Source organism: Delphinus delphis, chromosome 2, assembly GCF_949987515.2.
Source record: "Delphinus delphis chromosome 2, mDelDel1.2, whole genome shotgun sequence".
NCBI lineage: Eukaryota > Metazoa > Chordata > Mammalia > Artiodactyla > Delphinidae > Delphinus > Delphinus delphis.
Window position 1 is genome coordinate 125,149,892 of NC_082684.1, and position 72,089 is coordinate 125,221,980.

General features: G+C 42.9%; 1 protein-coding gene and 2 long non-coding RNA genes across 4 annotated transcripts in view; 2 read left to right on the forward strand and 1 right to left on the reverse strand.

Moving 5' to 3' along the window:
• Positions 1-12,523: 12,523 nt before the first annotated feature.
• LOC132419773 (uncharacterized) lies at positions 12,524-49,787 on the reverse strand. Of its 2 annotated transcripts, none has more exons than XR_009518244.1 (5): positions 49,699-49,787; positions 35,088-35,179; positions 19,615-19,718; positions 17,088-17,306; positions 12,524-12,982 (listed from the first exon to the last, which is right to left on the reverse strand). It is a non-coding gene; the product is annotated as an uncharacterized lncRNA (long non-coding RNA). The 2 variants fall into 2 exon arrangements; XR_009518243.1 differs by having other exon boundaries at positions 19,615-19,781.
• Positions 49,788-50,944: 1,157 nt separating this feature from the next.
• The window catches only part of LOC132419776 (OTU domain-containing protein 7A), a 392,208-nt gene continuing 371,063 nt past the window's right edge, over positions 50,945-72,089 (forward strand). Inside the window, exon 1 of the mRNA XM_060003662.1 lies at positions 50,945-51,098. The gene's annotated coding sequence lies outside the window, so the exon portion shown is untranslated. The remainder of the gene's footprint in view (positions 51,099-72,089) is intronic.
• On the forward strand, positions 60,107-60,648 carry LOC132419775 (uncharacterized). Its single transcript, XR_009518245.1, has 3 exons — positions 60,107-60,123; positions 60,246-60,348; positions 60,599-60,648. It is a non-coding gene; the product is annotated as an uncharacterized lncRNA (long non-coding RNA).

Here is a 72,089-nt window from a genome sequence, read left to right on the forward strand (position 1 = left end):
ACAGACACCCACAGGCGGCCCTCCCCTGGCATCCAAATCCTGGCTAGTCTTGCCCTAATTCACAGGAAAGATCAAATGAGAAGCCTGCAGCTCTCCCTCATTTAATTATGACCCTCTCTGAGGTTCGCTGTATTGTCTAAAGCAAGATGCCCAGGAACAATGTGTGACCTGTTGTTTGGAGCTGGAGATGGCCAACCAGAGCCCCGACCTCTCCACCGCTCTCCGCAGAGCCCACCTCGCTCTGCTCTCCTGGCCTCACTGGGGCCTCCAGGGCCTCAGCCTCTACGTGCATGTAGGGTCCTTGGCCTCCTTCTCCCCTCACTGGGTTACTGTGACAGAGTCTGTGAGCCCTAGAAATTCCTCCCGAAAGTTGCTATGGAAACTCGCTGTGGGGGTGTTGGGTAGGATGCGGTGGGAAGCCTCCTGGCTGATGCAGGAAGCCTGGAGCAGGGCGCTGGCAGCTCCCATCAAGCCCCAGAGTTTCTCACCCGACATTTGCGTCCCAGAATGCGGAGGAAGCCGCCACCCTGCTCCTTTTCTGTTTAACTCCAGCCTTGAAGAGAGAAGAGAATCCTCTCCTTTGGGCTTGGGGGAAGCGGAGAGCTCATGGAGCCCAACCAACCTCGGGTCAGAGCTAGTGGAACCGCAGCCCTGGATGCCAGCTGTCCAGGTGGCAGAGATTATACCAATAGCCAAAGATTGGACAAAGTGCTAACTCCCCCATGGAGTGCTGACAGCCGTGCTCACTCGCTTGGCAGGATGGTGTGTAGTGGGGAGGAGCCTACCTCCAGCTGAGTTTTGGATGGTAACCTTCAGCATCCTGCATCCCCTCAAAGACCTCTGGTTCTTGCCTAACAGCTATTTGGTTCCACCCGCTCCAAACTCAGTGAAGGCTTGCTGCAGCCAGTGGCATATCACCAGCCACTTCAGTCTACCAGAGAGAGCTTTGGACGTGTAGACCGCTAGCCTGAGCTCAAAGCCCAGCTCCACCACATTCCAGCTGTCCCCTCAGTTTTCCTGTCTGCTATGGGGACATAGTGATGTCCAAGTTGGCCCTGAGGATTCAGGGAGATGTTATGCATGGTCATCAGCCACGTTGTTCAAGAGAACTTACACCTCACCCAGGCCAAGAGCCCTGGAGAGTGGGGAAGCAGAGGTGTCCTCACTGACGAGCAGCTTCCTGGAAGACTCAGAACTCACAGCCAGGAGGCCAGCCTATGAGAACTGCACTGAAAAGGAGGCCCCGGGGTGGGCAGGGTCAGCTGCAGTCAGACAGGTACTCAGGGCACTTGATCTCACATGTTGGCCAAGGACCAGATTTTCACAGGGTTGCCTGTGAAATTTTCTCTTTTCACACAGTTCCTAAAATAAATCTTGCTGAAGGGAAGATTTCACAGAGAAGTGACAGATATATCCTGTTCTACATAAGATGACTAATAGCCCACAAATGTTCCCAAGAAGCATAAGCTGGAGAATGTCAGAGACACAAAAGGCCCAGTGACACAGGGGGCTTGTGGCCCATATGAAGAAGGGGTGGGCCCAGAGCAAGTCCAGCTTTGCCAACAAACCAAAATTCCACTTGTCTGAACACATAGTGAGTACCCACTATGTGTGAGTCTTCGCTGGGAATAAGGCAGGCTTGGAGTTATAAGTAAGGGATGGGCCCTTGTTCCATGGGCATTGTAGTACATTTAGGAGGTTAAGACACAAGCAAATACAGAACTGGGCAGACTGGTAAGAAATACTAAAAGAGACACAAACCTGGGCTCCTGGAGACTGAAGGATTGATTTCTCTACTTTGATGGGGAGGGGGATGTGGAGGTGGGAAAAAAGGGATAGTCTGAAAGGGTTTCAAGGGTGTTGTGTGTTTCTGAGATTGAACAAATCAGTATTAGTTGTCCTCAGGTATCCGTGGGCCGTTGGCCCCAGGAGCCCCACAGATACCAAGATCTGTGAATGCTCAAGTTGCTTATATGAAATGGCGCAGGACACTGTATACAGTTGGCCCTCCCTATCAACAGGTTTTGCATCCATGGATGCTCCCCGAAATTTCAACCCATGGTTGGTTGAATCTACAAATGGAGACCCTGCAGAAATGGAGGGCTGACTGTATATTTATAAGAATCCAGGGGGCTTCCCTGGTGGCGCGGTGGTTGAGAGTCCGCCTGCCGATGCAGGGGACACGGGTTCGTGCCCTGGTCCGGGAAGATCCCACATGCCGCGGAGCGGCTGGGCCTGTGAGCCATGGCCGCTGAGCCTGCGCGTCCGGAGCCTGATGCTCTGTGACAGGAGAGGCCACAGCAGTGAGAGGCCCACGTACTGAAAAAAAAAAAAAGAATCCAGGAATTTTGAAAAGGGAAATACAAATCAAGTTTTACGGAAAAGAAAGCCTGTCTTAACATTATTAGAGAGTGGATATATGTATAACTAATTCACCTTGCTGTACACCTAAAACTAACACAACATTGTAAATCAGCTATACTCCAATAAAAAATTTTTTTAAATGCTGAAAATTGAGGTTAGGAGAGAAATTTGATAAACAGTGTGTTATGAAAGATTATGTAGCTACATTTTTGAGGAATATTTATTGATATCAGATGAAACTGGAGGGGCCCTGACTAGCTTCCTGTCTTTGAGTGTGATGCTCAAAGGGGAAATAAGAACTCAGAATAAGAAAACAGAGGTGGGCTTCCCTGGTGGCACAGTGGTGGAGAGTCCGCCTGCCGATGCAGGGGACATGGGTTTGTGCCACGGTCCGGGAAGATCCCACATGCCACGGAGCGGCTGGGCCCGTGAGCCATGGCCACTGAGCCTGCGCGTCCGGAGCCTGTGCTCCGTGACGGGAGAGGCCACAGCAGTGAGAGGCCCACGTACCGAAAAAAAAAAGAAAAAGAAAAAGAAAACAGAGGCCAGGCAGACTTGTGGACTTTCTGAACATTCAGTGTGTTCCCTCGCCTCAGACACAGATGACATCATAAATATGTCATTTCCTTTTTTCTTGACTTAACTCATTTAAACACACTTGCATGAAAATAACGATAATCCTGTATTTATTGTGGAATTTTAACATATGTGTGTGTAATGTAATCGGTAATAATAGCACAATGGAGAGGGGAAGAAATGGAGCTTTATTGGAAGAAAATATCTATATTTTATTGGAATTACATTACTATTGATCTGAAATTAGTTTTGGTAAATTAAGATACATATTGTAATCTCCAGAGAATCACTAAGAAAATAACATCCAAAATATAGTAAAAATAACAATGATAGCAAATGAATTAAAATGGTGAAATAGGAAGTATCTACTAATGCCAAAAAGAAAAAAAAAACAGTAAAGAAAGAGCAGAGCAAATTAAAAATTATGAGACGTAAAAGTTAAATAGCAAAATGGCAGATGTAAATACAATCATATCAATAATTACATTAACTGTAAATGGACCGAACTCTCCAACCAGCTAAAATATTTTCAGATTCAATTAAAAAAGTAAAATCTAAGATACACAATTTTGATTCAAAGACATACATAGGTTAAAGGATAGAGAAAGATTTACCATGTAAATAATAACCACAAGCGTGCTGGAGTGGCTGTACTAATATCAGACAAAATGGAACTATGGCATATCAAAATTTATGGGAAACATCTAATGCAGTGCTTACAAGGAAATGTATAGCTTTGAATGACTGCATTAGAAAATAAAAATCTAAGTTAATTTTGTAAGCTCCAACTTTTAAAAACTAGAAAAAAAGACAAAACTAAACTTATAACAAGTCAAAGAAAGGAAATAATGAAAATTAGAGAGAAAATCAATTAAACAGAGCAAAGAAAAGAAGTAGAGAATATCAATGGACTGAAAGTGAGTTCTTTGAAAAGATTGACAATAATTGCTAAGCCTCTAGGTAGACTGACCAAGAAACAAAGGAAAATTAAGAAAACCATGAAAGACAAAGGAGACATCATTGGCGAATTTACAGAAATGAAAAGGGAATTATTATTATTATAATTGTAAATTATTATAAAGGAATACTGTCAAGAACTTTATGACAAATTAGACAATTCAGATGAAATGAATACATTTCTATGAAGGCAAAAATTAACAAAACAGACTCAAAAAGAAGTAGAAAATGTGACTAGATCTATAACAAATTAAAAAATGAATTTGTAATTTAAAATCTTCCCAGAGGAAAAAAAATGATTAATCCCTCCATTTGTCTAGTTTATCACTAGTCCTTCCTGAGCAACTAGCTGTTGGCTTGATTGGCTGTCATCCTGACTCCTTTGCTTCCTCTTTCACTGCTATTTGTGCTTTATACACTTTCCTCTGATTTCCTTGGGATTACTCTCTTCTTTTTATAGTCTTGGTTTTGAAAACTTATTTCAATAATGGTCACTATTCCTTCTTTTCTAATGGATGCACTTAAGTTAAATTTTCCTCTAATTAGCATTTTAGCAGCATCACTCAAGTATTGATACATAGTCATTCTTTATGATTCATTCATGAATATTTCACATCTTCCATTGTGATTTTCCTATCCCTTGAATTATTCAGCAATGCATTTCTTTCATTTCCAGAGGAATATGGCTTTTTTGCTATATTTTATTATTGATTTTTATCTTTCAATAGCTATTAGATACTATTATGTATATGAAATAGACTATTTGGTATTCACTGAGGTTTGCTTTGTGGCCTAGTATCTCCCAAATTTGCTAAAATTTCACATAGTCTTTGAGTGCAGGGTTCTAGATATGCTCATTCATTCAAGATTGCTATTTACGCTGTTCAAATATTCTTCACTCTTATTAAATTTGGGCCTGATTGGCTTATTCATTATTGAAATTTCCTTTCATATATGTGGGTATGTCAATTTTTGTTGTAATTTTGTACATTTTCACTTTTTAAAAAATTAATTTATTTTTGCTGCACGTGGACTTTCTCCAGCTGCAGCAAGCGGCAGCTACTCTTCATTGCAGTGCACAGGCTTCTCACTGCAGCTTCTTTTGTTGCAGAGCATGGACTCTAGGCGTGTGGGCTTCAGTAGTTGTGGCATGCAGGCTCAATAGTTGTGGCTCATGGGCTCAGTAATTGCGGTTCACAGGCTCTAGAGCGCAGGTTCAGTAGTTGTGGTGCACAGGGCTTAGTTGCTCCGTGGCATGTGGGACCTTCCCAGACCAAGCCTCGAACACATGTCCCCTGCATTGGCAGGCCACTGTGTCACCAGGGAAGTCCCCATTTTCTTTTTAAAATTTTTAGTTTGAATACCATAGGTGGGGTTGAATAGTATTCCTATGTTTAAGACTCTTTTATTTTTCCTCATCTCTAACCTAACTATTCATGTCCTTTGCATGTCTTAATATTGGTTTGTTGGTCTTTTTCTTATTGATCTGTAAAAGTGATTAAGAAAACTAAGCATTTGTCTATCATATAAGATGCAAATATTTTCCCCAGTTTGTCATTTCTCTTTTGGTTTAGTCACACACATAGCACAAAGTCCAGAATTATCTTGTCAAGTTTCACAAAACAAAGAAACCTGTTGGAATTTTTATTGCCATTGTATTGGAATATTAAATCTTCCAGGCTATGTGCATGGTACAGCCTTCAATGTTTTTAAATAAAATGGACAGAGAAAATATAAATAAAATAGCAGAAATTAATAAAATAAAAAGCAAACATATAGAAAATTAACTTGTCCTTTGAAAAGACTAATAAAATTGATAAATCCTCATAAAACTAATCATAATAAAAACAAAGAATAGCCAAAAATAATCAGAACTTAAAAAAAAAAGTAGTAAACAACTCACTTTCCCTTCAAATAGGGAAAGTAAACAAAATGGACGACTCCCTAGAAAAGCGTACTTTACCACAACTGACATAAGAGAGAAATATGAGTAGCACTACAAAAATTTATGTCTACATTTATTATCATTCCAAATAAAAACTGTATAGGTCTGAATGGCTTTGCCCAGAAGTGTTACCAAACACTTATGGGAAAAAATGACACTAATCTTACCCTTTGTAAGAACACATAAGAGGTTATACAGGCAGACCTTGTTTTATTGCACTTCACTTTGTTGGCTTCTCAAATATTGTTTTTCCCAGATTGAAGGTTTGTGGCAATCCTCCTCAGAGCAAGACTATTAGCACCATTTTGTCAACAGTATTTGTTCACCTGGTATCTCTGTGTCACATTTTGGTAATTCTAGCAATATTTTAAACTTTTTCATTATTATATTTGTCATGGGGATCTGCAATCAGTGATCCTTACTATTGTAATTGTTTGGGGCACCACAAGCCACACCCATGTAAGACTGTGAATGTAATGTTGTGTGAGTTCTGTCTGCTCCACCAACTGGCCACTCCTCTTCTCTCTTTTTGGGCCTCCTTATTCCTTGACACACAATTTTAAAATTAGGTCAATTAATAACCCTATAATGGCCTCAGAGTGTTCAAGGAAAGGAAGAGTTGCCCATCTCATTTTAAATCAAAAGCTAGAAATAATCAAGCTTAGTGATGAAGGCATGTTGAAAGCTAAGATAGGTGGAGAGTTAGGCCTCTTGTGCCAAACAGCCAAGTTGTGAACGCAAAGGAAAAGTTCTTGAAGTTAAAAAGTGCTGCTCCAGTGAACACATGAATGATAAGAAAGCAAAACCGCCTTATCACTGATATGGAGAAAGTATTAGTGGTCTGGATAGAAGATCAAACTAGCTACAACATTCCCTTAAGTCAACACCTAATCCAGAGCAAGACCCTAACTCTCTTCAATTCTTTGAAGGCTGAGAGAGGTGAGGAAGCTGCAGAAGAAAATTTGAAGCTAGCAGAAGTTAGCTCATGAGGTTTATGGAAAGAAGCCATCTCCATATCATAAAAGTACAAGGTGAAGCAGCAAGTGCTGGTGTAGAAGCTGCAGCAAGTTATCCAGAAGATCTTGCTAAGACAATCAATGAAGGTGGCTACACTAAACAATAGATTTTCAATGTAGATGAAACAACCTTCTACTGAAAGAAGATTCCATCTAGGACTTTCACAGATAGAGAGGAGAACTCCATGCCTGCATTCCAAGCTACAAAGGACAGGCTGACTGTCTTGTTAGGGACTAATGCAGCTGGTGACCTGAAGTTAAAGCCAATGCTCAATGCTGAAAATCATGGGGCCCTTAACAATCATGCTAAATCTACTCTGCCTGTGCTCCCAATGGAACAACAAAGCCTGGATGACAACACATCTGTTTAGAACATGGTTTACTGAATATTTTACATGCATTATTGAGACCTACTGCTTAAAAAAAAAAAGACCCTTTCAAAATATTACTGCTAAGTGAGAATGCACCCAAGGGTGCTGATGAAGATATAAGAGATTAATGTTTTCATGCCTGCTAGCACAACATCCATCCTGCAGCGCATAGATCAAGGAGTAATTTTTATTTCAAGCCTTATTACTTAAGAAATACATTTCTTAAGGCTATAACTGCCATATAAAATGATTCCTTATTTAGATCTGCAAAGTCAATTGAAAACCTTCTGGAAAGGATTCCCCCATCCTAAATGCCATTAAGAACATTTGTGATTCATTAGAAGAGGGCAAAATGTTAACATTAACAGAAGTTTGGAAGAAGTTGATTCCAACCCTCATGCATGACGCTGGTGTTCAAGACTTCAGTGGAGGAAGTAACTGCAGATGTGGTGGAAACGGTAAGAGAACTAGAATTAGAAGTGGAGCCTGGGGACTTCCCTGTTGGCACAGAGGTTAAGAATCTACCTGTCAATGCAGGGGACACAGGTTCGAGCCCTGGTCCAGGAAGATCTCACATGCCATGGAGCATCTAAGCCCGTGTGCCACAACTACTGAGCCTGTGCTCTAGAGCCCACAAACCACAACTACTGAGCTCACGTGCCACAACTACTGAAGCCCGCACACCTAGAGCCCGTGCTCCACAACAAGAGAAGCCACTGCACTGAGAAGACACAACACAGCCAAAAATAAATAAATAAATAAACTAACAAATAAATAAATAAATAAAGTGGAACCTGAAGATGTGACTGAATTGCTGCAATCTCATGACAAAATTTTAACAGATGAGGAGTTGCTTCTTATGGTTTAGGAGAGAAAATGGTTTCTTGAGATGGAATCTACTCCTGGTGAAGAAGATTGATGAAATGACACAAAGGATTTAGAATATTGCATACCCTTAGCTGATAAAGCAGTGGCTGAGTTTGAGAGGATTGACTCCAATTTTCAAAATCCTGCTGTGGGTAAAATGCTATCAAACAGCATTTCATATTACAGAGAAATCATTCATGAAAATAAGAGTCGATCAATGTGGCAAACTTCAGTGTTGTCTTGTTTTAAGTAATTACCACAGCCTCCCCAGGTTTCAGACACTGCCATCCTGATCAGTCAGCAGCCATCAACATTGAGGCAAGACCCTTCACCAGCAAAAAGACTACAACTAGATGAAGGCTCAGATGATGGTTAGTACTTTTAGCAATGAAGTATTTTTTAATTAAGGTATGTACATTTTTTACACATAATGTTATTGCACACTTAATAGAGAAAAGATAGTGTAAACACAACTTTTTAAAAATTTTTAATTTTATATTGGGCGTATAGTTGATTAACAATGTTGTGTTAGTTTCAGGTATACAGCAAAGGGATTCAGTTATACATATGCATGTATCTGTTCTTTTTCAAATTCTTTTCACACTTAGGTTATTATAGAATATTGATCAGAGTTCCCTGTGCTACACAGTAGGTCCTTGTTGGTTATCTGTTTTATAGATAGTAGTGTGCACATGTTAATCCTAAATTCCTAATTTATCCCTTCCCCACACTTCCCCCTTTGGTAATCATAAATTCATTCTCTAAGTCTGTGAGTCTATTTCTGTTTTGTAAATAAGTTCATTTGTATCATTTTTTTAAAATTCTGCATACAAGCAATATCATATGATATTTGTCTTTCTCTGTCTGACTTACTTCATTTGGTATGATAATCTCCAGGTCCATCCATGTGGATGCAAATAGCATTATTTCATTCTTTTTAATAGCTGAGTAATATTCCATTGTATATATGTATCACATCTTCTTTGTCCATTCATCTGTCAATGGACATTTAGGTTGTATCCATGTCCTGGCTATTGTAAACAGCACTGCAATGAACATTGAGGTGCATGTATCTTTTCAAAGTATGGTTTTCTCCAGGTATATGCCTAGGAGTTAGGATTGCTGCATCTTATAGTAGTTCTATTTTTAGTTTTTTAAGGAACTTCCATACCATTCTCCATAGTGGCTGTACCACTTTACATTCCCGCCAACAGTGTAGGAGGGTTCCCTTTTCTCCACACCCTCTGCAGCATTTACTCTTTGTAGATTTTTTTGATGATGGTCATTCTGACTGGTGTGAGGTGATATCTCATTGTAGTTTCGATTTGCATTTCTATAATAATTAGCAGTGTTGAGCATTTTTTCATGTGCTGCTTGACCATCTGTATGTCTTCTTTGGAGAAATTTAGGTCTTCTGCCCATTTATTGATTGGGTTGTTTGTTTGTTTGTTTTTGATATTGAGCCACATGAGTTGTTTGTCAATACTGAAGACTAATCCCTTGCCAGTTGCATTGTTTGCAAATATTTTCTCCCATTCTGTGGGTGGCCTTTTGTTTTGTTTCCTTTGCTGTGCAAAAGCTTTTGAGTTTAACAGACATCTGTTGCATTTCTATACATCAACAACAAAAGATCAGAAAGAGAAATTAAAGAAACAATCCCACTTACCATCACATCCAAAAGAATAAAATACCTAGGAATAAACCTACCAAAGGAGACAAAAGACCTGTACTCTTAAAACTATAAGATGCTGATGAAGAAATCAAAGATGATGCAAACAGATGGAAAGATATACCATGTTCTTGGATTTAGAAGAATCAATATTGTCAAAATGACTATACTACCCAAGGCAATCTACATGTTCAATGCAATCCCTATCAAATTACCAGTGGCATTTTTCACAGAACTAGAACAAAAAAATCTTAAAATTTGTATGGAGACACAAAAGACCCCGAATAGAAAGGCAATATTGAGAAAGAAAAACAGAGCTGAAGGAAGCAGACTTCCTGACTTCAGGCTATACTACAAAGCTGCAGTCATCAAAATAGTATGGTGCTGGCACAAAAATAGAAATATAGATCAATGGAACAGGATAGAAAGCCCAGAAATAAACCCATGCACCTATGGTCAATTAATCTATGACAAAGGAGGCAAGACTATACAATGGAGGGAAGACAGTCCTTCAATAAAGGGTGCTAGGAAAACTGGACAGTTACATGTAAAAAGTGAAATTAGAACATTCTTTAACACCATACACAAAAATAAACTCAAAATGGATTAAAGACCTAAATGTAAGACCAGATATTATAAAACTCTTAGGGGAAAACAGGCAGAACACTCTTTGATATAAATCGCAGCAATATCTTTTTTGATTTGCCTCCTAGAATAATGGAAATAAAAACAAAACTAAGCAGAACTTTTATATGTACCAGGAAACCAAAAATTTGTGTGACTCTCTTTATTGCAATGGTCTGGAACCGAATCCACAATATCTCCAAGGTATGCCTATGATTTTCCTTAACTCATCAGAGAACTGAGGTCTTAGGCCAAGTAACCAAACTGAAATCTACATAGACATAGGCTACTATAGAGAAAAACAAGACTCAAGCAGTTGTTTATTGGAGCAGACAAGAGCAGACACCATAAAAGCTAGTAAGAGCTGATTGTAAGAGTGTGGAGTCTCTGAGGGTGGCAGACATAGACCAATTGACACCCTCCTTCACATTCTCCCTGTAGGAACCCTACCAGGTATTCATGGGAAAGACTGGGGAGGATCTTGAGAAAGCTTTTTCCTAGTACCAGCCAGGGGATGGAGAGCAGCCACTGATAAAACTCCACCCAGAACATATCTCCTCCATCTCCTAGAGGATACAGAAGCCAGAATCTGAAGGGGAAAGAGGAGGCACTAGTGAAAACCCACTGCAGATGGACGAAAACAGGAAAACAAATGAAGTTCTACCCTGAGGGAGTGGCAGAAACCTGTTAGACACAGATTTGAAAGCAGAGGAACATTCCCAAGACCCAGGTTCACAGCGCCTGCCTAAAACTGAGGATAGGGCAATAGATATTACCCTAACTGAAAAAATTAAAAAAGTAAAAACCAACCAACCAAAAAACCAGAAAAGAGTTTTAAAGAGCTGTGGGACAATGTCAATCCACATATCATTGGAATCCCAGAAGGAGACAAAGGACAGAAAAGGAAAGGAGAAATAACCACTAGGGTTTTACAAACATAGTGATAGAGTCCAAACCAGTGGCCTACAAAGCTTAGAAAATACCAAGCAGGATAAAAATGAAAGAAAAGAGGAGGGAAGGAAGGAAGGAAGGAAGGAAAGCAGGGAAGAAGGAAGCGAGGGAGGGAGGGAGGGAGGGAGGGAAGGAGGAAAAAGTGAAGCATACCATATTCAAAGCACTGAAAACCAAAGAGAAAATCATGGAGGCAACCAAAGAGGGGAAAATATATGTTATCTGTAGAGGGAAAAGGGTAAGGATTGTAGCAAATTTATCATCAGAAATCATGCAAGTGAGAAGACTTGAGTTCTATCATTAAAGTGATGAAAGAAAAAGAACTGTCAACCTCAAATTCTTACTCAGTGAAAATATTCTTCAAAAATTAAAGAGAAATAGAGACTTACTCAGAGAAACAAAAGCAAAAACATTGCTATCAGACTAGACCTACTCTACAAGAAATGTTAAAGGAAGTATTTCAGGCAGAAGAAATTACATATAGGCCAAAAACATGGATTTACACAAAGAAATGAAGAGATCAGAAATGAAATAAATGCACAACAGAATATTTTTTCTTATTTCAAATGTGCTATAACTGGCTTTAAAGCAAAAATAATAAAAATATATTGTGTGATTATAGCATCAGAGGTAGGAATTGGGAATGTGCTGTTATAAGGTTCTTTACGCTTATAACAGTATAAGCAGTGAAGCAGTATAATGTTATTCAAAGGAAGACAAATATTATTTTCAAATGTATGTGGTAAATCACATTAATGTTTAAAGAAATATTTAAATAATAAGTCAACACAGAAGATGAAACAGAATCACAGACATGCTCATTTAAACCAATAGAAGGCAGAAAAATATGAAGTAAACAAAAATGAAAACAAATACAAAACAGCTAGCAAGATGGTACAGTTTAATCCAACCCTATGAATAATCACTTTAAATGAGAATCGTCTAAAGAAATCAATAAAATGATGGAGATTGTCAGAATGGATTAAAAAAAGTAAGACCCATTCATCTGTCACCATGCAGTGGACCCCCTTTACCTGTTTCACCCTCCCTGCCTCTGGTAACCACTACACTGTTCTCTATATGCAGAAGTAGAAATATAATGTTGTACACATGAAACTTATATAATGTTATAAGCCAATGTTTCAATTAAAAAATTTTTAATAAAATAAAAATTAAGGTTCAACCATAGGCTGTCTACAAGAAACCTACTTTAGAAATAAAGAGATATAGGTTGAAGTCAAAAGATGGAGAATGCATGCATACACATGTAATCATGAATCAAAAGAAAACCAGAGTATCTGTATTAATTTCCAAAAAAGTAACTTTCAGAACAGGAAATATTATTAGGGATAAAGAGGGCTATTAGATAATGATAAAAGGGTCAATTGTGTAAGAAGGCATAAAAATCTTAAATGTTTATGCACTATCAACACAGCTTCAAAATGCACAGGCCAGGGCTTCCCTGGTGGCGCAGTGGTTGAGAGTCCGTCTGCTGATGCAGGGGACACGGGTTCGTGCTGCAGTCCGGGAAGATCCCACATGCCGCGGAGTGGCTAGGCCCGTGAGCCATGGCCACTGAGCCTGCACGTCCAGAGCCTGTGCTCCGCAACGGGAGAGGCCACAACAGTGAGAGGCCCGCGTACTGCAAAAAAAAAAAAAAAAAAAAAATCAGTGAAACCCAAAGCTGGCTCTTTGAAAGATCAGTAAAGTTGATAATATTCTAGACAAATTGACCAAGGGAGAAAAGGGAGAAAAAACAAATTACAATATCAGGAATGAAAGACTTTAACACTGATCCCCTAGACATTAGAAGGCTGATCTAAGAACACTACAAATAACTCTATAGCCACACATTTGACAACTTAGGTGAAGTGGACCAATTACTGAAAGACACAAACTACCAAAACTCACCCAAGATATAGATAAACCAGATAATCCTACATCTATTAAAGGAACTGAATTCTTAGCTAACCGTTGTAAAGGAATTTTTTTTTCTCCAATGAAAAAGTTCTAATCCCAAAAGTTCCCACGGGTGAAGTTTACTGAACATTTAAAGTCAGAAATGTTTATTCCACACAATACCTTTCAGAAAATAGAAGAAGAGGAAACTTGCCCACTCTTACCAAGAGGCCAGCGTTACCCTAATATTTTTCATGATCACGGACACAAAATCCTCAACAAAATATTTGCAAATCAAAGCTATTAGGGAAAAAAAGATACAAGACACCACCACGAAGTGAGGCTCATCCCAGGAATGTACGCTTGGTTCAACATTCAAAAATCAGTCAATATAATTTGCCATATTAACAGAATACAAAGAAGAAACCATATGATTCTCTGGTGCAGAAACACAATTCTAAGTCTCTTCTATCCAGATAGCATCAATTCCAGGATGACTTACACAGAGCACCAGTAGATTGAGCCTTTGTCCTCTTGCAAACCTGAGGTCCTTTCCAGCATCACCCATTGCTGACAAACGAAGAAGCAAAAAGATGTAGATATGTAATGACCTGATTATTTCTTACACTCACCTGACTCAAGTCATAGGCAAGGCAAGAGAGTAGCGGTGCCCAGGTGCTCTCGGGAGCCGGCACTTTTACACACATCTGAAATCATCCCTTTTTTTGCATCACAGCCCCCTCTCAAATTCTTTCCGGGGGTGGAGTTTCCTGGTTCTAGTTAGCTCTGCTTCTATTTGAGTTTCTCATCTGCACCTAGTCTCTCATGTTTTTCATGTGTTAAGAGCACAAGGAAGGGCAGCTGAGAGGAAGAGGCAGGACTCAGTCCCTAGCAGACCGTGTTCCAACTGACGAAAGCTGCCCCACCCCGACACCCGGCAGGTTTCACTCACTTCACTTGTATGGGCACAACGATGTTACCTTTTTGCATTTTCCTCTCTTTAATTTGTTGAAATTACTCACTTCACACATTCATTCTCAATCTCTTCCAAAAGCTTTTTGTGTCAGTGAGTGAATCATCCCCTTTCTTTTTATTATTATTTTAAAAATTTATTTTATTGAAGAATATTTGATTTACAATGTTGTGTTAGTTTCCCGTGTACAGCAAAGTGATTCAGTTATACATGTATATAATAGTTTGCATCTGCTAATTTCAATTTCTCAATCCATCCCTCCCCAATGCCCCTCCCCCATGTAGCTGCAAATGGCAATATTTCACTCTTTTTCATAGCTGAGTAGTATTCCATTGTGTGTGTGTGTGTGTGTGTGTGTGTGTGTGTGTATACCACCTCTTCTTTATCCATTCATCTGTCAAAAAGATAGCTGCACCCCTATGTTCTTAGAAGCACTGTTTACAATAGCCAAGACATGGAAACAACCTAAGTGTCCATCAACAGATGAATCATCCCCTTTTGATGAATAAAATCAAGACTTTGACACTCCCAAGGCACTGGGAAAGGCTATGGGGCCATGTGCCACACAGACATGATGGTGAGTTCTCCTTTCTGGTGGCTTTGCTCTCTGGATAGGCTGCCAGTTTCCTAAACCATCCAGTCCAGGCTCCTCTTTGCTAACTGCTCTTCTCTCAGCATCTCTCTCCTGACTCATATTTTACTCTGAGCAGCAGGATAAAAACAGGCTGCACTCTCCACCCTTGACCTGGAAATTTCCTCAGCTGAACAACCAAGTTTATCGTTACAAGTTCTGCTCCCTACACACCAGCAGGGCACAGCTTCACTAAGCTTTCTGCCAATACGTAGAATAGATCCTCTTCCTCCAGCTTCCAGTAGCATTTCTTCACCTTCTTCTGAGCCTTCTAGGGCAACATTCTCCAAGTCCAGTCTGGGAACTGAACCAGCAGTGGTCTTAAAGTCCCTGTGTCTATAGTCTGTTTCTGGTGACTTAGACATTATACAAGGGAATGTAGGATTTTTCCACAACGCTCCTCACTTCCTTTGAGTCCTCAAGACCAGAGTCCTTTACACTTGTATCTCCGATAACAGTCTGTTCAAAGCAGTCTAGGCTTTTACTATCATGCTGGTCAAGACTCTTCAAGCTTTGGGCCACTGCCTAATTCCAAAGCCACCATCACATTTGTAGGTATTTGTTACAGCAGCACCCCGCTTCCACAGACTGAAATCTGAATTCATTTTTTCTGTTGCCAGCATGTTGCCACAGGTGTACCATCAGGTGTGTGTCAGGGGTGGGGTGGGGGTGGGGATCATGGGACCCAAAATCCTGCCGACCACACTGTCACTCCTACTGAGACCCAAGTCAGAGTTCTGCATGCCCGATTATAATTAATCAAAGTCTAATCTCAGACTACAGGGCAAGGAGAAAGCGGTGCAACCCTTCCTATCTGGCAGGGAAGAGAAACCCACTGACATCTCCCAGTCCTGGAGGAGCTCACAGAGGCAGAGTCTGGACTAGACTTGACTTATTGGATCTCAAACTGGAACCTTAGAGGAAAGGTGGAGAAACCCTTTCAACAATTATTCCAGAAGGGGTGAGTTACACAGGCTATGTGTCTTCATTCCAAAGAAGGGCTTGAGAGGACTTCCCTGGTGGTCCAGTGGTTGAGACTTCGCCTTTCAATGCAGGGGACGCGGGTTCAATGCCTGGTCAGGGAAGTAAGATCTCACATGCTGCAGGGTGACTAAGCCCGCGTGCTCTAGAGACACATGCCACAACTAGAGAGAAGCCTGCGCACCTCAAGGAAAAGCCCATGGGCTGCAACAGAAGATCCCGTGTGCCACAACTAAGACCCAATGCAGCAAAAGGAAGGAAGGAAGGAAGGAAGGAAGGAAGGAAAGAAGGATTTAAAAACAAAGGAGGGCTTGAGGTGGTGAAAAAATGAATTGCTACCTGCTTCCCCGCCACCCTCAACTGCTCCCTCCAAAGCATGTGTGGGCATGTGCACACACACACACACCTCTTACATGAATTTTTACATTTCAGGTGGGTCTATTAGCTTCCAATAAACATACTTGGCCTCTATTTTTGGATCTCATCACCCTAATGAAAGGATTGCCAGAATGCTTCATAGCCAATTATTGTGTGAAAGAGAAATGCATGTATTTATTCCTTCTCGATAGTGATGATTAAGAGGGATTTCATTTCTCTGGAGTCTAGCAGATGTTTAAAATCTAAATGAACTGACTACAGTGAAGAATACCCTCTTTCCAGCCCAACCTGAGGAAAATGCCACTCTAGACTGTGCTGTCTTGTCCCATCCCATTAGCATGAAATCTCTCTTCTGTTCCTCTGCATCTCACTGTGAGGATGAGATAAAGCAGGTGCCAAGAAGATCCCACTCAGGGCAGGAACTGGCTCTCACTTCCCATCTGAGAAACCCAAACCCCAAATCTATTCTCTATTCTGGGTTTCCTGCTGGTTTGTTTCCCCACTGCAGTTCCATTAGGCTGCATTGGATAATTATTCCTCTACAGCAGAAGAAATATATTCATACAGAAAAGATCTCTCTAAATAAATCTACTTTTGAAGTTCTCCCCTGGGAGATAAATTTTAAGCAGCAATGCGTCGTTATGGAAATACACATCAGTAACCTTATCTTCGTTGAGAACTGTTGACAGCTCCCACTGCACTTACCACCAAAAAGCCCTCCTTTTTGTACAGGGAAATAGCAGCGTTGCCTGCCATGCACTATGTTGCAGCCAGATGACTGGTCTACTGGACCAGGTCAGCACGGGTGGGTCATACAGCAGAGTCCCAATATGCAGGTGTCAAAATTTAAATTCCATTTTAAATGGAAATATAAACCAGACTTACACTCAGCCTTGGTTGTTAGTGTTTTGAGGATATAGGATTAAGCCTTTCTCCATGGCTCAATGACAAGAGAGGCCATCAAATGTCCTGGAGGGTCCAGCAGGCTTGTGGCATGTCACACTCTTGATTTGCCCCACTCTGGACACCTGACCACATCCAGCAGGTAGAGTCGCTCTGACTCTGGCCTCCCTGTGCTCAGGTTCTGCAATCCTCCAGAAAACTCTGAGAGAGGAAAGCGACAGAAAAGTCATAAAAATTTAGTGCTTCGTTAATGTGTGATACCACGCAGCCAGAAGAGGGGCTTGTCTTCCTTCTCACCTCTCTGCAAAACATGGTTAACTGTGGACTTTGCAATCAACTCCACCAATAAGGAGAACACAATAGGGGAATATGGTTAAGAGGTAACTGATGAATATTATTTTTTTCCTCTTTTGCTTTCTGACTGCATTATAAAATATTTTATGAGCCAAATATAAAATATCTATTTTTAATGCCTACAAATATATATGTATATATTAAATAGTATTTACTTTAAATGTTATTGTTTTTTTATTTCAACACAAAATAGTTAACAAACCAGCTGCATTCAATTACATAATTCTAACACCAATGAAAAGTTCTGGTTTTTTCCTGGGTAGACCCAAGGAATTGTCTGGCCCTTTCTTCAAGCTAGCACTTGAAGTGGCTGCCAGGGAAGCAGAGGCATCTTGGAAGATGTGTAAATCTGTAGGACTGCAAATGTCTGGTTCCAATGTGGGAACTGCAATGTCATTACTGGAAGCAGCACGTGAATCAGCCCCGTCTGTGCCTGCTCAACGCAGACTGCAACCAAAGCTCAGTAACTCTTGATTTTATTACTAATAGAATTAATTCAATAAAAATGATGATTTTATTTTTTCAGAGATCTCCATTTTGACAGCCTTCTGAGCTAAGTCCTATTTTCTCCATTTCTTTTCTGTGTTATAAATTAATTGATCTCACTGATGGCAAGTGGACATCTGGTATCTTCTGTTGAAACTTCCTCAGGGAAGAGGAAGGTCAGGCTTGTAAGCACTTGCCCGTTGAAGTAGCCAAGGAAATTGCCAATTCTCACTGAGATTGTCTGCTAACCCGGTCCCTCTTGCTCTGTTTATTTTGGGTTTTTTGTTTGTTTGTTTGTTTGTTTTCCTTTACAAATCTCAAGCTTCTAATTTCACAAACAAAATTACCTGGGGTCCCTGGCCTCGTTGGGTCATGAGTGTTGACAGCAGCCCTCCCTATGAAGAGCTAAACAAACCATTAGATAATTAACATGACTTAGGAGTTTGTAAGCCCAAGTTAGATCAAACTGTAGGCTGTTTTTTTTGGTTTTTTTTTTTAGCGTTTCTATGCTATCTGCATGCCTCACCTATTGTGATCCCATTATAAGAAATGAAGCTGTGATTCTGCAGTGAGATAGCCCTGGTGTTGCCACGGTACTACTCTACATCAGTCACTGCTGGGTAGGAAATCATCTTTATTATGTGATTTGCATTTTATAGATTACAATCCTGTGTCAGTCCCATCTGACATTGCCTCAAGTGTACTTCTTCACAGGCAGGCAGATGTTGTCCCCATTTTAAAAATATGCAAGTTGAGACAGAAAAGGCAAGTACCCCGCCCAGGGCCAAATGTGTATGTTCATTGCTCACACAGTGACATTCAAGGACACAGAGTCAGTGTTTAAAGGCCCAAATACATAATTAATATATAGTATTATATAGTACGTAATATAAAACTTGTGTATTATATATTATACACCAAAATATGCTAATAGGTCAATTTTAAAATATATTAGTATATTAATATTTTAACACATATAATATATAAATATATAGTGATATATTAATATATTAAATATATATTGAATATTAAATATATGTTAAAATATGTTTATATAAGTATTATATTGAATATTATATATTAATATATTTAAAATGAAATATATTAATATATACTTTATTGATTAATATATTGTTAATACATACTATATTGACATATATTATAGGTACTAGGTACTAATATATGTTAATAAATAAGTATAGTATATTATACCAGATTATTATATATTACTATATATAATATATAAAAGCATATAGAATATAATATGAAATAATATAAAAGTACTATATACTATACATTAATATATAGTTATCTTACCTATTATGTATAAAAATATACTAAGTATACTATATATAATATGATTACTACATACTAATAAACTTATCAATTATTATTAATGTAATAGCATATGTAATATAATATACTAATACAATATAATACGATAATGATTATAATTATATTAATTAATAGTTATCACAATAGATTATATATTAATGCATTCCAATTAATATTAATTATAATTTGTGTAATTATAATGTACCATATTATGTATTAATTATTAATTATGTGAATACATACTCTATTGATATAATACAAATGCTAATTAATATATACATTGCCATTCCCTTAACAACAACAGAATGACATGAGGGGAGGTAAGGAGCCTCACCTGCTTCATGAGCTGTCATGGTTTCAGCCCTGTGATGCCTCATGGCTTTCCCAGGCTCCTGGGCACCTGTGAGTGGGTGATGCTGAGTTCTTCTGTGCTGAGGGCTGACAGGAAAGGAGTATCAGGTTCAGATTGAAGTGTTTACATCGGGTGGAGGAGGGTGATTTCTGTGTGCAAAGGTGAAATCTCAGTGTATGAGGTATTGCCATACATGGGTCCAAGATGAGGTCTCCTTTACTTTTTCCCTTTAATTTGGAATCTTTTATTCTCATGATGTTTAACATTGTTTTTTCCTTTTTTATGTTATTTTGAGAGTTTTAACTGAGTGTTATGAGCTGAACTGTGCCACTCCCCAAAATCCATATGTTGAAGTCCTAACACCCAGTACTTCAGAATGTGACTGTATTTTGGAGAGGGTCTTTAAATGAGGCAATTAAGTTAAAATCAGGTCATTAGATGAGCCATAACCCATTATGACTGGGGTCCTTATAAGAAGAGATTGGGGACACAGATTCACACAGAAGAAAGACCATGTGAGGACATGGAGAAGGCGGCCGTCTACAAGCCAAGGAGAGAGGATTCAGCAGAAACCAACCATGCAGACACCTTGATCTCAGACTTCAAGCCTTCAGACTGTGAAAAAATTAATTTCCGGTGTTTAAGCCCCCCGGTGTGTGGTACTTTGTTATGGCAACGCTAGCAGACTAATCCAATGACAAAAATCAATTTAACGTTCCTGCAAATCTGTAATGTAGAGATTAGACTCTAAATTATTAATTTAGCACTTAATAATTTAACAATTATTTGATGATGATGATGATGTCTATCCCAAGTGTAAAAGTTCAGCCATGTTTTGATCATGTATATAGCTGGATACCTACATCAGGGTACTTGGATTATATCCAAACAACTCAAATAGCCTAAAGCAAATCAGAGTTGTCACCACACCCTCCTGGACACAAGAATGTGAGGGTTGAGTCCCAGATCAGCTAACAATTTACACTGGACTTTGCCTGAGTCATTTTCTACCCTGAACCTCAGTTTCCTCTGCAGAAAACTGAGGGTGTTGAAGTTTCTCCTACCTCTGGATATGCTGTGGTTCTAGATAAGAACTCTAAGGGGAAAACGACTTTCAACTCTATTTTCTGGAACTAGCCATGGTTATTATCCTAAAACCCAAAGAGAAAAGACCATTTCCTGAAGATTCATATTCTGGCACCTAGCACCTCTTCTGGATTATCTGTTATTTGAATCTTGTATTGTCTCGCCTCACCCACAAAAACATACTTTCTTGGAGAAGAATGGATGGATCTTATATTAGTTTCCATCTCCTCCTGTATCTAGCACTGTTTCTATAAACATACTAGAAGTCTGACTAATGTGGACTTAATGAATTAGCAGGATAATCTGTGTATGTGTGTGTGCGTGTGTGTGTGTGTGTGTAGTGAGAGTCTGATTCTTTCATGAGATGAAACACAGTCAAATCAGGAAGGGAATTACTGGCTAGTACACCACGAGCATATAAACCATATGCTCTACCTGAAGAAAGTATTCAAAAGAGAATTCCAATAGAAGAAAATAGACAATGCAAGAGAGAGGGAAATAACAAGTCAAGAAAAACAAATAGTTTTGGGCCAGTAGATGAGCTTAAAGTTTTGGAGACCACCCCAGGCTTCTTGTCCTCACCCCACGGGTGCCCCAGCCCAGTCTAGGACCCCTGGACACAGGTCAGAGAAAGGAGCAGGACAGCCTGGCCGAGCTGGGCCTCCCCTGCAAATGGGGAGAGTCCCCTCATGAACACACCTAAAGATAAAATCAGCAAATCCCCATTTCTCAGAAAACGCCAAATTAAAAAGGAGACTTGCCCAAGATTTGATAGAAAGCAGGTGACACCCACAATTGCTGGGGTTTGGCCTTAAGGAAGACAAAATCCACCCTTGTGAGCTGGAGGCCTGGGGTCAGGTTACAGTTGTACCTCCCTTGCCCTCTCTTTGCTCACAGAGAGATTGGATGGAGAAGATATGGGAGCCGTCCAGCCACTGTTATGACACATCTAAGACCCCCATGTCAGTGGGAATTAAATCCGACTCCTGTGTTTCATCGGCTTCAGCCAAAGAATGTGGGTTTGCAGAGCCAGTGCCTCCAGATAGTGCACAGGTCTGGAGTAAATGGCCCAGGGCGGAGGCCAGCATCCATGCAGAGGGTCCATGAGTATAGCCAGAGTGATGCCTGCATCTCCCTACCTCCACAGGCCAGGGGCCACACTGTCCAGAGGAAGGAGGAAAGGCAGGACGCAGGGCCAGGACTGTGGAGCACTGGGATGAAGCCACCAGGGATGGCCCGGAGCAGGAACTTCTTGCTGCAGGGGGCAAGTTTGGCTCAGAAGAGGGTTCCCTGGGCACCACTCCTCAGGATGCTGCTCCCGACTCCCCTCCTCTGTCACCCTCTTGGCCACAGTCCTATTTTACTCTTGCTGTCTTCCCCACAGGGCAACGTTGGAGTAATGGCACCAAGGTCCCCTCTGATCACACCAAAGCCACCCCAACTCCCAGTGGCTCCTGTGGTCTCAAGTACCCCCCTCACCTGTTCCAATCCATCTGTCTAGCTGCACCTAGCACTCTCCTGGCCCCATGGGTCCCTCATAGCCTGCCACCTCACACAGCAGTGAGCCAAGACAAGAGGTCTGTTTCTGGAGACACCAACGTGGTCCCCTGGCTTCCGCTCTTGGACAGCTAGCTTCCCGCTGTCCTTCCCATTGCCTACCCACCCCCAGCCTTCTAGACACCTGACTTCCTCAGGCCACCAGCACTCAGCCCAGCTCAGCCTTGCTGTTCTTGTATCTCCCGAGTCCCAGCTCTAGGCGGGGAGGTTCTGGTCATCTGATCCAAGAGCATCTTTGATTGTGGCATCTCCCCAGCCTCAAGGAGACACATGTGAGCACCAGAATCCCTCTGAGCCTTGGAGGAGCCTACCATCCAGGGGCAGTTATCATGAGAAAGGGAATCCAGCAGGGCTGGCTAACTCTTCTCCCTCCGCACCTCTGTCCCTGCTGTTCCTGTGGCCCTCTGCCCCTTCATCACTGTGGCAACACCAAGTAAGTGCCTCACCCAGGGACCCAGCTTCTGATCCCAAGGAACGTCCTTTTCTCCCCCACTTGACCACTTCTACTGAACGTGACAGCCTGCCACACTGCTGTGTATGTATGTGTGTATACACCCTGCTTCTTCTACCTGAAAGCACAATCATCTTGGCACACACTGTCCCCACCTTTATGTGTCCTTCAACGTGGAGTAAAATACCTCAGCAGGTACCTTGGACCTGAGTGAACGTTTACCTAGTTGAGTCATGACCCATTGGATGTGTGTCCAAGGAGAAGCAAGGTAGGACAACTCTGCAGGAATTCCTAGGAAATGCAGCCCCTCCCTCCAGTGCTTTATTTGAAGTCAAGGTGAAACGGGTTCCCAACCCAAACCATGGGTCAGTTCCCACCTGCCCTGTGACCCGAGGATGAGGCCCTGGTGGTCCAAGGCACCACAGGTTGCCTTGCTCCTACTCACATATCCCTTTTACTGCTTTCGATTTATGCAAATAAATGTTGCCTTCCCAATTACAAGTGCCTTGGAAGGAAGGCCAATAACACAGATTACTATGTTTGTGCTCTATCAATATTTGGTGACTCAGGTCTTGATTTGTTTTTCAAGGGATGTCTGTCTGAATGACCCATCACAAGAGCGGCAAAATTCTGCCTGGAAATAAAAGGGCCCGCAGGGAAACAGTAAAGGTCAGGTTGTCTGTGTCTGCTGTTTTCTGTTTCATGCACTCTGCTCCACGGGAGTCACCATTTCATCTCCAGCCAACGTCTTGGGGGAGCTACTATCACCATCCCCAGTTTGTGTGTGAATAAACTGAGGTGTGGAGAGGCTAAATAATTTCTCCAAAGTCAAGCCAGCACCCATATTCTTGGCCACTTGGTGCTGTTTCCTACTTGGTGATCAGCTGTGTTCCAGGCTCAGAGCTGTCACGGCCAGGACAGAGGACAGAGTGCCAGGAGGGCTCCTCCCCGGCTCTCTAACTTCCCCAGGAAGTGAGGGGCCGAGGGGGGTCTGTGCCTCTAACGTTCTCTTGTATGTTTGCAGGGAATTTTTAACCTCCCAGTTAGCGGTCACGCCAGGAAAGATGTGAAATGCTGCTTGCTGAACTCAAGGTCCTCAAAGGGAGAGTCAGCCAAACGGAGAGCCAATAGAGCCCATTTCTCTCCTTGGAACTAAGAGACAAAGCCTCCTTCTAACAGCCAGCACCAACTTCCAGCCGTGGGAGTGGCCACCACAGAAGTGGGTGCCCCAGCCCCAGTCAAGCCTTTGGATGAGGCATTCCCAGCTGACAACCTGACTACAACCCTATGGGGTTCCTGAGCTGGAGGCACCCAGCCAAGCCAACCCAGATCCCGACCCAGAGAAACTGTGTAAGGTGATAAATGTTTGTTGTCTTAAGCTGCTAAATGTGGGGTAATTTGTTACACAGAAATAGACAGCTATTAAGATTATGTATTTACATGTATTATCTCCCGTATTAGATTTTAGATTCCTTAAAATGATGATTCCTATTTATCACATTGTATCTGGGACAATGTCTCAAGCCAGATAGGTCTTCCAGAAATGTTCATTGCATCCATTAGTGAATCAATGGATTTCTGATCAACTTTGGGGCTGATTTTATTTGTCACACATTTATTAAGAACCTCATTTTAGTCCGGCATTGAGCTGGGCTCTGGGACATGTCTGAGTCCCAGAGACCAACTCTTAGATGAGCTATGAGCATGCCCAGAGTTGTCCCAACCGAGACTCCCCACTCCCCACCAGCCCCTCTGGTTGAGGCTGACAAGGAGCTCAGATGCTAGTTTTAAAAAAAAAAGAACCATAATTATAATGAAATATTAGAGGAAAATAATAAAAGTAAGTTGCTAGAGCTATGAATGCTCTCACTGCCTAGGAGCAGTGTGAAAGGCTTCACAAGGAGGTGACATACGAACCAGCGCTGCAGAGGGATTGAGAATATGCCAGGAAGACAAACGGCGGGGTGTGGGGGGCAGTGTGCTAGGAGGAGGGAACAGCCTATGCAAAGTCGTGGATGAGTGAGCATTCACTGTGTGTCAGGGGATGGGAAATGCCCACTTGTACCTTGGGTCTCAGCCATGGGGGAGCCAGCAAGAGAGGATACACCTGAAAGTGAGGCTGCTTTAGCTGTGGAGGGATTTCCTGGTGGCAGAAGTGCAACCACTAGCTAGCAACTTGAACCTTCTTTGAAAATTAGAGACTATATTCCTGACACTCCCAAATTTCCCAGCATTCCCCATTGTCCCCAAATTCCCAATAGACACTCCCAACTTTCCTAACTATCTGAACCCTCCCAGGAAGCATCATGTGCCAGATGAAATCCTGGCCTCTGAAGGTGAATACACCAGGGGCCAGGCCCTGCTGGGATGAGTGAGGATTAGGGTCTTTCTTCTTTGCTTCTGTAACTGCCGGGCAACAGAAACCCTTGCCTACATTTGGAGGTTGTTATAGACTGGATATTTGCATCCCAGAAAAATTCATATATTGAACCCCTAACCCCCAATGGGATGGTGTTAGGAGATGTGGTCTTTGGGAGGTGATTAGGTTTAGATGAGGTGCTGAGGGTGGGGTTCCCATGATGGTATTAGTGCCCTTATAGGAAGAGACACCAGAGAGATTGTGAGGACAGAGTGAGAAGGTGGTGTCTGCAAGCCAGGAAGTGGGTCCTCACCAGAACCTGACCACGCTGGCACCCTGGCACTCCAGCCTCCAGAGTGTGAGAAATAAATGTCTGTTATTTAAGGCACCCAGTGTATCATATTTTGTTATGTCAGCCTGAGATGACCAAGACAGAGACTCTGCTTGGAGAGGCAGGGACTTACTTTCAATCACAGAAGCCACAAAGGTTCTAATAGTCCTGTTCTCCAACCCCCCAGAAGCTAGAGCTCAGGCTGTGGCCTGGGGAAGGCCAATGGGGTGTGGGTCTGCAGAGAACGTAAAGAGTTCTCTGCAGGGAGAGTTTGGAGGTGACACTGACACCTGGGGACCTGAAACATCATCATGGTCCCCCTACTAGAGAGGGGACACCTTGGGGGTCAGGTAACAAAGGGATGCCTAGTTCAGGCCTCTCATGGGGGGTGTGCAGGAATTGTGTTTAAGACATGCAAAGGGGCTGGTACACTGTTATCGTTCAATTCATGCCCAGTATTGTTTTTTTCAGTCTTTGTTAGTGTTTTGTGGGCTTCTTAAAAGGGATCCCTTCTCATATAGGGTGTAACCCAGTTCTTCTTAATCAAAGATTTGCTTTCACAGAACTTTCTTTCTGGGTCTCCATATTCACGCCAAGCTGCACATCCAAGGGGGTGAACTGCTGTCATCAATTCCTTTAGATGAGATCATTCCTTATCTGGAGTTTTACTGGTACAGAAGAAGAAAATTGTTCTCAATATTATTATTGTGATTTGAGAATCCATTTATCTATTATTTTCATTTATGTTTTTGTCCTAGGAACAAAAATTTGGACAATTTTATGTGCCTTTGTTTTTTGTTTTTGTTTTGTTTGGCTGTGTCGGGCCTTCATTGCTGTGCACAGGCTTTCTCTAGTTGCAGCGAGTGGGGGCTACTCTTCATTGCGGTGTGTGGGCTTCTCATTGCAGTGGCTTCTCTTGTTGTGGAGCACGGGCTCTAGGCATGTGAGCTTCAGTAGTTGCAGCACGTGGGCTCAGTAGTTGTGGTGCACGGGCTTAGTTGCTCCGTGGCATGTGGATCTTCCTGGACCAGGGCTCGAACCTGTGCCCCCTGCATTGGCAGGTGGATTCTTAACCACTGCGCCACCAGGGAAGCCCATGTGCCTTTGTTTTTTTGGAGTTTCCATAGCAGTAAAAGATTCACTCAATAACGACATTTATAATTTTTCAACTACAGGTAGGATTATACCTATTTGTACTTTAAAGCCTTGGCAATAAAGCTTTCACCCAACTATACTCTGCTTTTTACATGCTTAAAAATTTGCTCTAAAGGATAAATAAAATAGAGTAGCAGGGCATGAATCTCTAAGTTTTAAAAAAACGGACCTTTATGTTTATATAACATAATTTCATTTTTTTAAGTCTCCTTCCATGGGAGAAATGAAATTTCAGGCAATTCCGGCCTCCCCCCCGCCACACACACACAGAGGCACACACCACCTTTTCCCTTCTTCCTGCCAGTGTGGCTGTGTTTTGGATGGTTTCTTGATGCCATGGCCTCAGGGGTGGATGGGGATGGGTGTCTGTCCCCATCGTGTCATCCTCTGTCTGCCATCCCCTGAAGGGTGCATCTGCACGGGGGTTCCTGTCACTGCCGTGTGCAAGCTGCTGCTCAATCTCCCTGCACTTCTACCCCAGGGCCCCTTTAGTCCACCCCTCTCCCAGCTGCTTTGGGCTGTTCTTAGGGACCTAGGAGTAGCCCACTGCAGTCTGTGCCACTCTGGGGCCACAAGAAACTTGGTGGGACAGAGGTGGCCTTCTGTACTACTCTTGACTCCTGGGAAATTATTTTACTGCTTTGCAGACAACACTGGAGTGCAAGGGAGCTCTGTGATCTGTATGAGTCCTTCAGCCCATGTGACCATATAGCCAGGGCCACGTCTGCACTGCGATGGGGGTGCAGCACTCAGAGACCTTGCAAGCTGGCAGGCCCCTGTGCTCCTGCTTCCCTGAGTCACCTGCCCTCTGGCTGTCTGTACCTGCCCTCCCTGCCAGGGCTCTCCAGGGGGAGTAGCCTCGGCCTCTGGCTCAGAGCCCCACAACTCATTTCCCCTTTTCCCAGCCCAGGAAAGCTCAATCTACTCATCAGAGTGAGAGAAACTGACTCAAAATGAGCACGTGTTGTCTCTCAGGGCCCGACTTTCGAAACTCAAAATGTTTTCATCTCAGACCCTTGTTTCGAATTTCCAAAAGTCCAGTTTTGAGACATTAAAGGTAGATTGTGAAATGCAGACTCTCCATTCTGCTGTGTGTGGTACATACAACATACACCGGATGATGCCCCAAGGAGGGTAAGATAGAAGGATGTCTGGAAGTACTGTGGACAAAGAATCTGTAGTTTCTCTGTAAAAATAGTACCCCACTGCAGACGTAAATATTTGAATGTAACCTGGAAAGGACCTTTTGCATCCATCAGATTCTTTGGGGGCACTAATGATGACTGAACTTTGAATTGTTGAAAATCAGAGGTTGGGGTACTTTGGGAGATTGGGCTTCATCAGAGGCCATTGGAGCAGCCTGTGATGTGCCCTCTGGGTGATGACATGGTCCGTCCCCATGGCTCAGTGCTGTGACGTGAGAGCTCCCCTGGGAGCAGGGGGTGTGGGAGTCTTCACGGAGGGGACTGGAAAATTTGGTTTGGGCGTTTATTCACACAGCATGAGTGTACTCCTCATATGGCCTCCCTCCTTACCCCGCCACAACACAGAGGAGGAAGCAAACAGGCACAGAGGAAGGTGAAGGGCATTTCCCAGGGCTCCCTTTCCATAGACATTCTCCACACAGGGCTCCCAGAGACTGGTGTGGACATCAGTGGGGACAAAGGCTGGTGTACCTGGACCCAGGTCTTCTCAACCTCCTCACTTGGCCCGTGTACACAGCCCCCAGCCCTCTAACTCCCTTCAAACGAGGGCATCAAGATGGAATCTCTCTCTCTCCTTATTCCTTCAGAGCTAAACTGATATATCAGTCAAGCAGAAGCATGTCTAGTTTAACTGCTTCTGCTCCAGGCTGGTGTTGCACCTCTATCATGGAGGGTGTGGACTTCCCTCACTTCAACTAAGGGATGAATTTCTACTGAAGCTGAGAGTGGGCATGTACTGGGCTCTACCCTCAGATCACATACCACAGTTACTCTGTGCTCTTTCGGGCTGGTCCTGAACAGCCAGAATCACCATGCTTCTCTCTATGGGAGGAAGGCAGAAATACGGAAAGTGGGTGCTGATGAGCTGGGCTGAAAGTTATCTGCATTCAGAGTCTGATGTTTGGAAGGTGTGTATAGGAAAAAGAAAAGTGGGGGTGAAGTTATGGAATTTGGAATATATTACAAGCATTTAGAAATTGAAGACAAACAAACAAAAACCTGGTTCATGAAATGTGAGTTTTCAGGGACAGAGCATCCTCCCTTTGCTGGGGCACTATGCTTGGCGATCTATGCCACCCATGGATCTGGTTCTCACAAAGCACCAAGCTGCCATGTCTGTCCTACAGGGTTTCCCCAGGTTGTGTGGATCCAGGGCTCTTGACCTGGGCTCAAGGACACCCTTAGGGACGGTATCCACACTGGTTCCTATGGCAGGAAACACTACTCTCAGAAGCCCTACTCTGTACCCACCTATCCTGGAGAACCCCAGGCCATCACTGTTCAGTAAGGACCCTGGGGGAAGGTAATAAAAAAGGTCTTCAGACACAGTTCCCAAAATGTGCTTGGAGTCTGGAGGGATGGTTGAATTGCTAGGTTTTAACAAGATGTTGGCATTAGTTATGTGTAGTCAAGGGATCAACCCACAGAATGCTAGATTTGGGAAGGACTACAGAAATCTGTGACTTTGACTCTTTCTTTGTGTTGAGGACTGTATCCATCAGCTCAGGAATTCATAACAAAGTACCACAGACTAGTGGCTTAAACGACAGACATTTATTACCTCACCGTCTGGAGGCAAAGAGTTCAAAGTCAAGATGTCAGCAGATTTGGCTTCTCCTGAGGCCTCTCTCCTTGGCTGGACTCTCTTTGGCCTCCTCACTGTGTCCTCATGTTCTCTGTGTGTCCATCACTGCTGTTTCTTCCTCTTCTTATAAGGACATCAGTCACATTGGATTATGGTCCCACCCCATGACCTCATTTAACTTTAGTTACACCTATAAGGGCCCTATATCCAAATATAACCAGATTGGGGGTTAAGGCTTCAACACAGGAATCTAGGGGACACAATGCAGTTCATAACAACAACCCATTCTGCTTCTGCATGGCATGGAACAAGAAAGTATTATACTATCTGCTGGCTCCAAAATAATCAAGGGTATGAATGGAATGGGTTAGACAGTGCAGTGAAAAATATTTCACCTCTCTTAGTCTCTATTTCTTCTTGGAAAACAGGAAAAGTGACATATATGCTGTATGGATAGGCGTGTTGGAAATAATGTTTGCAAGATGAGTATTTAATAAAGGGTGGCTATCCCTGTGAACCACTGGCATCATTCTGGACACTCCATGGGGTCCCAAGGTCCAGTGAAGCCCTTGGCCTGCTCTGAGAAGCATTTATCTGGAAAGTTGCTGCACATTATGCTATGAGACCAATCAACCCTGGATATGACACCAGGCTTGACACCTGGGCCACGGGCCAGACTCATACAGGGCCTGACACATGCTACCTGTCCTGTGGGAACATTATGGGAACTTTTTTGTGGGATCCTGAATGAACATCTGACTTCCCTTGAGGACTGGATCTGGTGTTGAGAGCACACCCTGTGCTTCACTACATCTGTCCTTATTCTTACATAGACTTCTTCATTTGAAGTCTCCAGGATAAGATATTTCTGTACCTTACAACCTGAAAAAATTTTTCAATTTAAAAATAGATGGATAGATAGATGGATAGGTAGATAGATAGATAGATAATAGATAGGTGATAATTAGATAGATATCTTCCATAATAATGAACAGGGTTATGTGAGGGACTTACTCAAGTTGCAAACTAGAAAGTGGATTTTATGGAGCTACTCTGAAATTCTTATCACTGGGAAGATGCTCTACCAGGATCTAGAGTCAAATAAAGGGCTGGGGAAGGAGGGGCCAAGCAGCAACGGGGAGGCTGGGGTGACTGATCACAATGTCAAGGAAGGCCACAGAGTGGAGCAGGGAGAACTATCTCTGAAAATAAAGACAGTTAGTTTCCTGACAAAAATGGAGTAACAGGATTTAAATTTACTCTCATGCTGGAAAGAACTAATTTCTTTAAAAGACAAAATAAAAGAAACAATGGTTTTATGCCACTGGACGTTAGGCAGCAAAGGACAGTGAACCCTGAGGGCTGGAAACAAAAGAAGCAAGGCCTACAATTGTTTTGAGTTTCCAGACTACAACAAGATGAGGTGGAACTAAAGGCAGAGCCCAGAAGAGTCTTTGAATGGAGGAGACAGAACTGAGATCCCAGGAGAACAAGGCAGAAAGAGCACTCTACCAATGAGGGAGCACAGAGTGGTCAGCAGGCGATGACTGAAGCATGCATGTGAAGACATTACTGTATGCTGAGGAAAGAGCTTCCTGAAAGGATCAGAGGGAACAGTGCTTGGCACTCACATGGGGCAAAATCATAACTATTCCCACCACCAGGCTGATGCATAATTTATGGGGCATTGCCTCTCTGGTGGGTAATAATTAATCCCATACTAAATATTAGGTCCTATCTAGCAAATTGTAAAAGCAGGACCCTAAGAATCAAACTGTTTCCACACAACCTAATAGCAAACATGTTACCAAACCAAGATACTGACACTAGGTTTTGGTGAAGGAAAGTGCAGCGTTTATTGCAGGCACCAAACAAGGAGTCTAGGCATCTAGTGCTTAAAGACCTAAACTCCCCAAAGGCTTTCAGGGAAAGGTTTTTAAAGACAGGGTGAGGGAGGGGGGCTGTGGAGTGTGTCATCAGCTTGTGGACATTCTTCTGATTAGTTGGTGGTGAGGTAATCAGGAGTCAACCTCATCAACCTTCTGGTTCCAACTGGTCTGGGGTCTACATGCTTGTGGGCAGCATACAGTTAACATCTCCCACCTGGTGGGGGTTTCAAGATCTGCCAAACAGCTCAAAGGACATGGCTCAGAATATTATCTATAGCCCTTGAGGAGGAACTAAAGGTCCTTGACTTTGTTTGATGGCTAAACTATTATTATTTTATCTTGCTTGACTGTTTTCCTTTCTGCATTTTCTCACTTCTCTGATTAAATTTACTCTTTGGAAATCAGAGAAGGCCTAGGAGGCTACAATTTTATAAGAGGTAGGTGGAGGACATGGCGGGGGGGGGGGATCTGTTCTGGGAAGGCCCCATAGGGTCCTCTCAGTTACAAAGAGAGCTCAAGAATATTTGTAAGAATACAAAAAGTCCATCATTCAACAAGATAAATTCACAGTACCAGACAACCAATAAAAAACTAACAGACATGCAAAGAAGCAGGAAAATACAATCTGGAATTAGAAAAAAAACAACCCAGAACTGATAGAGGTGTTAGAATTAGCAGAAAAGAATATTACAGTTGTGGTTTCAACTCTATTACAGATCTCCAAAAAAGTTAAATAGAAATATGACCTAAATAAAACTTTTAGAAATAAAAAATTACAAGTCTGACATGAAAAATGCAATACACTGGATGGAAGTAAGGGCATGTTAGACATTGCAGAAGAAACAGATTTGCGAATTTGAAGACATAGCAATAGAAACTATCCAAGAACAAACACACAGAGAAGAAAAAAGATGCAATAAATGAATGAAAAGAGCATCCGTGAGGGGTGGAAGAAACTTGAAGTGATCTAATACACGTGTAATTGGTATTCATAAAAGGGGCAAGGCAGAAAATGTAGCTGAAGAAATAATAGCCTAGAACATTCCAAATTTGCTGAAAATTATAAACCCAAAGACCAAAGTGATTCAGAAAACTCTGAGCACAAGACACATGAAAAAATTACACCAAGGTGTACTACAATCAGATTGCTCAAAACCCCTGATGAAGAGAAAATCTTTTAAATAGCCAAGAAAAACACTCATACACACAAGAGCAAGAATAAGAATGATAGCAAATTTCTCATTTTAAAAAAAAAGAAGAAGACAGGAAAGAGAGTGGAATAACATCTTCAAAGCACTGACTGAAAAAATTGTTAACCTAGAATTCTATACCCAGAGGAAATACATTTCAAAAATGAAGATAAATTAAGACATTTTTGGACACACAAAGGCAAAATAATTCATTACCACACAAGAAGAAATGCTCATGTAAGCCCAACAGGCAGAAGAAAGATAGAAATAAGGATCTGCACAAACGAATGAAGGGGTCGGAAGTGGTAACTATACAAGATTATTTCTAAGTATTTAAATCTTTTAAAAGAAAATTGTTTAAACAATAGTAATAGCAATGTATTGTGGGGCTTATAAAATATATAAAATCATACAGGGTACAATAATAGCACAAAGGTCAGGATACCTAAAAATACCTTACCTGTTGTAAGGTTCTTATGTTGTACTTGAAGTGGTATAACTTCATTTGATAACAGACAATGGTAGGTTAAAGATATATTCTATAAATCTTAAGTGACCACCAAAACAACAAAACAGAGTTACAACTAATAAGCAAAGAGGTGTTAAAGTGGAATCATAAATAATACTCATTTTACCCATGAGAAAAACGGGAAGGAAAAAAGGAACAAAGTGAAAAAACAACAAACAGAAAAAAATAGTAGGATTTAAAACTAACCATTTAAATTATCATAGTAATTTAAAGAGCCTAAACATTCTAATTAAAAGTCAGGGGTTGTCAGATTAGATAAAAATTCAAGACCCAGCTATATGCTGTCTACAAAAAAGAGCATTTTAAATATAAAGACACACTTCATTTAAAAGAAAAAGAATAGAAGATGATATACCATATTAAAATTTATCTAAATAATGCTATATTTGCTAGATTAATATCAGAATTAGTAGATTTCAGACAACAGAATGTTACTACCAAAAATAAGGTTAATTCACAATGATAAAGAGGTCAATTCATCAAGAGGACCTAACAATCCTAAAAATCTATGCAACCACTAATGCAGCTTCAAAATACTTGAAGCAAACACCAATAGAACTGGAGGGAGAAATAGACAGATCCACAATTATAGTCAGAGGTTTCAATATGCCTCTCTTAAAAAACAATAGAACAAGCAAACAGGAAGTTGATAAGGGTACAGAAGACTTTAGCAATACTGTCAAGTAACTTTTCCTAATTGACATATACAATGCTCCAACAACCAATATCAGAATATATATTTTTTTCATGTGCAACAGAACATTAACCAAGATATATTGGTTATATATTCTGGTCCCCAAAACAAGCCTCAATAAATTTAAAAAGATTTAAGTCAAACAAACTATGTTCTCCAATCATAAAGCAATTAAACTAAAAATCAATAACAGAAATATCTCAAGGGAAAAAAATCCCTCAACATTTGGAAGTGAATTCATACATTTCTAAATAACATATGGGTCAAAGAAAAAGTGGAAAGGGAAATTAGAAAGTATTAGGAACTGAATGAAAATGCAACTTGTCAAATTTGTGGGCTTCTATTTCAACTCTGTTACAAAAGGAAAAGATGTCAAATCAATGACTTCAGCCCACCTTAGGAAACCAGAAAAAAAAAGAGGGAACAAAATGAAATGTATACATACAGAGAATAAAACTTAAGAGCTTAGACCCAAACTAACATAAAATAAATCAATGCAATCAAAAGTCATTCTTTTAGAAGGTCAATAAAACTGATAACCTTCTAGCCAGACTGAGCAGGAAAAAAGAAGATACAAACTACCAGTATCAAGAATGAGACATGTGACAATACTACAGATTCTATAGATATTTTTTAAATTATGGATTATTATGAGCAATTTTATATAAATAAATTTGACAACTTAGATGAAATGGATAATTTTTTTTTTGAAATATACAAACTAGAAAGCTCACTTGAGAAGAAATAGATAACATGAATTGTCCTCTATCAAATAAATTAAAATATATTTGAAATCCGTAGAAAATAAAAAGTACCTCCTAGACCCAAATATCTTCATTGAGGAATTTAAGCAAGAAAGAATACCAATTCTTCACAAACTACAAACAAACTCTTACATAAATTTGAAGAGGAGAGAATACTTCCCAATTCATTCTATGACACCAGAATTACTCTGATACCAAAAGTAGGTGAAGACATTATAAGAAAACTACAGATTAATGTCTTTTGAACATGAACACAAACCTTTGACATACAAGCAAACTGAAATTAGCAGTGTATAAAAGAGATCAGATGGATGACCAATTAATTAATATACCATTGATTCCAGTCATTCCACAGCTGGACATTTATTTACCCAAGAGTAATCAAAGCATAAATCCATATAAAAACCTGTACAGGAATGTTTATAGGAACTATATTCAAAATAGCCAAAACTGTAAACATCCCAAATCTTCACCAATAATTGAATAGAGAGACTGGAGTATATTGATACAATGGAATACTACTCAGCAGCAAAAAGGGATGAATTAATGATACATGCAATAACATGAATGAATTTCAAAATAATTATGCCAAGTGAAAGAAGAGTTTTATTTAAATAAAAAAAATTTAAATAAAACCCAGTCCGAGAAGATCCCACATACCTCAGAGCGGCTAGGCCCGTGAGCCATGGCCGCTGAGCCTGCGCGTCAGGAGCCTGTGCTCCGCAATGGGAGAGGCCACAACAGTGAGAGGCCTGCGTACCACAAAAAAAAAAAAAAAAAAAAAAAGATGTTAACTGTGCCCAAATTGTTCTATAGATTCAACACAATTCCAAGTAAAATTCTAGAAAACTTTTCAAAAGAAATTGACAGGTTAATGTTAAAATGTGTATAAAAATGCAGAGACTTTTATAAAAATAATCAAAAAAAGAAAAGAAAACAAATTTGGAAGACTCATTCTTCCTGATTTTGAGACTTCATGTGATATAACATTAATCAAGATATTGGTATTGGCATTAAGATAAACAAATAGATAAATATGACACAACAGAGTCTAGATTTGACTTTTGACTATGGGTGCAAAGCAATTCAATGTGGGAAAAGAATCTTTCAATAAAGCATGCCAGAACAATTGGAGAACCAGTAGCAATAAAATGAGCATTAACCATTACCCCCACCATAAACAAAATTAACAACACATGGATTAGACACCTAAACTGAAAACCTAAAGCTATAAAACTTCTAGAAGAAAACAGAAAATGGTTGTGACCTTGAGGTAGGAACACAAAATGCCAAATAATAAAATATAAATAAATAATTTGAATTTCACCAAAATTTAAAAATTTTGCTCTTCAAAGGTAACTATTAAGAAAACAAAACGGCAAGCCACATCCTAAGAGAAAATATTTGCCATGAATGTATCAGAAAAAGGACTTGTATTCAGAAGTTTGAAAGAGTTCTTACAAAACAATAACAAAAGACAAACTATTAATAAAGGAAAATATTTGAACAGACACTTCACAAATAAAGAAATACAAATAGCCAATAAGCACATGAAAATATGCCTAACAGTATTAGTCTTCAGGGAGATGCAAATTAAAACCACAATGAGGGGCTTCCCTGGTGGCGCAGTGGTTGAGAGTCTGCCTGCCGATTCAGGGGATGCGGGTTTGTGCCCCGGTCTGGGAGGATCCCACATACAGTGGAGCAGCTGGGCCCGTGGGCCATGGCCACTGAGCCTGCACATAAGGAGCCTGTGCTCTGCAAAGGGAGAGGCCACAGTGGTGAGAGGCCTGCGGACCACAAAAAAAACCCCACAATGAGATACCACTCCATGACCACTAGAATCACTAAAATTAAAATTAAAAACAAAACAAAACACTGACCTTACCAAGTGTTATGAGAATACGAATATATTGGAACACTCATGTCATACTGTGGGAATATAAAATATAAAATGATGTAACCCCTTTGGAAAACAATTGGACATTTTCCTAAAAATTTATTTATTTATTCAAAATAAAATTATTTATTTATTTATTTATGGCTGTGTTGGGTCTTTGTTGCTGTGTATGGGCTTTCTCTAGTTGTGGCGAGTGGGGCTCCTCTTCAGTGCAGTGCGTGGCCTTCTCATTGCGGTGGCTTCTCTTGTTGCAGAGCATGGGCCCCAGGCACGCAGGCTTCAGTAGTTGTGGCACATGGGCTCAGTAGTCATGGCTCGCAGGTTCTACAGCACAGGCTCAGTGGTTGTGGTGCACGGGCTTAGTTGTTCTGTGACATGTGGGAAGAATTCTTCTAAGCACATCCTTAGCTGCAATCCCTGCATTTGGATATATTGTGCTTTTGTTATCATTCATTTTAACTTTTGTTGTGATTTCATTTTAGACAGATGAGTCTAAAATGAATCTCCCAATTCATCCCACCACCACCACCCCTCCCCCACCACTTTCCCCCTTTGGTGTCCATACGTTTGTTCTCTACATCTCTGTCTCTATTTCTGCCTTGCAAACCAATTCATCTGTACCATTTTTCTAGATTCCACATATATGCGTTAGCATGCGGTACTTGTTTTTCTCTTTCTGACATACTTCACTCCTTTGTATGACAGTCTCTAGGTCCATCCACGTCTCTACAAATGACCCAGTTTCATTCTTTTTTATGGCTGAGTAATATTCCATTGTATATATGTACCACATCTTCTTTATCCATTCATCTGTCGATGGACATTTAGGTTGTTTCCATGACCTGGCAATTGTAAACAGTGCTGCAAAGAATATTGGGGAGCGTGACTCTTTCTGAATTATGGTTTTCTCAGGGTATACGCCCAGGAGTGGGATTGCTGGGTCATATGGTAATTCTATTTTTAGTTTTTTAAGGAACCTCCATACTGTTCTCCATAATCATTGTATCGATTTACATTCCCACCAACAGTGCAAGACGGTTCCCTTTTCTCCACACCCTCTCCAGCATTTATTGTTTGTAGATTTTCTGATAATGGCCATTCTGACCAGTGTGAGGTGATAATTCACTGTAGTTTTGATTTGCATTTCTCTAATAATTAGTGATGTTGTGCCTCTTAGCCACCTGCATATTTTCTTTGGAGAAATGTCTGTTTAGGTCTTCTGCCCATTCTTTGATTGCATTGTTTGTTTTTTTTAATATTGAGCTGCATGGGCTGTTTATATATTTTGGAGATTAATCCTTTGTTGATCCATTTGCAAATATCTTCTCCCATTCTGAGGGTTGTCTTTTCTTCTTGTTTATAGTTTCCTTTGCTGTGCAAAAGCTTTTAAGTTTAATTAGGTCCCATTTGTTTACTTTTCTTTTTATTTCCATTACTCTAGGAGGTGGGTAAAAAAGATCTTGCTGTGATTTATGTCAAAGAGTGTTCTACCTATGTTTTCCTCTAAGAGTTTTACAGTGACCGGTCTTACATTTAGGTCTCTAGTCCATTTTGAATTTATTTTTGTGTATGGTTTTAGGGAGTGTTCTAATTTCATTCTGTAACATGTAGCTATCCAGTTTTTGCAGCAACACTTATTGAAGGGACTGTCTTTTCTCCATTGTATATCCTTGCCTCCTTTGTCATAGATTAGTTGACCATAGGTGCATAGGTTTATCTCTGGGCTTTCTATCCTGTTCCATTGATCTATATTTCTGTTTTTGTGCTAGTACCATATTGTCTTGATTACTGTAGCTTTGTAGTAAAGTCTAAAGTCAAGGAGTCTGATTCCTCCAGCTCCGATTTTTTCCCTCAAGACTGCTTTGGCTCTTCAGGGTCTTTTGTGTGTCCATACAAGTTTTAAGATTTTTTTTGTTACAGTTCTTTTAAAAATGCCATTGGTAATTTGATAGCGATGGCATTGAATCTGTAGATTGCTTTGGGTAGTGTAGTCATTTTCACAATATTGATTCTTCCAATCCAAAAACATGGTATACCTCTCCATCTGTCTGGGTCATCTTTGATTTCTTTCATCAGTGTCTGACAGTTTTCTGAGTACAGGTCTTTTACCTTTTTAGGTAGGTTTGTTCCTAGGTATTTTATTCTTTTTGTGGCAATGGTGAATCTGATTGTTTCCTTAGTTTCTCTTTCTGATCTTTCATTGTTAGTATATAGGAACACAAGAGATTTCTGTGCATTAATTTTGTATCCTGCAACTTTACCAAATTCATTGATTAGCTCTAGTAGTTTTCTGGTGGCATCTTTAGGATTATCTATATATATCTATGTATCATGTCATCTGCAAACAGTGACAGCTTTACTTCTTCGTTTCCAATATGTATTCCTTTTATTAATTTTTCTTCTCTGATTGCCATGGCTAAGACTTTCAAAATTATGTTGAATAAGAGTGGTGAGAGTGGACATTCTCGTCTTGTTGCTGATCTTAGATGAAATTCTTTCAGTTTTGCACCATTGAGAATGATGTTTGCTGTGGGTTTTTCATACATGGGCTTTATTATATTGAGGTAGGTTCCCTCTATGCCCACTTTCTGGAGAGTTTTTATATACAGGTGTTGAAATTATGTCAAAACCTTTTTCTACATCTATTGAGATGATCATATGGTTTTTGTTTTTTGTTTTTTGTGTTTTTGCAGTACGTGGGCCTCTCACTGTTGTTGCCTCTCCCATTGTGAAGCACAGGCTCTGGACGTACAGGCTCAGCGGCCATGGCTCACGGGCCCAGCCACTCCACAGCATGTGGGATCTTCCCAGACGGGGGCACAAAGCCGTGTCCCCTACATCAGCGGGCGGACTCTCAACCACTGCACCACCAGGGAAGCCCCATCATATGGTTTTTATTGTTCAAATTGTTAATATGGTGTATCACATTGATTTGAGTGTACTGAAGAATCCTTGCATCCCTGGGGTAAATCCCACTTGATCATGGTGTAGGATCCTTTTAATGTGTTGTTGGATTCTGTTTGCTAGTATTTTCTTGAGGAATTTTGCATCTATGTTCATGAGTGATATTGGTCTGTTATTTTCTTTTTTTGTAGTATCTTTGGTTTTGGTATGAGGGTAATGGTGGCCTCGTAGAATGAATTTGGGAGTGTTCCTTCCTCTGCAATTTTTTGGAAGAGTTTGAGAAGGATGGGTGTTAGCTCTTCTCAAAGTGTTTGATAGAATTCACCGGTGAAGCCATCTGGTCCTGGACTTTTGTTTGTTGGAAGAATTTTAATCACAGTTTCAATTTCATTACTTGTGACTCGTCTGTTCATATTTTCTAGTTCTTCCTGGTTCAGTCTTGGAAGGTTATACCTTTCCAAGAATTTGTCCATCTCTTCCAGGTTGTCCATTTTATTAGCTTAGAGTTGCTTGTAGTAGTCTCTTAGGATGCTTTGTATTTCTGTGGTGTCTGTTGTAACTTCTCCTTTTTCATTTTTAATTATACTGTCAATCATATTTCTATATATACTAGCAATAAACAATGAAAATGGAAAGTTCTAAAAATTCACAATACCTTTAAAAAATGAAATACTTACAAAGAAGTCTACCAAACCATGTGCAGGATTGAATACTGAATATCAAAACACTGGTGAAAGCAATCAAAGAAGATATAAATAAATTGAGAGACATGACTTCCTTGGTGGTCCAGTGGTTAAGACTCCACACTTCCACTGCAGGGGGCACGGGTTCAATCCCTGGTCGCAGAACTAAGATCCTGCATGCCGCACGTTGCAGCCAAAAAAACTGAGAGACTGAGAGACTTATTCTGTACACTGATTGGGAAACTATGTATTTAAGGTATCAATTCTCCCCAAACTGATCTACAGATTTAACTCCATTCCCATCAAAAGCCTGGCAAGAGCTTTTTAAAATACAGCTAAGCTTGATTCTAAAAGTTATATAGAAAGGCAGAAGAATGAGTATAGCCAATAATGTTTTGAAAAAGAAGGACAAAGTTGGACTCACACTATCTGATTTTTTAAATTAATACATAAATACAGTAAACACGGTGAAGGGATAGATACATAGATCAATGTAACAGAAAGCAAAAATCCATAAATAAACCCACACGATTGATGTTTGACAAAGGTGCCAAGGTAATTCAATGGAGAAAGGATAGACTTTTCAACAAATGGTGATGTGATTAAAAAAAAAGAAATTAGGTACCTACGTGACAAAAAAAAAAAAAGCACCTAATCCTCACACCTGTTACAAAAAAATTAACTCAAAATGGATTAAGCTCTAAATGTAAAATGTAAATCTCTAACACTTTTTGAAGAAAACATAGAAGAAGATATTTGTGATGCGGAGTTAGGAAAAGAGTACTTAGATATGTTACCAAGAGCGTGAGCCATAAAATTAAATTAAAAATTCTAAATTGGACTTCATCAAAATTGAGTGTTTACTTTATGAAAAAAAAACTTAATACAATGAATAGACAAGGTGCAGAATGGGAGAAAATATTTTCAAATCATATATCTGATAAAGGACTTGCATCCAGAATCTATAAAGAACCCCCACAACTCAACAGTAAGAAAATAAATTATCTCATTAAAATGAGTTTAAGACTTGAACAGAAAATTCACCAAAAGAATGTATGGATGTGAAGTAAGCCCATGAAAAGTGGTTCAACATCATTAACCATTAGGGAAATGTGTGTTACAAGCACAATGAGAAGGAGACTTCTGGTTTGAGCTCTGACATGCAAAAAGATGGCAAGTATTGTTGTCTTTACAACAAGAAGAATTGGACAAACGGAAAAGCACTGACTTTTATTGGACTCATCAGAAAACTCATGTTGCAGGACAAGTTGTCACCTAGAAATAGGAAGACAGGTGAAGCTAGAGAGTCACACCTGAGATGTGTTCACCTGGAGAAGCTGCTGGAGCCATACACTAGTAGGAACATTTAGGTGGTAATTTTGACAAATTGCTAGAGGATGACTGGGGACCAGCTAGAAAGTGAGGAACTCCTGGGGGCTGAATCTTAGGTGGACATCCACACATAATGGACATTACCTCAAGAAAACTTGCCAGATTCTCACAGTAAAGATCCAAAGAAGATTCACTTTTGGAGAAAAAGAATAATCTTTGTGAAACATACACAGAACTTTCTCCATAAAAAAGACCTGCTTTTCAGGGGGGAAATATTTTATCACAACCTTATTCCAAACCATGGAAAATGATAGTCCTCTCAATGCAGCCCCCTCTAGCCTGCCTGTTTCACTCAGGGGAAGGGGTTGGGGGGAGGGGAACCTATACAAGAAGAAACGCTTGTCAAGGTCACAGGGAAGAGACGTGGGTCTACTAAAAGAATTGATATAATTTGAAGACTGTAGAACACTGACCCTCACCCACACCTTACGACCACACTGACAGGATTTCAGGATACCAACAGTGGATTACAGACAAAAGAGCTGTACAACACAGACTCTCTCTGAGGAGGGATACTTAGGGGGGCCCAAAGTTAAGAAAGGAGACAAAATAAAGCTAATAGAGGAAGTCGAAGCCTCTGGTACCTAAAACAAACATAAAGCAATGCCCCAATCCTAGCCACATTAACATCAGTCCTCACTCTAGAGGGCTATTTACCCCAGTTCCCATTACCGAATACAATATGTCTAGATTTCAGCAAAAATTTACAAGGCATAATAATTCAAAAAGAGTCACATACCACAATGTTCATTGCAGCTCTATTTACAATAGCTAGGACATGGAAGCAACCTAAGTGTCCATCAACAGATGAATGGATAAAGAATGTGTGGCACATATATACAATGGAATATTACTCAGCCATAAAAAGAAACAAAATTGAGTTTTTGTTGTGAGGTAGATGGACCTAGCGTCTGTCACACAGAGTGAAGTAAGTCAGAAAGAGAAAAACAAATACCGTATTCTAACACACATATATGGACTCTAAAAAAACCAAATGGTTTTGAAGAACCTAGGGGCTGGACAGGGATAAAGACACAGACTTAGAGAATGGATTTGAGACCACGGGGAAGGGTAAAGGTAAGCTGAGACGAAGTGAGAGATTGGCATTGACATATATACACTACCAAATGTAAAATAGATAGCACAGGGAGATAAGCTCAGTGCTTTGTGACCACCTAGAGGGGTGGGATAGGGAGGGTGGGAGGGAGACACAAGAGGGAGGAGATATGGGGATATATGTATATGTATAGCTGATTCACTTTGTTATAAAGCAGAAACTAACACACCATTGTAAAGCCATTATACTCCAATAAAGAGGTTAAAAAAAAAGATTACACACACACACAAAAATTTACAAGGCATGATAAAAGATGAGAAAAACACAGTCTGAAGAGCAGTAGAACCAGACTCAAGCAGTAGAACCAGACTCAAATATAGCAGAGATTTTGGAAGTATCAAATAATTTTAAATAATTATGATTAATATTTTAAGAGCTCTGTATGGTTAGTTTTATACGTCAAGTTGGCTAGGCTATAGTAGTCAGTTATTCAATTAAACACTAATATAGGTGTTGCTGTGAAAGTATTTTGTAGATGCAGCTAACTTTCATAATCGATTGACTTTAAGTCAAGGACATTTTCCTTGAAAATGTGGATGGGCCTCCTCCAATCTATTAAAAAGACTTAAGAGCAAAACTGAGGTTTCCCTTAAGAAGAAGAAATTATGTCTCAAGACTGCAGCATCAGCTCCTAATCAAGTGTTCCAGCCTACCAGTCTACACTACTACACTACAGATTTCATACTTGCCAGCCCCCAGAATTGCATTAGCCAATTTGTTGATATCTTTCTCTCTCTCTCTCCCAGCTGTATATATTTCTTTTAAGAACCCTGACTGATACAGGCTCTAATAAACATAGATAATCTGCAAGAATACATGGATACTGTAAGCAGTGAGATGGACATTCTAAGAAAAAAACAAAAGGACCTGCCAGAAATTAAAAATCCACTGTAACAGAAATGAAGAATATCTTTGATGGGTTCATCAGTAGACTTGACATGGCTGAGAACAAAAGCAGTGAGCTTGAGTATAAATCAACAGAAACTTCCCAAACTAAAAGCAAAAAGATAAATAAATGAAATAATAAGTACAGAACATCTAAGAACTGTGAGATAACTGTAAAATCATAACATATGTGTAACTGCAATACCAGCAGTAGATAAAAGAGAGGAAAGGGCAAAATAAATAGTTGAAGTAATAACACCTGAGAACTTTACAAAATTAATGACAGACACCAAACCATAGATCCAAGTAGCTCAAAGAACAACAAACAGGATAAAACAACACAACACAAAACCTATACCTAAACATATCATAGTCAAATTTCAAAATACAAAAAAAGAGAAAATCTTGAAAGAAGCCATACCAGGGAGGTTGAAGGGTAATGGTTACCCTTAGAGGAAAAAGGATAAAGGATAAGAATTACAGCAGACTTCTCATAAATCATGCAAGCAAGAAGAGAGTGGAGTGAAATGCTTTTTGGATTGAAAGACAAAAACAACCAATCTAGAATTCTGTATCCAGAAAAATTATCCTTCAAGAGTGAAGGAGATCACCTCACACCTCAGAATGGCTCTCACACCTCAGAATGGCTATCATCAAAAAGACAAGAAATAACAAGTGTTGACAAGGATGTGGAGAAAAGGGAATCCCAGTACACTGTTGGTGAGAATGTAAATTGGTGCAGCCACTGTGGAGAACAATATGGATGTTCCTTAAAAAATTAAGAATAGAGCTACAATACTATCCATTAATCCCACTCCTGGGTGTTTATCTGAAGAAAACAAAAACAGTAATTCAAAAAGATACATGCATCCCAATGTTCATAGCAGCATTATTTATAATAACCAAGATATGGAAGGAACCTAAGTGTCCATCAACAGGTGAATGGATAAAGAAGATGTGATACACACACACACACACACACACACTGGAATATTACTCTGCCATAAAAAAGAAAGGAATCTTGCCACTTACAACAACATGGATGGACCTAGAAGGTATTATACTTAGTAAAATAAGTCAGACAGAGAAAGACAAATACTGTATGTTTTTACTCATATATGGAATCTAAAAAACAAAATAAATGAGCAAATATAACAAAACAGAAACAGACTCACAGATACAGAGAACAAACTAGTGGCTACCAGAAAAGAGATGAGTGGGGAGGGGGCAAAATAAATGAAGGGGATTAAGAGGTACAAACTACCAGTTATAAAACAAATAAGTTACAAAGATGCAATGTACAGAACAGGGAATATAGTCAACATTTTGTAATAACTTTGTATGTTATGTAACCTATAAAAATATTGAATCTCTGTGTTTTACACCTGAACCTAATATAATATTGTAAGTCAACTATACTTCAATAAAAAAGGGAACAAGAAATTAAAGAGTTTCTCAGGCAAACAAAAGCTGAGGCAATTCACCATCAGACCTATCCTTCAGGAAATGTTAAAATATTTTTTTCAGACTGAAGGAAGATTACATAGGTCAGAAACATGGATCTACAAAAAGAACGGAAGAGTATTGTTGAAGGAATTAATGAAAGTATAATAAAATCTTTAATTTTTCTTACTCTTGATTGATCTAAAAGATAACCGTTTAAAGCAATACTAGTAACAAAGTATTAGGAAATTACACATATGGATAAGTGAGTGAATGACAGCAACATCACAAGGAATGAGAGTGGGGATTGGAAACACATTGTTATAAGATGTCAGTACTACATGTGAAGAGAATACTGTTATTGGAAGGTGTACATAAATTAGTGAAAGGGTATACTGTAAATTCTAGAACGACAACTAAAAATTCTTAAGAGGTATAATTGATACTCTAAGAGAACAGATAAAGTGGAATCATATAAAATGCTCAATTAAAACTGGAGAGGGCAGAAAAATAAGCCACAGGCAACCAGTAGAAAATCTCGTTACAAACATGGTTGATATTAATCCAAATGTATCAATAATCATGTAAATATGAATGGTTTAAGCATATCAATTAGAAGACAGATGTTGCCAAAATGGTAACAAAACAAGACCCAACTACATTGTGTCTACAAGAAGGCCACATTAAACCAAAGTCTGTTTGGTTAAAAGTGAAGGTGGGACTTCCCTGATGAAGCATTGGATAGGACTCTGCACTCCCAATGCAGGGGGCCCGGGTTTGATCCCTGGTTGGGGAACTAGATCCTACATGCATGCCACAACTAAGGGTTTGCATGCCACAACTAAGGAGCTGGTGAGCTGCAACTAAGAAGCCCGCCTGCTGCAACTAAGACCCTACGCAGCCAAATAAATAAATATTTAAAATAAAGTAAAAGTGTGAAGAAAGATATACCATGCTAGCCCTAATCAAAAGAAAACTGGAGTAGCTAAATTAATTTCAGACAGAACAGACTTGAGGACAAGGGACATTATTAGGAATAAAGGAGGAGGAAACTACATAATCACAAAAAGGCCAATTCTCCAGGAAGATAAAATAATCCTGTATGTGTTTGCACCTAACAACAGAGCATCAAAATATGTGAGGCAAAAACTGTTAAACCTGAAAAAGGAAATGGACCCATCTACTATTATAATTAGAGACTTCCAAGGTCCTCTTTCCGGGCTTCCCTGGTGGCTCAGTGGTTGGGAGTCTGCCTGCCAATGCAGGGAACACGGGTTCGGGCCCTGGTCTTGGGAGGATCCCACGTGCCGCGGAGCGGCTGAGCCCATGTGCCTCAGCTGCTGGGCCTACTCTCTGGAGCCCACGGGCCACAACTGCTGAGCCCACGTCCCACAACTGCTGAAGTCCTTGCGCCTAGAGCCCGTGCTCCGCGGCAGGAGGGGCCACTGCAATAAGAGGCCTGTGCACCACAGCGGGGGGTAGCCCCTGCTCGCTGCGGCTGGAGAGGGCCCGCGTGCAGGAACGGGGACCCCACACAGCCAAAAATAAATAAATAAAATAAATAAATTTATTTTAAAAAACCAGGTCCTCTTTCCAAAATTGATAGCTCAAATAGGCAGCAAATCAATAAGGACGCAGTTGGCCTGAACAGCACAACCAATCACCTTTATCTAACTGACATTTACAAATACTCTATCTAAGACGGCATAATATGCATTCTCCCCAAGCTCGCATGGAATATTCATCCACAAAGACCACATTCTGGGCCATAAAACATACATTAACAAATTACAGAAAAGTAGAAATCATACACAGTATGTTCTTAGACCACAAATGAATTAACCTAGAAATCAAAAACAGAAAGGTAGCTGAAAATCTCCAATTATTTGGAAACTAAACGATATATTTCTAAAAATATTTGGGTCAAAGAGGAACTCTCAAGTGTAATTAAAATATATTGAATGAAACAAAAATGGAAACACAGCTTATCAAAATTTGCAGTGAAAAGCAGTGCTTAGAGCAAAATTTATGGCATTAAATGGAAAAGAAGAAAGAAAAAAATCAACAAGCTCTAGTATACCTTAGTATACTAGAGAGAGAAGAACAATTTAAGCCTAAAGCAAGCAGGAAAAAAAAAAGAAATAATAAAAATGAGAGAAGAAATAAATGAAATTAAAAACAGAAAAACAATAGAGAAAATTAACAAAACTTAAAGCTGATTCTTTGAAAAGATCATTAAAATTTATAAAACTGTCCCAAGCTAACTAAGAAAGAAAGATATTGGACACAGTTTATCAATATCAGAAATGAAGGAAGGTTAATTCCTCTCGACTTCATGAACATGAAAAAAAATAAAGAATTACAATAAACAACCCTATACTTACAAATCTGAATATTTAGAAGAAATGGATCAATTCTTTGAAAGACACAACTATCAAAATGTATGCAAGAACAAACAGGTATCAAATAGGTAACAAATAGGTAAATAGGCCTATTTCGATAAAAATAAACTTGTTCTATGAAGCCAGTATTACCCCAATATCAAAACAAGAAGACTGAATCCAACCATGTATAAAAGCAAATATAAACCACGACCAAGTGAGATTTATCCCAGGTATGCAAGAATGCTCAACATTCTAAAGTCAGACAAGTAATCCATCACATCAACAGGCTGAAGAAAAAAAATCACACAACCCTATCATTAGATGCAGAAAAAGCATCTGACAAAATTCTCACCCATTCATTTTAAAAAACCATCGGTAAACTAGGAATAGAGAGAAACTTTCTCAATTTAATAAAGAATGTGGGGCTTCCCTGGCGGCGCAGTGGTTAAGAATCCGCCTGCCAATGCAAGGGACATAGGTTCGAGCCCTGGTCTGGGAAGATCCCACACGCCACAGAGCAACTAAGCCCGTACGCCACAACTACTGAGCCTGTGCTCGAGAGCCCACACGCCACAACTACTGAAGCCCGAGCTCCTAGAGCCTGTGTTCTGCAACAAGAGAAGCCACTGCAATGAGAAGCCCATGCACCACAACGATGAGTAGCCCCTGCTTGCCGCAACTAGAGAAAGCCTGGATGCAGCAATGAAGACCCAATGCAGCCAAAAATCAATCAATCAATCAATTAATTAATTTTTTTAAAAAAGAATATGCAGCAAATCCTACAGCTAACATCATACTTAATGGCGAGAAAATGGATGCTTCCTCCTAAAATCAGGAACAAGGTAAGCATGTCCTCTTTTATCACTCTTAGTCCACATAATACTGGAAGTCCCAGCTAGTTCAGTAAGATAAGAAAACGTATACAGATAGGAAGGGAAGAAATAAAACTGTCTCTATTAGTGAGTGACAATATTCTAGCAGAAAATTCCAAAGAATGCTCAAAAATATTCCTGAAGCAAGTACAGCAAGGTTGCAAGATATAAGGTTAATATACAAAAGCCAACTGCTTTCCTATATTCCAGCAATGAACTACTGAAATTAGAAATTAAAAAACAATATCATTTACAATAGCTCCATAAAATAAAATACTTAAAAGTAACTCTAACAAAATATGTATGGGACTTTTATATAGAAAACTATAAAACATTGCTGAAAAATTCAAAGAAGATCTAAATAAATAGTTATTTCATATTCATGGACTGCATGACTCAATATTGTTAACTTGTCAACTTTTCCAAACTTGATCTACAGATTCAGTGGAATCCCAATCAAAATCCAAACAAGCTATTTTGTAGCTACCTACAAATTGATTCTAAAGTTTATATGAAAAGGCAGAAGAATCAGAATAGCAAACATGATACTAAAAAAAAAAGTCAGAAGAATGACACTACTGAACTTCAAGACTTACTACAAAGCTATAGTAATCAACACAGTGTGACATTATTGGTCAAAGAAAGGATACATGGATCAGTGCAATAGAACAGACCAACACAAATATAGTCAACTGATCTTTGACAAAGGAGCAAAGGCAATTCAACAAGAAAATGATTTTTTTTCAACAAATGATACTGGAACAACTGAACATTCACATGCAAAAAAAAAAAATTGACACACACAGACTGTACACCAACATTAAATAAAGATGGATCATGGACCTAAATATAAAATGTAAAACTATAAAACTTCAAGAAGAAAACATAGACTTAAATCTATGTGACCTACAGTTTGGTGATGCATTTAGATATAATACCAAATGTATGATCTCTAAAAGAAAAACAAATGCCAAGTTAGACTTCATTAAAGTTAAAAAATTCTTTTCTGCAAAAGACACTGACATGAGAATGAAAAGACAAGCCTCACACTGACAGTAAATATTTGCAAAACATATATAAAGTACTTCTGTCCAAAATATACAAAGAACTCTTAAAACTCAACAATAAGAAAATAAACAATTTAAAAATGGGCAAAAGGGCTTCCCTGGTGGTGCAGTGGTTGAGAGTCTGCCTGCCAATGCAGGGGACACGGGTTCGTGCCCTGGTCCGGGAAGATCCCACATGCCGCGGAGCGGCTGGGCCGGTGAGCCATGGCCGCTGAGCCTGCGCGTCCGGAGCCTGTGCTCCACAACGGGAAAGGCCACAACAGTGAGAGGTCCGCGTACGGCCAAAAAAAAAAAAAAAAAAAAAAAATGGGCAAAAGATGTGAACAAACATGTCACCAAAGAAGATAAACAGGTAGCAAATAAGCAAGTGAAACGATGCCCCACATTATTTTCCATTAGGGAACTGAAAATTAAAGCAACAATTAAATCTCTCCACACCTATGAGAATGCCTAATATACAGCAAATACCAAGTGCTGACAAGGATTCAGGAAAGTGGGACTCTCATACATTGCTGGTGGCTATGAAAATGTGTAAACACTCTGGAAAACTGTTTTTAGGGTTCCTATAACGATAAACAAGTTTACCAAAAGACCTAGCATTGGTACTGCAAGGTATTTACTCACCTGATGTGAAAACTGGTCCATACAAAGCTCTGCATGCAACTGTTTGTAGAATACCTATTCACAACTGCCCTAACAAGAAACCTTCAATGGATGAATAAACAAAACGCAGTACAAATAATGGGATAGCATCCAATAATAAAAAGAACTATCGATAAACATGGGTGAATCTCAAAGGCATAATGGTGAATGAATAAAGTCAGTTTCAAAATGCTGCATATTGCATAATTCTATGTATATAACATTCTCGAAAAGACAAAACTACAGCAATGGAGAATATATCAGTGGTTGCCATATGTCATAACATATTAGGGTTTGGGAGGGTGTGGTTATAGAAGGGCAACAAGGGGGAGTTCTTGGGATGATGTATCCTAATTGTGCTAGTAGTTACACGCATCCAAACTGGTGTTTGAAAACTCACAGGGCTGTATATCCAAAAAAAAAGTCAATTTTACTGTATATTAATTTAAGAAGTCAAATAAATTACTAAAAATGATATATATTTAGTAATTTACAGATATGTGTGCATTATGTTAAAAACCAAGCAAGAAGTCCTAAACTAAGAGTGAAACGATTGTCAAGAAATGCATGAGGATGGCATTAGTAACTTGTAATATAACATTATTTGGAAGGGGGGGGCGTGGTTACACCGAGAGGGTGATGTGAGAGTGGGCAGAAGGCAGTGGGCCGGCCTTGGCATCAGAGAGAGGAGCCGTCCGAAGTTGTGGTGTGAAAATACTTTTAAGAGGAAGGCAAAAAATGGGGAAAGGTCAGAGAACCGGTTTAAGAGGCAAAGGGAGCAGCTTCAGATGAGATGTGATGCACTGGCCCCGAAGCAGGTCTCGGCAATGGAGCCGAGACAGGATGGGTGGGAGAAAGTTTGGGATGCTGAGGAAAAAAGCGTGAGCAGAAAGCAAGAAATGAAGGTGGGCGCAGACAGTGCGAGGCAGGCAGACGGGCAAAGGAAGGTTAAGCAGGGGCACCTGGAAGAGCTAGCGCGGGCGAGAGGACGCGGGCGAGAACTGCCCCGCGCTCTTCCCGGAGTCCGGGTCTCTGCTCGAGTGGTTGCCGCGAGCACGCGCGCTCAGAGCCGGCCGGCAGGGCGGGGGCGGGGTGCGCGCACGTCCACGAGGGGAGGGGGCGGGGCGCGGCTGCGGCCGGTGACGTCAGGGGGCGCGCGCGGCCGCGGGCGGAGCGGAGGGGCGCGAGGGGCGGAGCGGAGCGCGGGAGGAGGCGGGGGTGGAGAGGCCCCCGGACCGCGAGCGGCAGCTGGGGAGGGGGCCGCGGAGCCGGAGCGCGAGAAACAGCTGATCCGATTTTCCTTAAAGCGAGAGAAAATGGAAGTCGGGTAGCGGTGACTGAGGCGCTGCGGGCTGGCTGAGCGGAGCGGCACAGCGCGGCAGGTGAGACGGCGCTGGCCGCGGTGCTGCCGGTGGCGGTGGGGCCGGGGCCGCGGTCCCGGTAGGTGCGCGGTCAGTCCCAGCGCGGCGCCGGATGCCTCCGCGGCTTTGCGGCGGGGCAGGTGGGCGCAGAGGCCGGGCAGCCCCTGTACCGGGCCGCGAGGGCGCGGGGGTCGCGGGCTCGGCGCGGGGCTCGCCGGCGCGTCTGCATTGCGGGCTCGGCTCTGGACCCCGCGGCCGCCGCGGCCACCGGCTCCGGCCCGGCGCGGGTCTCTGAGCAGGGCGCGGCGCTCTCGCTGGGTCGCTGACGGTGTCTCCTCCGGGCCCCTGAGCCATATGCACTGGAACGTGATGACAGGCGCGGGGACACCGGTCCCTCTGTCCGTGTGGGCGCGCCGGAGTCCCGGGGCGCCAGCGGACGCCCGGGCACGGCCCGGCAGCAGCGCGTGAGGCCGCCGGCCGGTTGCCCCGGCTGCGTGGGCCACCGCGGCCCGGTACGCTGCTCGCTCGTTCCACTGGGTCTGTCTGGACAGCGGGCGAACCGTTAATGCAATTTGGCTGTGAACCCGGAGGCCTTCCCTGGTATCTTCTCACTGGAGGGGGGGAGATCGCATCTGCTGTGCTCTAAGTGCTCCTTTAAATTCGGGAGATGTCAGTGATGTCATCATTAACAAAAACTTTCCTTCATTGGACACAACCACCCAAGCGCACCCTCCTCCCGTGCAGCTCTTGCAGCCTTTTGAGACTCTGCCACAAAATAGATTTCCCTCTGCTCTGTGAACTCACCAGCCTTACACAGGTGAAAACGGTTTTTATTTTTATTTCTTGACTTGAGAATGAATAGATTCGAGAGTGCCTGGAGGGAAACTTGTTAGATCCCCACGGATCTGGGAATCACTTCATCCACATCACAAGGATCCAGGGGAAAGTCATGCATGACACTTAAGTGGTTATTGACTGACTTTATCTTTATGATTGAAAGTGAGCGGTGAGATGAAAAATTTTAAAAGACATTATATTCCAGGTGGCAGATGATGTGTTCAGGAAAAGGTAGACAGTGTGGCCTAGATCTTGAAGGGCCTTGATTGCTTCAGGAAAATCTGCGGGTCTTCTTCCTCTCCATCACCTCCTCTCCCTGCCCCCCTCCCCCCAACTAGGATGGGCCTGGGAGCAGCTTGCTCTGGAGAAAGGGGTGACAGCTTCTCTGGGGCCCTGCCGGCCTTTCCTTACCGTAGCAGCTGTGCGGCCCACCAGGTTGAAGGCCAGCTTAACATCTGAAGAGGGTTGAGAGTGCAGAGGCTGGGACCTACCTGTATGGCACACAAAGTTCTGGGGAAATTTCTCCTCCTAAATTCGAGCAGCGTGTCAGCCTTATTGTGTGTGTGAGTATTCCATTAGTACTGACTGTAATGAGAACAGAAGTAAGCAAGTTCCCAAGACAGTCTGTATATCTACTTAAGCCTATCATATCAAAAGGATATTCAGTAAGGGACAAAAATATTGACATTCGTGTATTTAATAATTAATGACTCTTCCTCATTGGTTCAAAGAAGCATGCCTTAAATTATTAGTGTGGTCATATTGGGTCTGTAAGGAATTAAATACCACAGGCCATGAAAAAGTTTGAGTCTGGTCAGGAAGATAAGCTTTCAAAAACTCTGGATTGGTGGGAAGAAAACGGGGAAGCAGAGCTTCACCTTAGGCCTTGGCATTCAGGCTGACAGTAGATGGAAACCATTGCATTATGGAGTCTTGCCTTGTGTGGGTCTCAGCCTGAGTCCTGTGTGGAGGCCCTCAGCCCTGGTGGAGGACAGCATAAAAGTCACCAAAAAGCTGAACTGTCTGTTCTCCCCTTGTGGAGAAGGGGAGGGGCATGTCCCTCTGAAGCAGCCATGTGTGCATGGCCTGTCACCTCCTGAAGGTGCCAGATTTACTCACAGTGGCAAGGCTGCGTGAGACAGGAAGCCCTGTAGCGGAATTGTCTCCAAATGTGCATCTTTTCGTCTTCTCCGCGACTTTGCCCCTGCTGCATAACAGTTGCTACTTGACCTCTTAAGTCATTGGCCGAGATTTTTTCTGTAATTGAAGTAGCGTCAGTCCTACGAAAATTGGTTATTAAGGCTCTGAGCTATGAGCTCTGGCCACATATCCTTTTCACTTGTAGACCTGTGAAAATATTCATTATAATGTTTCTGATTTAACTCACTGTAGTACTCGTGAAAATGCAAATTCAAGTGTTCTCACTAAATCTTGAGATAGTAATCACTGATTTCCTAAAACATTTCAAAAACCCTTACTTTAAAGCTTCTTCATCCCCTTTTTATGGTTAGAACATCACATTTTCTGATTCTGGGAAGCCGTAATTGCCTTGGCTTTTCTTTTTGTTCCCTTTGGGTGTTAAGGTCATTTAATTCCTGTTTTAGGCCCAGAGAATAAAGGCTGAGTCAGCTCCCGAGGGGCCAGCAGGGGGCGTGCTAAATGCATCTTGGCGGTCCTCTACCTGAGCCACCTTGGGAAAGGATGAAGGATCCCCAAACTGGGGGTCTGTGCCTGTGTGCCCCGCGTCTCCATGTGCCCATCGCCCAAGGAATGGACACTGAAGGAAGCACATGCTTTGAATAGCCAGAGGTTATGGCTTCCAGAATGGGTCTCCCTCCGTGGGGCAGAGAGATTGCTTTAATGGCTCCACGTCTTTGGAGAGTGATGGTTGGTCCTAGTCAGAAGATTCAATGCCTTCTCAGACCACAGAAGGGAGAGTGTTGGCTTGGAGAGGAGCGACTTGGCCTCATGGAACTCCTGCCTACATCCTGGTCCTGGTGAGGGCGTGATAGTGCCGGCCAGGATAGCCAGTGGAAATGCCCACCATCCCCCAATAATGCTTTCTTTGGGGTTTGACAGCTACTGACTTAAACCCCAGGACTCTGTCAGTGGCACCTCCCAGGGGGTTTATTTGCCTGCCTTGCGAGGGTTATTGGCCTCAGGGTTTCTCTGATGGAGAAATGCAAATGTTTAATCCCTCTGTGTGTCTTTACCTGAAGAAAATGAAAACGGGAGAAAAGAGGCAACTGTGCTTTTCACTTAAATGTGCTTAATCTGATTTTAAGTGTGTGCCATGTTATTCATCAGAAAGTTCCTAGTGAGTCTAGAGAGGCGAGCTCATGCGGGGGGGGGTTGTCTTGCCAAGGTGAGGGCGAGGTGTGTGTGTCCCAGGGCTTGGATGACCATCAAGGGGTCTAGTTATGGTGTCCTCCCCAGGTTCCTTGTGGAGCCCAGATGCTGAAGGGAGAGATCACACCTTGAAGGGAATAAGTCTTCTACTAGACAACTGTCCAAATGCTATGACTGGATATTTCTTTGTATTTCTTGTTCTGTTGAAAATGCATGTAAATCAGACTATTGATTTCAAAGGGGCAAATGGAAATTGTTTTCCAGCTTTGTGCCTCTCTTGGAGCACTGTAAAGGGCTACAGGGGAAGTGCCACTCAATTAAAAGACAGGTGGTACCTGATCCTTTTGGAAGTTGTCCATCCCTGAGGAGGAGCACAGAATATCCTACTCAGAGGGAATCCTGAGATCCATAGGCATTTGAAAGGAAACAAAACATGCTGGTTCCTTTTTATGGTATATCTAATTTGAAAATATTTTACCCTTGAAACTTGGAAGCAGAGTTTCATTTGCCCTTGGCAGACTGCTGCATCCCCCAAGCAGTCTGTGTGTCAGACCAAGAAAAAGATGACATTAACACAGATGTGACAGGTGTGACAGAGCAGGCCAGGAAGGAACTGCCTTCTCTACTCTTTGGGGATGGAGTTCCTTACCATTCATAGTAACAGAATGGGTATATGGGTTGAAAACAAGTCTTTCAAATTCTGAAAATGAGACACAGGCTGATGCTGCTGTATTACCTGCCCATGTTGTCGAGGTGTGTTTAGCTGGCTGGTTTACACACAGTATCTCATGGTGGGAGGGAGGGCTCTGGTAAAGACTGGGATTAAGAGGGAGTTGACCCTGCATTTCCTCCTGCATCGGCCACAGCCAGCCACCCTGGACGAGGCATGGCACCGTCATGCTCTAGGCTGCTCATGAGAAAAGGAGAAAGTTAACCTCCCGTGTCTCCAAGGCCTTATCTAGTAAAATTGCAGGATCCCACAAACCCCTAGTGCTTGCTATTAGATTTCTGCTATCCACCATCTCACATTCTGAGAAGTCAAATGTACATTCATGCTAATGCAAGTTCTAAATACATCTCTCTTGCTTTAAGTAGATAAGTCTAAAGTAAATTCATTTTCTGGGTTTGAAAGATCTTGAGTTTCTCCTTGCAAGGAACTATCTGTTTGAGCTTAGTTTATTCTTCCATAGTTTTCCTTATAAGTGTGATGGATATTTGATGTCTGAGTGAATATGCATGCATAAGATGCAGTCTTAACTTTTAGGAAATTTAAAAGGAGAACGCTGAAATTCATTTTCTTTTCTGCTCAGTGTTTCATTCAATTGTTTTATTAGATCAGCGGAGTTTCACATGATGCTAGGGATGGGTGTGAACAGACCACCAACCCATGCCTCTGTGAGATTCAGTTTCTCAGTTACTGAGGTGAGTTTAGGAGTGGATGTCCTGGTGCTGCCCCTGCCACCTTGAGCCTTGCTACCGCTGTGAAGACTCCAGCTTTGCTGCCACTGGGGCTGACGCACCCGTGATTTACCCAGATTATCTCTGTGGTTCCATTTTAAAATTGTCTATGACATGGGGCTCCCCTGGATATTTTTTTAAATATTTATTTATTTATTTATTTATTGTGTGCCGGGTCTTAGTTGCGGCACGCGGGATCTTTGTTGCGGCATGCAGGCTCTTTTTTAGTAGTGGCACGCGGTCTTCTTAGTTGCGGCATATGGACTCTTAGTTGCGGCATGCCTGCAGGATCCCCAACCGGGGATCGAAACCGGGCCCCCTGCATTGGGAGCACAGAGTTTTACCCACTGGACCACCAAGGAAGTCCCCCTCCCCTGGATATTATAGGAAGCTTGGAGCTGGGCTGGCATGTCTGGACTGTGGAAGAGACCACATGATGGACTGTGTCCTGGGATGTGATGTGCCTCCTGCCCTGAAGGCCACCCCACATCCCAAGACTGAGTCAGTACCTATTCATATTGGGTGTCCAAAGACCACGTTCCATTCCATTTCCCCACAGTTCCTGTAATGATTATTTGAAGCTTGGAGAATATGTGTATTATTGAAATATGGGGCAACACATTTGCATGTGTAGTTTTTCATGCCTTTAAAAAAAATTGTTGAACATCCAAGGTATGTATCGTTCACTTTTTATTTTTTTAATTGAAGTATAATTGATTTACAATGTTGTGTTAATTACTGCTGTACAGCAAAGTGATTCAATTATACATATATATATGTATATATATATTCTTTTTTAATATTCTTTTCCATTATGGTTTATCATAGGATATTGAATATAGTTCCCTGTGCTATACAGTAGAACCTTGTTGTTTATCCATTCTATATATAATAGTTTGCATCTGCTAACCCAACCTCCCACTCCATCCCTCCCCCAACCCTCCCCCTTGGCAACCACCAGCCTGTTCTCTATGTACGTGATTCCATTTCTGTTTCATAGATAGGTTCATTTGTGTCATATCTTAGATTCCATGTATAAGGGATAATCATATGGTATTTGTCTTTCTGACTTACTTCACTTAGTATGATAATCTCTAGTTGCACATTTTTTCTTTTTAAAATGTATTCACTGGAGTATGTTTTACCAGTCTTTTAAATAATATCATGCTGTCTCTTGAAAGAATCATCCCTGAACAGAAAAAAAAAAAAAAAATGGACAAGTTGCCAGCCAACTTGGACGGGGTGAACAGCTGTGTGACCCTGGGCGCAGTCCCAGGTGGCCTCCCAAGAGGAGAAGCTCTGCTCTGGCTTCGCATAGGTTTGGGGGGAGGAGCAGGTGAGAGAGTGTGCAGTGAGTCCTTCAATTCTAAAGAGATCAGTCGTTCCAATAAAAGGAACTGGAGGCAGAGTGTGCCCACCTCACTTACCGCGAGCCCGTTTCTCTCCCTTAGTTTTCTTAGTTGATGGTTTTACAGTTTGCACTTGATTCAAGTCCTAGCTTCAGTGAACTTGCTTTAACTTTTTTTGTTGAGGAAGAAGGAGGCATGGGTAAGAAGGATGGAGGGCCTTCTTTGGCCTAGTGATTCTTGTTGTTTATCTGGAATTGTCAGCCAGTTCTGTTAAAACAGGCTAAAGGAAGTTCCTCCAAGTCAGAGTAGACGCCAGACCCCCTGAGAATTGGGCTGCATCTCCTACCTCTGGGGTGCTGCTGGGCATGTGAATAGCAGGCCCCCCAGGGCTCATCGGATGGATCGTTACAGAACACACTTTCTTACTCTTGGAGCTGATGAAAGATTAGTCTTTTACATGGAAAACTAGGGGGGTGAAGGAGAGGAAAGAGAAAAGGATTCCAGAGGTGGGGTCTTGCCAGTCCCATGTCAGTGAGGGTCAGTGACTGTGGCCTGAGGCCCCGCCAGCATGGGCGGTCTTGGCATTTACCCTTGAGGGAGGTGTTGGTCGGCCTGGTGTCCGCACCACTCTCCCCACCCTGAACGAGCCCCCTGGCAGGGCCTGCTGCTGTTCTTGGAGCAGGTGAGACCAAGGGGCATCCCTTGTCATCGGTGTTAAATGTGGTGCAGGGCAGAGAAGTCTCTGTGCCTCCTGAGGGACGTCGCAGGCCCCACGGGAGGAAGTGGCTCTTTTGCAAGCCCCGTCACTTATTAGGTCATGTGAAATCTCTGTGGCTGACTGTTTCATATGGTACTGTGGCTACGCAGTTTTTGGTAGGCAAATTGAAAGGTCGCACTGGATCTCTTGGAAGCCTGTGGCCTGGACTTGCAGGAATGGGTTGCACTTTGTATCCACGTCTCTTGATTATTCTGTTTGTACAGTCTGTCTGGTCTGAGGTGCTGTGAACTGGGCCCTAAGGGCCCCCTAGTTCGAAGTGGCTGGCGGACTCCGGTTGTCAGGCATGCCGTGTGCAGTCAGCCTCCATCTCCCCAGGGTCATCTGCCCTAACTGGCCGAGGCTGACAGCGTTTCCTAAGGTTTCTTCCACCCAAGTTCACTTACCCCATGAACAGTCTGGATGGCACTGTGTTCAGAAATGCATTATCACATTATCGTGTAAAGCTTCTGGGGCTTGGGAGGGGTGATACAGGCAAGAAATTCCACTGCTTCATGTTAGGGGTTTGTTAGAAGATGCTGTGTTGCTGCATTTAAATTAGGAGCTACAGTGGAGGTTGCAGACACCACAATAAAGCGAGTCACATGAATTTTTTTGGTTCCCCAGTGCATATAAAAGTTATGTTTACACCATCCTGTAGTCTATTAAGTGTGCAATAGCATTATGTCTAAAAAATACATATACCTTAATTTAAAAATACTTTGTGGCTAAAAAATGCTAACCATCGTCTGACAATGCAGGGTTGCCACAAACCTTCAGGTTGTAAAAAATGCAGCATCTGCGAAGCGCAGTGAAGCAAAGTGCAATGAAAGGAGGTCTGCCTGTACTAGTCCGTGGGGTGACCGGAGGTCCAGGCAGGAAACGTGGCCGTGGCCATGGCCATGAAGGAGCATCTGTGTGTGGCCCCTGTGGGCTGAAGGCCGGGCTGGGCCTGCTGGGGGAGACTCCCAGCCTCTGGCCCAGGTCCCCACCTTTGGCACCTTTCTAGTCCTCTGTTTCACAGGTGAGGTGGAGGCAGATAGCTGCCTGACCTCTGATGTCTCATTCAAGTCCATGATTCTGTGCCCAGTAATTCCCTCCTTCTCTCCAAGTGCTGACTAATCAGGGGAAAGAAAGCCCCATTCATTGCTGGGAGAGAGCAACTAGGGAAAATTAGGCGTCTCTTAAAAATATTTGTATCCATTTCTCAAGCTGAGGAGAATACAGAGCATTTTAAGAAGGATTTATAATTAGAAATGGATTGTGTGGTCAGCATCCCTCCTTCTGACCATGAGGCTGCGAGGAGAAGGCTGTGCTGTGGCCCCGTGTTCAGAACAGGCTCTCCACGCGTGTTTGTGAAATGCAGTTACTAGTCCTGTGGGAATTAAAATTAGAAATTTAATTATTCTTTCTAGAATTGTTTAGCTCCCATGAGTTCAAAAGTGTTATAGTTGAGAATGTGGCTCATGTCAGATCTGACACATTTTCAAACTTGAGACCCCAGTTTGGCACCGTGCAAAATAAAAAAAGCCTGGATTATTTACCGATTCACCATGATGTGACACACCACAGAGTGTCCGTTCTCTGGGGAGGTGTAGTTTCATCTTCTCCGTATATGTGTCGCAGACACTGTGTGCAGTCTTAGGGAATATTAGCTACATCTATTTGATAAGGCAAATGACTGTACTCCGGATTTTTTTTTTTTTTTTGTGGTACGCAGGCCTCTCACCGCTGCGGCCTCTCCCGCCACGGAGCACAGGCTCCGGATGCACAGGCCCAGCGGCCACGGCTCACGGGTTCAGCCGCTCCGCGGCATGTGGGATCCTCCCGGACCGGGGCACGAACCCGCGTCCCCTGCATCGGCAGGCGGACCCTCAACCGCTGCGCCACCAGGGAAGCCCCTATTCCGGATTTTTAAAAACCCTCCTCCCCACCTCCCCTTTCCCCATCTGGGGTTATGGAGGGGCCTTGAAGAAAGAAGCAGTCTGCATCATCGACACTCAGCCGGGACGTGGGACCCCTGGGGCTAATGCTTCCTCTAGGCCTCCCTCCGCACCCTGACGACTGTGCGGCCCACTCTGGCCCCCTGACCAGCACTGCCCTCCTTCTGCCTGACACGCCTCTCTCCTGGGCTCGTCCCCCTCCTCTGGAGAGTCCTCAGGGGGCTGCTGGACCCCTCCAACCTCACCCCTGAGCAAGATCCCTTCCCACCTGCCTCCCTGTTATTTCAGTTTGGCAAGAGGATAAGATCTACCCGACTTCGCCTAACAGAGCAGAACCATGACGCCGTGATGGACAGGTATTGAGTGGGAAAACGATGCTTTCTGGATAAAGTACTGCTAGGAAATTTTTTTTTCTTTTAAGAAATTAATTAACCTTCTCTGTCAATGTCCCCTCTCGGTGTTATCTCTGCTGCAAAAGTTGCCCAAGAAGGAACCGAACCACTGTACCCGTGATGATAAAAGTGGGGGTTCACGATTCAACACTGCTGCCTCAGCAAAACAGCCCTTTATGAGCGTGGAAGGTCTGTGGTCCTTCCCCTCCCCCCCCCCAGCTCTGGATGAGACCAGGTGTGGGTCCCTAGAGGGAGCTGAGGGTGGGCATTACTGAGAACAGACTTGCAATCAGTATTTACCCTCTGGGTAGGGCGATGCCCAGGGCACCAGAGAGGGAGAGTCTAGTGTTTGAGGGTGTGTTTGGAGCAGTCTGGAGACCCAGACCCCTCTTCCGCAACCCCAAAGTTTGCATTCTTCCTGTCACACTCTTCCTAACAGGGAGGAAGAGAGAAGCAGAGACATTTTCCGAGCAGGAGGGTGTGTTGGCCATCTACTCCCCAGCATGATGGAACAACCTGTCTAAATTCACAGAGCTGCCAAGCCTGCAGCACGGAAGACCAGGTTCCTCATGTTCTTCCCATCAGTTCGTTGTGTTGCCCAAGAGATGGGCAGTGACATTTTGCCCCGAATTCCTGGTGGTATTCGTGGACCAGTGGGCAAAGGCATGAGAAAGCACCTCTTGCATGGGTGTTTGGTCGCCCCAGCAGCACACCTTCCCCGAGGGTCCTGGGTGCTGGCCCAGGCTGAGCATGAGTGACATAAGGAAAACTGGGGCGCTGCATGATCTCTGGGCAGCTACCAGGCTGGAGGGGAGTCTGCACGTGAGGCATCACATCGGCGGAGCACAGCCAGGCAGGAGTCACACTTCCTCCATGGTGGACAGGTGGGGTGGGGGCCTCCACCACCCAGGCACATTCTCCAGGGAGGCAGAGCCCTTCACAAGTCCAGATTGGGTTTCTTCATGTAGATATGAGGCTGTACTCTGTAAATTAAGACTATACAAATGTAAGAAACTGTTTTGAGGTTTTTGTTGTTGTTATTGTAGTTACTTTTCAGAAGCAAGAATAAAAACCTGGAGGAAATGTAGAAAGAGCCTAAGTCATTTGGAGACATGTAGAATTTGCATGAAGCTGTTAGGTGGTTCCCGGTGGTTCACAGAGGAGAATGGCCCCCAGACGTTTGCTGCTAGCCCAGGAGGCTAGAGCTAGACTCATGGGCTGTATGCAGGCAGGGCTCAGCCACGGTCAGGCTGTGGGACTTTTCGGAGGGACCCAGCAGGCCTGAGGCTGCGTGCCCATTCCCTGGGGCTGTGCCATATCCTCCCCAGTGTGTTTCCAGGCACTTGGCCCAGGTTAGCCCATGAGTGTCTGCTGGATGGGCCCCCACATTCAGGGCACTGAGTGGAGTGGGTCCAGGTCAGGCCCCTGCTCTGACCACCTGCTGGCCTTTCACTTGCTCTGCCCAGCCACTCCCATGGGGTCCTGCATCCCCAACATGTTCTGCTTTCCAGAGAGTGCACAGGGGAGGTTGTAGGCACCCAAGTGCCTGCAGAGGAGCCCCTGAGTGCCCAGGCCAGTGGGGGGTGGGACACTGCCATCCCTGGGCCCCCTGGGGGCACGGGTATGGGAGAGGCTGTGCTTTGGGGTCAGACACACTGTGTTCTGTTTCCATGGTGCTGCCTCCTGCTGTGAGTCCCTGGCTGGGTCAGGTCATCTCCCAGCCACTGCGTCCCTGCAGGTGACAGCAGGTCCAGGGGTACCTGTCGGTTCTCTACAGCTTCTCTCCAGGCTACTCTCCCCTCAGGACGGAGCCCTAACCAACTGGGCGTTCATTCCTTTTCAGCAGGGTTGGGAAGAGACCTGCCCCATCGCTGGGGACCTCCGGGAGGTGTCTTACTGCCCTGAGCCTCTGTTCCCACGTCTGGAATGAGGGGGAGCCTCATTCCATTCGCGGGGTTGATGTGAGGACCACAGAGGCTGGTGGACAGGTACTTGTGTTGAGATCAGAGAGAGGTCACCCTGGAAACAGAGGAGACCCTCTGAGAGCTCCAGAGCGAGTCACACCAGCACCATCTTCCTGAGTTTGTGGGATGTTCTGGGATACAGAACAGCCTGGAGCAGGAGAGGGCAGTCTGGACCCTTTGGACATTCATCGGAATTCACTGTGCATTTTCCTTTTTAGGGAGCAAACCGGAGGATCCTTCAAACCTTTGTCCACTGTGTGTCATCGATGTTCATTTTTTAATAGACTGCTGATGAGTTTAATTGATGTGGGGGGGAGGGGGAGGGGAGGTAGGAGAACCTGTTTGTCTGCACTTTGCTCTTGGTGTTTTGAGCATAAACCATTTGTTTTGGGGACACTTTTTGTAAAACACGATCCATAAGAAATACTGAAATCTAGAAAGACAAAGCTAATACAGAACTTGCCACATCCTGTCCCCAGCCCTACAGGAAGGTGGGAGGGCAGGTATTACTCCATAGAAATAGGGACATACGAGTTTTTGCCCTTTCTCCTTTGCTTATTCAATTTTCTTAAAAAATGAGACGGCCAGTATGTGCACAGGCTAACAGAATTCAAGTAAAACAAGAATATATAGTAAAATGTGAGTCATTTTCTTATGCCAGGCCCAGTCCCTCTCTCAAGAGGCCCTGCCGTTAATTGCTCCTCTGTACCTTTCTAGAAATATTCTGTGGATGCCCAAGAATGTATATTTCCTTTTTTCATGTTGAAACACATAGGAGCATACAGTGTCCATTGTTCTCCAGTTTCCTTTATTCTCACTTAATCATGTTGGAGATTATTACATTTTTTAGACTGTCGTATGTGCTATTTAAAATAAAATGTACTCCATTGTATATATGTGCCACATCTTCTTTATCCATTCATCTGTCGATGGACACTTAGGTTGCTTCCATGTCCTGGCTATTGTAAATAGAGCTGCAGTGAACATTTTGGTACATGACTCTTTTTGAATTATGGTTTTCTCAGGGTATATGCCCAGTAGTGGGATTGCTGGGTCGTATGGTAGTTCTATTTTTAGTTTTTTAAGGAACCTCCATACTGTTCTCCATAGTGGCTATATCAATTTACATTCCTACCAACAGTGCAAGAGGGTTCCCTTTTCTCCATACCCTCTCCAGCATTTATTGTTTGCAGATTTTTTGATGATGGCCATTCTGACCGGTGTGAGATGATATCTCATTGTAGTTTTGATTTGCATTTCTCTAATGATTAATGATGTTGAGCATTCTTTCATGTGTTTGTTGGCAATCTGTATATCTTCTTTGGAGAAATGTCTATTTAGGTCTTCTGCCCATTTTTGGATTGGGATGTTTGTTTTTTTGATATTGAGCTGGAATATTACTCAGCCATAAAAAGAAACGAAATTGAGTTATTTGTAATGAGGTGGATGGACATAGAGTCTGTCATACAGAATGAAGTAAGTCAGAAAGAGAAAAACAAATACCATATGCTAACACATATATATGGAATCTAAAAAAGAAAAAAAATGGTCATGAAGAACCTAGGGGCAAGACGGGAATAAAGACACAGACCTACTAGAGAATGGACTTGAGGATACGGGGAGGGGGAAGGGTAAGCTGGGACAAAGTGAGAGAGTGGCATGGACATACATACACTACCAAATGTAAAATAGATAGCTAGCGGGAAGCAGCCGCATAGCACGGGGAGATCAGCTTGGTGCTTTGTGACCACCTAGAGGGGTGGCATAGGGAGGGTGGGAGGGAGGGAGATGCAAGAGGGAAGAGATATGGGGACATATGTATATGTATAACTGATTCACTTTGTTATAAAGCAGAAACTAACACACCATTGTAAAGCAATTATACTCCAATAAAGATGTTAAAAAAATAAAATGTACTCATTTAAATTTTATTTAATTTAATAATGAAGGATTTGCCGAATTTAAACTTAGTGTCTTCTATCTTGGAGTTCCCAGCATGTTCCTTCCCTGGGCTGGGTGGGCCAGCCAGTGATAACCATAGTCCCAGAGTACGTAGTGGCCGGCCCCTCCCAGGTGGCAGTTCCTGCAGTAGGGCTGGCCCATGAGCAGGAAGTAGTGTCCCTCTGTCCACTCCCTGCCATGTGGGTTAGGCAGGTGCTCAGGAGGAAGAATTGACTGGGGAGAAGCTATAGTCTCCATTCAATCCCTGTAAAGTTAGGGGGAGACTATGAAAGATGTTTGCCAGCTGCCTTGACTGATATCAGTTCAGTTCTGCTTTGAAAGATGACTAAAGTGCATGCCCACCCTTCTTTCCCCCACCCTCCCATTCCTCCTGTCTTGCTTTTTATGTCACCATTGCTTACATGGTCTAGACACATACTATTTGCCCCCTCGTAGGAAACCTCATTTTCCACAGTTACATGGTCTTCGTGCTACATTTAGATGGATCACACAGTACTGGTCCTTTATCTGTAATTTTTGAGGAATTCTCAAGGCCTTTCTTTCAATTCCTCTTTCAGTTGTTGGAGTTCATGATAGAGTTTTTTGGTCATGATCCCCCGCTCTCCTCTCGAATGGCTCATGACTCCCAGTGGAGAATTTTTGCAAGCTTCAAAATATCTCTTGCCTGAGTATAAAACTCTTGAGTCACACTCTTTTCCTTTAAAACTTTATAGAAATATTTCTGTCTTTTAGCATTGAGCATTATTGTGAAGATATTTGAGCTCAGCCTGTCTTCTGCCTGGATGTTCATATGATTTTTTTGATTCAGTAACTTCTCCAGGCTGTTTCTGTATGCTCATCTTCTGTATCACTTTCTTTTAAACCGAACACAATATACCCTATCATCTGACAAAGACAAGTCACTTTATCTATGTAGCATTTCCTCTGGGTCTTATATCTGTCATCTCTTTGATAAACTTGATATTTCACATCCTTTGCCATTTCATTTGCTTGTGTCTTTGTTTGGTTGATTGTGTTTATTCTAGTTTTTTGTTTTTTTGCGGTACGCGGGCCTCTCACTGTTGTGGCCTCTCCCGTTGTGGAGCACAGGCTCCGGATGCGCAGGCTTAGCGGCCACGGCTCACGAGCCCAGCCGCTCCACGGCATGTGGGATCTTCCCGGACCCGGGCACGAACCCGTGTCCCCTGCATCGGCAGGCGGGCTCTCAACCACTGCGCCACCAGGGAAGCCCTATTCTATTTTTTAATGGCTTATAATGTGGTCATCATCCCTAGCTCATTTATTTTCTTTTTCTCCATTTCTTTCCCAAGCTCTTCTTCTCCTTCTGTTGGTTCTCTTCTTTGATTTTTAAAAATCTTTTTAGGAGAGTGTGGTAGGCAGAGTAAAGGCCCCTCAAAGATATCAATATCCTGATGTCCAGAACCTGTGAATATGTTGGGAGAATTGGAATTGAAAAAAGTAAAATTGAATATGAAGTGAAGGTTGCTAACAAGCTGACCTCAAAGTAGAGGGATTATCCTGGGTTATCCTGAGTGGACCCAGTGTAATCAGAGGGTCCATGAAAGTGGAAGAGGGAGGACCAGAGAGGCATCAGACTGGTACTGATGTTGTTGGCAGCAGGAAGCCATGAGCCAATGCATGTGTGTGCCCTCCAGGCTGGACATGGCAAGGAAAAAGGGGCTTCCTGCGGTGGCTGGAATCATGACTCCCAAAGACGTTCATGTCCCAATCCCCAGAACCTGGGAATATGTTATTTTATATGGAAAAGGAGACTTTGCAGATGTAATTAAGTTAAGAATCTTGAGATGGGGAGATTGGCCTGAATTATCCATTGTGGGCCTGATGTAACCCCAAGGGAGGCAGGAGGGGCAAAGTCAGAGCAGACCTGACGCTGGAAGCAGAGGTCGGGGGATGCGGTTCCTGGAAGGGGACCACCGGCCGAGGAACCAGAGCAGCCCCTAGAAACTGTAAAAGGCAGGCGCACATTCCCCCCGGAGCCTCCAGAAGGAACACCATCCTGCAATACTTTGGTTTTAGCCCCGTGAGACCCATTTCAGAGGTCTAACCTCTAGAACTGTAGGATGATACATTTCTCTTGTTTTAAGCCACCAGGTTTGTTGTGATTTGTTGCAGTAATAATAGGAAGCTTACAGAGACTGTGAGGGGTATGTTACTAAAAAAGCTCTTCTCCTATTTCCTTACGAGGCTTTCCTCTGGGTCTGCCCGTGCTTACCCTCCTCCCCCACCCTATTTCTGTGCCTGATTCCAGAGCTGGTTACTTGGTGACTTTAGTCAGTTCTTTGTTGAAGAATAGGATGGGGGTGCACTTCATTTCAAGTTTGTGGTCTGGAATACACTCTCTCCGAATACATTTCCTTTGCCCAGCCGGAGGGCTGCATTCCCCAGATCTTCATGTATAAATTGGGCATTGCTCCTAGCAGGTCTTTGTGCTTCTATCCCATAGTTGCTGCCTGTTTCTCTCTGTGTATGAGGCCAAGTCCACAGGCCACAGTCTGCTCAGTGGCTCTGCTCCCATGTCTATGTGATCCTTCGCAAGCAGCCATCTCAAGGACTGTATCTCCCCAGGGGTCAGGATGGGGGCTCTGGCTTGCTCCGTGCGTTCCTGGTTCCATTGGTCTGGTCCACCCAGGGATTTGTGCTCTCTGCTAGTGTCTGTTTTCCTGATTTGTTGAAAGTGGAATATATTTCTCTTTCTAGTTCTCTCTCTCCGTTTTCATTGTTTTGGGGGCTTTCAAAGCAAGCGTGGAGGAGTAAGCCAGTCCCTGGAAACTGCTGTCTGGTGGATGGTGGTGTAGATGCCTAGGGATCTTGCTTATAATCTTTGGGGAGCTCCTTGTGCTTTGAGAGAGAGGAATGGGGTCGCCGTTTCTCTTGGGGGCTGGGCATTGTTTAGCAGTTGTGACTTTGTGGTTCCTTTTCTAAGAAGAGCTTTTGTTTTACTCCAGAACATGTTTCCATAAAAGCCCTTCGTTTAGATTAGACAAGCTATTGTACAAAGATCTGGCCTTTCCGAGGGCCCCCAGGCCTCCCCTGCTAGCAGCCTGGGGGAAGGAGGCAGACAAGTGCCACACTGGATATCTGACCCAAGCCTCCCTTACCTCTGGGGCCTGATCCTACCCCTGCCACACCCCAGCAGCCTTGGACTCACTGCCTGTATCTCAGAAATCTATGTGGCTTTTTAGACGTTAATCAATAAAGCCTTGAATGAACACTTGCTGCTTTAATCACTAATGAATATTACATTAATGCTGTAATCCCTAAACAGTAGAATAGCCTCCAGTGATTGCCATGTGTTTTTCCAACATTATCTGGTTTAAATTTCACAGACATCCTGTGAGACGGGTGTCACCTTTCGTCCCCACTTGCCCGCTGAGCCGGTCTGGGGGCACCTGGAATGCCATTTGTCTGTCTTACGAAGCACAAGCTGCCTTCACAGTTGACCTGTTCCTTTACAGCCAGGAGGTGTGCACTTACTTTGCTGGGCTGAGTTGAAGCTTATGAACTTTTGGCATTCTTTTACAGGCTCTTTGTGTGCGCAAATCTGTTGGCTCCAACTATGTTTGGAACAGCTTACTTGGCAGCAATCTAAGATATGTTTGTTTTAAATATTCAATTTTAAATAGTTGTATGTTAATAGCCCTTAGTTTTGCAGTGTTTTTCTGTCTTTTAAAAGCCGTGGCAACTTAAAAGTAGGAAGCCCTAAATCCTGAGGAGTGAGAGCTTGTGAGGATTTTGCCCCAGCCAGACCTACTTTGGGCTGTCCTATGCGCACGGAGCCCCTCCAGCTTGTTGCCTCTGGGCTGCCTGCCAGCCAAGCAGTGTACAAGGAGAGGAATGCCCCTGCTCACGTCTTCAGTCGCTGGGAGAGAAATCCACCATGCACTAAAAAGATAGTAAACTGGAGTCTTTAAATATTTTTCTTTTTCTCTGCCTGCCTTCCAGTTTGTAGGGTCCACAGGGTTGTCAGTCATGGGGATGAGTAACTGGTGGACCATGGCTTCAGAGAGGCCAGCGGGGCCAAGCCCTGCATCCCTGTAGACAGAAGGTCAGTAGCACTCAAGAATCAGGTGAAATGATCACTGTGCTGTCGCCAGTGTGGAGGAAGGACAGAATGTACCTGGTATTTGAGAAAGACCACATCCCGGGGTCACCTGTACAACCAGAATGTGTGAGACCTCGGGGAACGTAGCCTTGTCGTCTTCCTGAAGCTTCCTTGGACATCTGGGAAGATGAGAGAACGAGCTATCCTCTTGCCTGCTCCTCTGGGCCTCCCCCAGGGATGATTCATGCTGGGATCAGTTCCATGACATTAGCTTTTAGCTCTCCAAAGATTGCTTGTTACCACTTCCCTCTCTTCCTTCCTCTCTCAGTTTGTCATTTATTGGTCCTTTTTGTTCCATCGTTCTGATTTTTCAGCGATTCTCTTGCATTATGCCTTCGTCTAAGGGCTTTCCTCAGTGCTGCCTTCCACTTGGCTGATCTGCCCTCTGCCCAACCCACATCAAACCCACTGTAAAGACCAGCCACTTGGATTTTGGTTTCTGTGATTATGTTGCTCATTTCCATAAATGCTCTTAATTTCCCATATCCTTGGTCTTTTTGAAAGGTATCATATTGTTTACTTAGGGTTTTGATCACTTTAAGAAGTGCTTGAATCCATCATTTAAAACAGTATGTTATGGTCTCTGATTCACAATTTGTTACCTGAACTTCTCGGTGGTGGTGAGTTGGGGGTTTTTGTCTGATGTTACTGTTTGCTGGGTCTGCTGGCCCTGTTCTTGGGGAGTCGCTGCTTCTTGTGTTTCCTCACTTGATTGCAGCCTTGTCTTTGCTTGGCATTAGGGTGTGTGCATCTGGCCAGTGAGATTGTATTTGCTTCTGTCAGGTCTCCAGGGGGCTGTGAGTCCAGGGTCACCTTGCGTGTCAGCTCCTCGGGTTGGTGGTTTTGGAGACTGTGGCTGTCTGAACTGAGTGCCCTCTGAGCCTTTGCCCTTCAATGGTTTGTCATGCAACTGGCTCACTCTGAAGTTGGGACCAGCTTGGAGAGTGGAGCCACTAAAGGACAGGGCAATGGCCAGTACATTTGTGTGCCGAGGCCTGGGAATGCCTGGTGAGCGGTTTCCTGACAGTGCCCTGTGGTGGCTAGAGCAATGTTGGCCCCATCGGCGGGCTCTGTCGGCTGTACAGAGGCAAAGGACTGGCAGGCCTTTCCCAACTGAGTCTGCTGCATTTTCTGGAAGCTTCTTTGTTTGCTTCTTTTTATCATATCAACCTGATCAAATGCAAAGCATTGGGTGTAGAAGAGCACAAGATACCTCAGGAATCAGTGCTGAGTCAGCGCAGAGAAAGGAGGAAGGCAGACCATACACTGATGGCTGGAGTATTCTTGAGCCTGTTATGTGGATGTTATCTGAGGTTTTAACTATAGAAAACTTAAAAAAAAAATCACAAAGCATTTTAGAGTATTGCCTAGAGCTGGGGAACCATTACTTGAAGTTCAGGGTTAGACACTTCCCCCAAGCAGACTGGCCCACCCCCACCCCCTTGTGCCAGGTACACCCCATGGTTCTCTTGCCATATCTTGGTTGCTGGCTCCCCTGCCCTTCCCTGGATGCAGAGCCCTCCCTTCCAGTGCCAACCCCTACCTCTCCTATGGTGCCTTTTACAGTTTCCTCACTCACGGCACCTGTGAACTGTGCCCTACATCACAGTGTGTGCTGTCCCAGGAGCTCCCAAAAGGCGGGCTGCCAGTCTTCGTGTGTTGGTGCATCTCACCCACGGGACGCCTCCTCATGGTGACCGTGCTTTTCATGGCCATGACATTTGAAGAGCTCTTTAGATTTCCAGAAGAAGGGACTTAGCTGTGTTGCAAGCCCTTGCACCATTAGTGCCCCCATAAAGCCTTGCAGTACCTCCCCCCACACACAAACACATAGTAGATTTGGGAGCCTGAGGTCATTTTGTTGCTTCCCTGGAGTGTAGCACTCATTACCATGTCACTGTGACCTGGAGCCTTCACAAGTAGCCTTCTTCTCCTGGTTGTAAAGGGTGGGACCATCATGTGTTGTACTCAGTGCAGGAGAGCCCCCGTCATGCTCTGACATGTTCCTGCACCCTTCATTCATTTCCATCGTATGCTCAGTGGTGGGCAAGTGTGTGCCACCGTCCTGCTCTGGACACTGTTCTACTGCGCGTTGGGAACGAGGCAGCACTGTCTCGGGAGCCCAAGTCTCCGATCACTGTACAGTAGGCCCTCTGTATCCTCAGGTTTGGCATTCATGCATGTAACCAACCACAATCAATTATGTTCTAAGAAATATTCCAGAAAGTTCCAAAGAGTGAAACTTGAATTAATTGTACTCTGGCAGCTATTTACACAGCATTTACGTTGTGTTAGGTATTATAAGTAATCTAAGGATGATTTAAAGAATAGGGGAGGATGTTCAGTGAGTTATTTGCAAATACGACACCATTTTATATAAGGGACTTGAGCATCTGTGGATTTTGGTATCCTCAGGAGTCCTGGAACCAACCTTCCATGGATACGGAGGGGTAACTGTATTTACTCCTGGAAGGTTTAAAGTGGTCGTGCATTTATGTAAAATGTCCCCAGGTGTCCCTGTTACATCTTAAACTTCCTCTGCAGTCTGACCACCTCTGCTGCCCTGACACACATGGCTCGTTCAGTGCAGCCTCGTCCACCCAGAAGGGTTGGCAGACCTGCTGGGCAGCCCGCTTCCTCATCGTAGCTTGGCAGGAGGGCAGGGAGGACTCTGCAGTGTCCCCTCCAGGCCAAGGAGCGGTGGGGCGACCCTCGGCATTTTATTGACTCTGTTTGTGCATTTAATTTTTTGCAAAATTGTGCTGCCCTTGACTTTCTGTCATCTCATTCATTCAACAGACATTGTGTCTAAAGACTTGCTTTTCCCCAAAAGTAACAAATACCCTTTGGAAAAATACCCACTGGAGAAGAAGTAATCATGTGCAAAGAATTTTTCCTCTGGTTTTGTTTTCCTCTTCACTTGGCATTATTTCTTGAGCCTTTTCTACATTACTAAATAGCCTTAAAGTGAGGTCCCTACGGCTACGTGACACTGCATGGGCTGAACGTGCTGTAGTCGGTGAACGATAACGGATCGATCGTGGGCTCCTGAGGGCTGGGTGCATGGCCCTGCAGGGGACACGCTCCAGGTCAGATGATGGGTCATCCCGCGCAGCGTGGCAGGTCACCACACACAGGAAAGCCTGTTCCTGTTCCTGATGCCACTGCCAGAGTCCTCCTTTTTGTCCTGTTCTTCTGGTTTTCAGGGGGCCACCTGGGTGATTTTACTCTGGTCTCTTTCACACACGATCATACCAGCTTTCTGAACTTAGTTGGTAACAGTGTACCCAAGGAGTTTATGATTCCACATCCTTCCTCCACGGGCCTCCACCAAAGGAAGTTAAAGGACAGTCTGGGCCATAGACAGAATAGCGGCTGCCCACAGCCCAGTGGGATGAGCTCAGCACCAGGAGAGGTTGTGTGGCTCAGATTCCAGAGATCAGGATTCTTGGGGATTTGAATTGGGGAATATGGAAGAAGTCAGGCACCTGGGAATGACAGGAGAGACCCAGAAGACAGGAGCTGGAGAGAGACTGCAGGGACTGCAACTAACAGTGGGTGGGCCTCTGGGAGAGTGGACAAGAGCAGCAGGGCTGTAGGGGCAGGAGGCTGGAGACCCAGTCTTGCAGAAGGTAGAGCCGGCGCCAGCAGAGAGGAGCAGAAGGGAGCAGCCTGGATCCCACACCCCTGGGGCTGCGGCCCTGACAACTGCCTCCCAAGCAGCCCCAGGACTGTGCGCCCAGCTGTGTGCTGGAGCCCCCGGGCTCCTCCGCCTTCCCCCTCCTCCTCCTCCCCTCCTTCTCCCCTCCCCTCCACGTCTCACTTGTCCTTCCTCTCCTCCTCCCCCTCTTCTTCTCCCTCCTCCTCCCCTCCCTCCTCCC